Below are 69,561 nucleotides of genomic sequence, written 5' to 3' on the forward strand. Positions count from 1 at the left end.
GTTGGAGGTTCGAGCCCACCCGGTGGTGGTGCGGCGCTTTTTTTTCTTTGCGCTGATAGCTTTGAAGATATGTTCTGATGGTGGTGAAAGTGGAGCACGATTGTCTCCGTGGCGCAATTGGCTAGCGCGATCGGCTGTTAACTGAAAGGTTGGAGCTTTGAGCCCTCCCCGGATTGGTGTGTTGCTTTTCATTCTTTGGGCTGATAGCTTTGAAGATACGTTCTGATGGTGGTGAGAGTGGAGCAAGACAGTCTCCGTGGCGCAATTGGCTAGCGCGATCAGCTGTTAACCGAATTGTTGGAGGTTCTAGCCCACCCGGTGGTGGTGCGGTGCTTTTTTTTCATTAGGCTGATAGCTTTTAAAATGTGTTCTGATGGTGGTGAGAGTGGAGCACGATTGTCTACGTGGCGCAATGGGCTAGCGCGATCGGCTGTTAACTGAAAGGTTGGAGGTTCGAGCCCTCCCGGGATTGGTGTGTTGCTTTTCATTCTTTGGGCTGATGGCTTTGAAGATATGTTCTGATGGTGGTGAGAGTGGAGCAAGACTGTCTCCGTGGCGCAAATGGCTAACGCGATCGGCTGTTAACCGAACATTTGGAGGTTTGAGCCCACCCGGGGACGATGTGTCGCTTTTTTTTCTTTGCGCTGATAGATTTGAAGATATGTTCTGATGGTGATGAGAGTGGAGCACGACTGTCTCCGTGGCGCAATGGGCTAGAGCGATCGGCTGATAACTGAAAGGTTGGAGGTTCGAGCCCTCCCGGGATTGGTGTGTTGCTTTTCATTCTTTGGGCTGATAGCTTTGAAGATATGTTCTGATGGTGGTGAGAGTGGAGCAAGACTGTCTCCGTAGCGCAAATGGCTAACGCAATCGGCTGTTAACCGAAGAGTTGGAGGTTCGTGCCCAACCGGTGGTGGTGCGGCGCTTTTTTTTTGGGCTGATAGCTTTGAAGATATGTTCTGATGGTGGTGAGAGTGGAGCAAGACTGTCTCCGTGGCGCAATTGGCTAGCGCGATCTGCTGTTAACTGAAAGGTTGAAATTTCGAGCCCACCTGGTGGTGGTGCGGCGCTTTTTTTTCTGGGCTTATAGCTTTGAAGATATGTTCTGACGGTGGTGAGAGTGGAGCAGGACTGTCTCCGTGGCGCAATTGGCTAGCGCGATCGGCTGTTAACCTAAACGTTGGAGGTTCGAGCCCACCCGGTGGTGGTGCGGCGCTTTTTCTCCTTTGGGCTGATAGCTCTGAAGAAATGTTCTGACGGTGGTCAGATTGGAGCACGACTGTCTCCGTGGCGCAATTGGCTAGCGCGATAGGCTGTAAACCGAAACGTTGGAGTTTCGAGCCCACCCGGTGGTGGTGTGGCACTTTTTTTGGGCTGATAGCTTTGAAGATATGTTCTGATGGTGGAGAGAGTGGAGCAGGACTGTCTCAGTGGCGCAATTGGCTAGCGCGATCGGTTGTTAACCGAAAGGTTGGAGTTTCGAGCCCTCCCGGGCGTGATGTGTTGCTTTTTTCTTTGCGCTGATAGCTTTGAAGATATGTACTGATGGTGGTGAGAGTGCAGCACGACTGTCTTCGTGGTGCGATTGGCTAGCGCGATCAGCTGTTAACCGAAATATTGGAGGTTCGAGCCCACCCGGTGGTGGTGCGGCGTTTTTTTTTCTTTGCGCTGATAGCTTTGAAGATATGTTCTGATGGTGGTGAGAGTGGAGCACGACTGTCTCAGTGGCGCAATTGGCGAGCGCGATCGGCTGTTAACCGAAAGGTTGGAGTTTCGAACCCTCCCAGGAGTGATGTGTCGCTTTTTTCTTTGCGCTGATAGCTTTGAAGATATGTACTGATGGTGGTGAGAGTGCAGCACGACTGTCTTCGTGGCGCGATTGGCTAGCGCGATCAGCTGTTAAACGAAATGTTGGAGGTTCGAGCCCACCCGGTGGTGGTGCGGCGCTTTTATTTCTTTGCGCTGATAGCTTTGAAGATATGTTCTGATGGTGGTGAGAGTGGAGCACGACTGTCTTCGTGGCGCGATTGGCTAGCGCGATCAGCTGTTAACCGCAATATTGGAGATTCGAGCCCACCCGGTGGTGGTGCGGCGCTTTTTTTTTCTTTAGGCTGATAGCTTTTAAAATATGTTCTGATGGTGGTGAGAGTGGAGCACGATTGTCTCCGTGGCGCAATTGGCTAGCGCGATCGGCTGTTAACTGAAAGGTTGGAGGTTTGAGCCCTCCTGGGATTGGTGTGTTGCTTTTCATTCTTTGGGCTGATAGCATTGAAGATATGTTCTGAAGGTGGTGAGAGTGAAGCAAGACTGTCTCCGTGGCGCAATTGGCTAGCGCGATCGGCTGTTAACCGAAAGGTTTGAGGTTTGAGCCCACCCAGGGACGGTGTGTCGCTTTTTTTTCTTTGCGCTGATAGCTTTGAAGATATGTTCTGATGGTGGTGAGAGTGGAGCACGACTGTCTTTGTGGCGCAGTTGGCTAGCGCGATCGGCTGTTAACCGAAGGGTTGGAGGTTCGAGCCCACCCCGTGGTGGTGCGGCACTTTTTTTTCTTTGCCCTGATAGCTTTGAAGATATGTTCTGATGGTGGTGAGAGTGGAGCACGACTGTCTTTGTGGCGCAGTTGGCTAGCGCGATCGGCTGTTAACCGAAGGGTTGGAGGTTCGAGCCCACCCCGTGGAGGTGCGGCACTTTTTTTTCTTTGGGCTGATAGCTTTGAAGATAAGTTCTGATGGTGGTGAGAGTAGAGCAGGACTGTCTCAGTGGCGCAATTGGCTAGCGCGATCGGTTGTTAACCAAAAAGTTGGAATTTCGAGCCCTCCCGGGAGTGATGTGTTGCTTTTTTCTTTGCGCTGATAGCTTTGAAGATATGTACTGATGGTGGTGAGAGTGCAGCACGACTGTCTTCGTGGCGCGATTGGCTAGCGCGATCAGCTGTTAACCAAAATGTTGGAGGTTCGAGCCCACCCAGTGGTGGTGCGGCGCTTTTTTTTCTTTGCGCTGATAGCTTTGAAGATATGTTCTGATGGTGGTGAGAGTGGAGCACGACTGTCTCAGTGGCGCAATTGGCTAGCGCGATCGGCTGTTAACCGAAAGGTTGGAGTTTCGAACCCTCCCGGAAGTGATGTGTTGCTTTTTTCTTTGCGCTGATAGCTTTGAAGTTATGTACTGATGGTGGTGAGAGTGCAGCACGACTGTCTTCGTAGCGCGATTGGCTAGCGCGATCAGCTGTTAACCGAAATGTTGGAGGTTCGAGCCCAACCGGTGGTGGTGCGGCGCTTTTTTTCTTTGCGCTGATAGCTTTGAAGATATGTTCTGATGGTGGTGAGAGTGGAGCACGACTGTCTTCGTGGCGCGATTGGCTAGCGCGATCAGCTGTTAACCGAAATGTTGGAGGTTCGAGCCCACCCGGTTGTGGAGCGGCGCTTTTTTTTTCTTTAGGCTGATAGCTTTTAAAATATTTTCTGATAGTGGTGAGAGTGGAGCACGATTGTCTCCGTGGCGCAATTGGCTAGCGCAATCGGCTGTTAACTGAAAGGTTGGAGGTTTGAGCCCTCCTGGGATTGGTGTGTTGCTTTTCATTCTTTGGGCTGATAGCTTTGAAGATATGTTCTGATGGTGGTGAGAGTGGAGCACGACTGTCTTTGTGGCGCAATTGGCTAGCGCGATCGGCTGTTAACCGAAAGGTTGGAGGTTTGAGCCCACACGGTGGTGGTGCGGCGCTTTTTTTTCTTTAGGCTGATAGCTTTTAAAATATGTTCTGTTTGTGGTGAGAGTGGAGCACGATTGTCTCCGTGGCGCAATTTGCTAGCGCGATCGGCTGTTAACTGTAAGGTTGGAGGTTTGAGCCCTCCTGGCATTGGTGTGTTGCTTTTCATTCTTTGGGCTGATAGCTTTGAAGATATGTTCTGATGGTGGTGAGAGTGGAGCAAGACTGTCTCCGTGGCGCAATTGGCTAGCGTGATCAGCTGTTAACCGAATTGTTGGAGGTACGAGCCCACCCGGTGGTGGTGCGGTGCTTTTTTTTCTTTAGGCTGATAGCGTTTAAAATGTGTTCTGATGGTGGTGGGAGTGGAGCACGATTGTCTCAATGGCGCAATTGGCTAGCGCGATCGGCGGTTAACTGAAAGGCTGGAGGTTCGAGCCCTCCCGGGATTGGTGTGTTGCTTTTCATTCTTTGGGCTGATAGCTTTAAAGATATGTTCTGATGGTGGGGAGAGTGCAGCACGACTGTCTTCGTGGCGCGATTGGCTAGCGCGATCAGCTGTTAACCAAAATGTTGGAGGTTCGAGCCCACCCAGTGGTGGTGCGGCACTTTTTTTTTCTTTAGGTTGATAGCTTTTAAAATATGTTCTGATGGTGGTGAGAGTGGAGCACGATTGTCTCCATGGCGCAATTTGCTAGCGCGATCGGCTGTTAACTGTAAGGTTGGAGGTTTGAGCCCTCCGGGGATTGGTGTGTTGTTTTTCATTCTTTGGGCTGATAGCTTTGAAGATATGTTCTGATGGTGGTGAGAGTGGAGCAGGACTGTCTCCGTGGCGTAATTGGCTAGCGCGACCGGCTGTTAACCGAAAAGTTGGAGGTTCTAGCCCACCCGGTGGTGGTGCGGCGCTTTTTCTCCTTTGGGCTGATAGCTCTGAAGAAACGTTCTGACGGTGGTGAGAGTGGAGCACGACTGTCTCCGTGGCGCAATTGGCTAGCGCGATAGGCTGTTAACCGAAACGTTGGAGTTTCGAGCCCACCCGGTGGTGGTGTGGCACTTTTTTTTGGGCTGATAGCTTTGAAGATATGTTCTGATGGTGGTGAGAGTAGAGCAGGACTGTCTCAGTGGCGCAATTGGCTAGCGCGATCGGTTGTTAACCGAAAAGTTGGAATTTCGAGCCCCCCCGGGAGTGATGTGTTGCTTTTTTCTTTGCGCTGATAGCTTTGAAGATATGTACTGATGGTGGTGAGAGTGCAGCACGACTGTCTTCGTGGCGCGATTGGCTAGCGCGATCAGCTGTTAACCGAAATGTTGGAGGTTCGAGCCCACCCTGTGGTGGTGCGGCGCTTTTTTTTCTTTGCGCTGATAGCTTTGAAGATATGTTCTGATGGTGGTGAGAGTGGAGCACGACTGTCTCAGTGGCGCAATTGGCTAGCGCGATCGGCTGTTAACCGAAAGGTTGGAGTTTCGAACCCTCCCGGGAGTGATGTGTCGCTTTTTTCTTTGCGCTGATAGCTTTGAAGTTATGTACTGATGGTGGTGAGAGTGCAGCACGACTTTCTTCGTGGCGCGATTGGCTAGCGCGATCAGCTGTTAACCGAAATGTTGGAGGTTCGAGCCCACCCGGTGGTGGTGCGGCGCTTTTTTTTCTTTGCGCTGATAGCTTTGAAGATATGTTCTGATGGTGGTGAGAGTGGAGCACGACTGTCTTCGTGGCGCGATTGGCTAGCGCGATCAGCTGTTAACCGAAATGTTGGAGGTTCGAGCCCACCCGGTGGTGGAGCGGCGCTTTTTTTTTCTTTAGGCTGATAGCTTTTAAAGTATGTTCTGATGGTGGTGAGAGTGGAGCACGATTGTCTCCGTGGCGCAATTGGCTAGCGCAATCGGCTGTTAACTGAAAGGTTGGAGGTTTGAGCCCTCCTGGGATTGGTGTGTTGCTTTTCATTCTTTGGGCTGATAGCTTTGAAGATATGTTCTGATTGTGGTGAGAGTGGAGGAAGACTGTCTCCGTGGCGCAATTGGCTAGCGCGATCAGCTGTTAACCGAATTGTTGGAGGTACGAGCCCACCCGGTGGTGGTGCGATGCTTTTTTTATTTAGGCTGATAGCTTTTAAAATGTGTTCTGATGGTGGTGAGAGTGGAGCACGATTGTCTCCGTGGCGCAATTGGCTAGCGCGACCAGCTGTTAACCGAAAAGTTGGAGGTAACTGAAAGGCTGGAGGTTCGAGCCCTCCCGGGATTGGTGTAATGCTTTTCATTCTTTGGGCTGATAGCTTTAAAGATATGTTCTGATGGTGGGGAGAGTGCAGCACGACTGTCTCCGTGGCGTAATTGGCTAGCGCGACCGGCTGTTAACCGAAAAGTTGGAGGTTCTAGCCCACCCGGTGGTGGTGCGGCGCTTTTTCTCCTTTGGGCTGATAGCTCTGAAGAAACGTTCTGACGGTGGTGAGAGTGGAGCACGACTGTCTCCGTGGCGCAATTGGCTAGCGCGATAGGCTGTTAACCGAAACGTTGGAGTTTCGAGCCCACCCGGTGGTGGTGTGGCACTTTTTTTTTGGGCTGATAGCTTTGAAGATATGTTCTGATGGTGGTGAGAGTAGAGCAGGACTGTCTCAGTGGCGCAATTGGCTAGCGCGATCGGTTGTTAACCGAAAAGTTGGAATTTCGAGCCCTCCCGGGAGTGATGTGTTGCTTTTTTCTTTGCGCTGATAGCTTTGAAGATATGTACTGATGGTGGTGAGAGTGCAGCACGACTGTCTTCGTGGCGCGATTGGCTAGCGCGATCAGCTGTTAACCGAAATGTTGGAGGTTCGAGCCCACCCTGTGGTGGAGCGGCGCTTTTTTTTTCTTTGCGCTGATAGCTTTTAAAATATGTTCTGATGGTGGTGAGAGTGGAGCACGATTGTCTCCGTGGCGCAATTGGCTAGCGCAATCGGCTGTTAACTGAAAGGTTGGAGGTTTGAGCCCTCCTGGGATTGGTGTGTTGCTTTTCATTCTTTGGGCTGATAGCTTTGAAGATATGTTCTGATGGTGGTGAGAGTGAAGCACGACTGTCTCAGTGGCGCAATTGGCTAGCGCGATCGGCTGTTAACCTAAAGGTTGGAGTTTCGAGCCCACCTGGTGGTAGTGCGGGGCTTTTCTTTCTTTGGGCTGATAGCTTTGAAGATATGTTCTGATGGTGGTGAGAGTGGAGCAGGACTGTCTCCGTGGCGCAATTGGCTAGCGCGATCAGCTGTTAACCGAATCGTTGGAGGTACAAGCCCACCCGGTGGTGGTGCGGTGCTTTTTTTTCTTTAGGCTGATAGCTTTTAAAATGTGTTCTGATGGTGGTGAGAGTGGAGCACGATTGTCTCCGTGGCGCAATTGGCTAGCGCGATCGGCGGGTAACTGAAAGGCTGGAGGTTCGAGCCCTCCGGGGATTGGTGTGTTGTTTTTCATTCTTTGGGCTGATAGCTTTGAAGATATGTTCTGATGGTGGTGAGAGTGGAGCAGGACTGTCTCCGTGGCGTAATTGGCTAGCGCGACCGGCTGTTAACCGAAAAGTTGGAGGTTCTAGCCCACCCGGTGGTGGTGCGGCGCTTTTTCTCCTTTGGGCTGATAGCTCTGAAGAAACGTTCTGACGGTGGTGAGAGTGGAGCACGACTGTCTCCGTGGCGCAATTGGCTAGCGCGACCGGCTGTTAACCGAAAAGTTGGAGGTTCTAGCCCACCCGGTGGTGGTGCGGCGCTTTTTCTCCTTTGGGCTGATAGCTCTGAAGAAACGTTCTGACGGTGGTGAGAGTGGAGCACGACTGTCTCCGTGGCGCATTTGGCTAGTGCGATCGGCTGTTAACCGAAAGGTTCGAGTTTCGAGCCCACCCGGTGGTAGTGTGTCACTTTTTTTGGGGGCTGATAGCTTTGAAGACATGTTCTGATGGTGGTGAGAGTCTAGCAGGACTGTCTCCGTGGCGCAATTGGCTAGCGCGATCGGCTGTTAACCGAAAGGTTGGAGTTTCAAGCCCTCCTGGGAGTGGAGTGTTGCTTTTCATTCTTTGCGCTGATAGCTTTGAAGATATGTTCTGATGGTGGTGAGAGTGGAGCACGACTGTCTTTGTGGCGCAATTGGCTAGCACGATCGGCTGTTAACCGAAATGTTGGAGGTTCGATTCCACCCGGTGGTGGTGCGGCGCTTTTTTTTCTTTGCGCTGATAGCTTTGAAGATATGTTTTGATGGTGGTGAGAGTGGAGCACGACTGTCTCCGTGGCGCAATTGGCTAGCGCGATCGGCTGTTAACCGAAAGGTTGGAGGTTCGAGCCCCCCGAGTGGTGGTGCGGCGCTTTTTTTTTCTTTAGGCTGATAGCTTTTAAAATATGTTCTGATGGTGGTGAGAGTGGAGCAGGACTGTCTCAGTGCGCAATTGGCTAGCGCGATCGGCTGTTAACCGAAAGGTTGGAGGTTCGAGCCCTCCCGGGAGTGATGTGTTGCTTTTTTCTTTGCGCTGATAGCTTTGAAGATATGTACTGATGGTGGTGAGAGTGCAGCACGACTGTCTTCGTGGCGCGATTGGCTAGCGCGATCAGCTGTTAACCGAAATGTTGGAGGTTCGAGCCCACCCGGTGGTGGTGCGGCGCTTTTTTTTCTTTAGGCTGATAGCTTTTAAAATATGTTCTGATGGTGGTGAGAGTGGAGCACGATTGTCTCCGTGGCGCAATTGGCTAGCGCGATCGGCTGTTAACTGAAAGGTTGGAGGTTTGAGCCCTCCGGGGATTGGTGTGTTGCTTTTCATTCTTTGGGCTGATAGCTCTGAAGAAACGTTCTGACGGTGGTGAGAGTGGAGCACGACTGTCTCCGTGGCGCATTTGGCTAGCGAGATTGGCTGTTAACCGAAAGGTTCGAGTTTCGAGCCCACCCGGTGGTGGTGTGTCACTTTTTTTTGGGGCTGATAGCTTTGAAGACATGTTCTGATGGTGGTGAGAGTCTAGCAGGACTGTCTCCGTGGCGCAATTGGCTAGCGCGATCGGCTGTTAACCGAAAGGTTGGAGTTTCGAGCCCTCCTGGGAGTGGAGTGTTGCTTTTCATTCTTTGGGCTGATAGCTTTGAAGATATGTTCTGATGGTGGTGAGAGTGGAGCAGGACTGTCTCCGTGGCGCAATTGGCTAGCGCGATCGGCTGTTAACCGAAACGTTGGAGGTTTGAGCCCACCCGGGGACGGTGTGTCGCTTTTTTTTTCTTTGCGCTGATAGCTTTGAAGATATGTTCTGATGGTGGTGAGAGTGGAGCACGACTGTCTTTGTGGCGCAATTGGCTAGCACGATCGGCTGTTAACCGAAATGTTGGAGGTTCGAGCCCACCCGGTGGTGGAGCGGCGCTTTTTTTTTCTTTAGGCTGATAGCTTTTAAAATATGTTCTGATGGTGGTGAGAGTGGAGCACGATTGTCTCCGTGGCGCAATTGGCTAGCGCAATCGGCTGTTAACTGAAAGGTTGGAGGTTTGAGCCCTCCTGGGATTGGTGTGTTGCTTTTCATTCTTTGGGCTGATAGCTTTGAAGATATGTTCTGATGGTGGTGAGAGTGGAGCAAGACTGTCTCCGTGGCGCAATTGGCTAGCGCGATCAGCTGTTAACCGAATTGTTGGAGGTACGAGCCCACCCGGTGGTGGTGCGGTGCTTTTTTTTCTTTAGGCTGATAGCTTTTAAAATGTGTTCTGATGGTGGTGAGAGTGGAGCACGATTGTCTCCGTGGCGCAATTGGCTAGCGCGATCGGCGGTTAACTGAAAGGCTGGAGGTTCGAGCCCTCCCGGGATTGGTGTAATGCTTTTCATTCTTTGGGCTGATAGCTTTAAAGATATGTTCTGATGGTGGGGAGAGTGCAGCACGACTGTCTTCGTGGCGCGATTGGCTAGCGCTATCAGCTGTTAACCAAAATGTTGGAGGTTCGAGCCCACCCAGTGGTGGTGCGGCGCTTTTTTTTCTTTAGGTTGATAGCTTTTAAAATATGTTCTGATGGTGGTGAGAGTGGAGCACGATTGTCTCCGTGGCGCAATTGGCTAGCGCGATCGGCTGTTAACTGAAAGGTTGGAGGTTTGAGCCCTCCTGGGATTGGTGTGTTGCTTTTCATTCTTTGGGCTGATAGCTTTGAAGATATGTTCTGAAGGTGGTGAGAGTGAAGCAAGACTGTCTCCATGGCGCAATTGGCTAGCGCGATCGGCTGTTAACCGAAAGGTTGGAAGTTTGAGCCCACCCGGGGACGGTGTGTCGCTTTTTTTTCTTTGCGCTGATAGCTTTAAAGATATGTTCTGATGGTGGTGAGAGTGGAGCACGACTGTCTTTGTGACGCAATTGGCTAGCGCGATCGGCTGTTAACCGAAAGGTTGGAGGTTTGAGCCCACACGGTGGTGGTGCGGCGCTTTTTTTTCTTTAGGCTGATAGCTTTTAAAATATGTTCTGATGGTGGTGAGAGTGGAGCACGATTGTCTCCGTGGCGCAATTTGCTAGCGCGATCGGCTGTTAACTGTAAGGTTGGAGGTTTGAGCCCTCCGGGGATTGGTGTGTTGTTTTTCATTCTTTGGGCTGATAGCTTTGAAGATATGTTCTGATGGTGGTGAGAGTGGAGCAGGACTGTCTCCGTGGCGTAATTGGCTAGCGCGACCGGCTGTTAACCGAAAAGTTGGAGGTTCTAGCCCACCCGGTGGTGGTGCGGCGCTTTTTCTCCTTTGGGCTGATAGCTCTGAAGAAACGTTCTGACGGTGGTGAGAGTGGAGCACGACTGTCTCCGTGGCGCAATTGGCTAGCGCGATAGGCTGTTAACCGAAACGTTGGAGTTTCGAGCCCACCCGGTGGTGGTGTGGCACTTTTTTTTGGGCTGATAGCTTTGAAGATATGTTCTGATGGTGGGGAGAGTAGAGCAGGACTGTCTCAGTGGCGCAATTGGCTAGCGCGATCGGTTGTTAACCGAAAAGTTGGAATTTCGAGCCCTCCTGGGAGTGATGTGTTGCTTTTTTCTTTGCGCTGATAGCTTTGAAGTTATGTACTGGTGGTGGTGAGAGTGCAGCACGACTGTCTTCGTGGCGCGATTGGCTAGCGCGATCAGCTGTTAACCGAAATGTTGGAGGTTCGAGCCCACCCTGTGGTGGTGCGGCGCTTTTTTTTCTTTGCGCTGATAGCTTTGAAGATATGTTCTGATGGTGGTGAGAGTGGAGCACGACTGTCTCAGTGGCGCAATTGGCTAGCGCGATCGGCTGTTAACCGAAAGGTTGGAGGTTTGAGCCCACCCGAGGACGGTGTGTCGCTTTTTTTTCTTTGCGCTGATAGCTTTGAAGATATGTTCTGATGGCTGTGAGAGTGGAGCGCGACTGTCTTTGTGGCGCAATTGGCTAGCGCGATCGGCTGTTAACCGAAAGGTTGGAGGTTTGAGCCCACACGGTGGTGGTGTGTCACTTTTTTTTGGGGCTGATAGCTTTGAAGACATGTTCTGATGGTGGTGAGAGTCTAGCAGGACTGTCTCCGTGGCGCAATTGGCTAGCGCGATCGGCTGTTAACCGAAAGGTTGGAGTTTCGAGCCCTCCTGGGAGTGGAGTGTTGCTTTTCATTCTTTGGGCTGAAAGCTTTGAAGATATGTTCTGATGGTGGTGAGAGTGGAGCAGGACTGTCTCCGTAACGCAATTGGCTAGCACGATCGGCTGTTAACCGAAATGTTGGAGGTTCGAGCCCACCCGGTGGTGGAGCGGCGCTTTTTTTTCTTTAGGCTGATAGCTTTTAAAATATGTTCTGATGGTGGTGAGAGTGGAGCACGATTGTCTCCGTGGCGCAATTGGCTAGCGCAATCGGCTGTTAACTGAAAGGTTGGAGGTTTGAGCCCTCCTGGGATTGGTGTGTTGCTTTTCATTCTTTGGGCTGATAGCTTTGAAGATATGTTCTGATGGTGGTGAGAGTGGAGCAAGACTGTCTCCGTGGCGCAATTGGCTAGCGCGATCAGCTGTTAACCGAATTGTTGGAGGTACGAGCCCACCCGGTGGTGGTGCGGTGCTTTTTTTTCTTTAGGCTGATAGCTTTTAAAATGTGTTCTGATGGTGGTGAGAGTGGAGCACGATTGTCTCCGTGGCGCATTTGGCTAGCGCAATCGGCTGTTAACTGAAAGGTTGGAGGTTTGAGCCCTCCTGGGATTGGTGTGTTGCTTTTCATTCTTTGGGCTGATAGCTTTGAAGATATGTTCTGATGGTGGTGAGAGTGGAGCAAGACTGTCTCCGTGGCGCAATTGGCTAGCGCGATCAGCTGTTAACCGAATTGTTGGAGGTACGAGCCCACCCGGTGGTGGTGCGGTGCTTTTTTTTCTTTAGGCTGATAGCTTTTAAAATGTGTTCTGATGGTGGTGAGAGTGGAGCACGATTGTCTCCGTGGCGCAATTGGCTAGCGCGATCGGCGGTTAACTGAAAGGCTGGAGGTTCGAGCCCTCCCGGGATTGGTGTAATGCTTTTCATTCTTTGGGCTGATAGCTTTAAAGATATGTTCTGATGGTGGGGAGAGTGCAGCACGACTGTCTTCGTGGCGCGATTGGCTAGCGCGATCAGCTGTTAACCAAAATGTTGGAGGTTCGAGCCCACCCAGTGGTGGTGCGGCGCTTTTTTTTCTTTAGGTTGATAGCTTTTAAAATATGTTCTGATGGTGGTGAGAGTGGAGCACGATTGTCTCCGTGGCGCAATTGGCTAGCGCGATCGGCTGTTAACTGAAAGGTTGGAGGTTTGAGCCCTCCTGGGATTGGTGTGTTGCTTTTCATTCTTTGGGCTGATAGCTTTGAAGATATGTTCTGAAGGTGGTGAGAGTGAAGCAAGACTGTCTCCATGGCGCAATTGGCTAGCGCGATCGGCTGTTAACCGAAAGGTTGGAAGTTTGAGCCCACCCGGGGACGGTGTGTCGCTTTTTTTTCTTTGCGCTGATAGCTTTGAAGATATGTTCTGACGGTGGTGAGAGTGGAGCACGACTGTCTTTGTGACGCAATTGGCTAGCGCGATCGGCTGTTAACCGAAAGGTTGGAGGTTTGAGCCCACACGGTGGTGGTGCGGCGCTTTTTTTTCTTTAGGCTGATAGCTTTTAAAATATGTTCTGATGGTGGTGAGAGTGGAGCACGATTGTCTCCGTGGCGCAATTTGCTAGCGCGATCGGCTGTTAACCGAAAAGTTGGAATTTCGAGCCCTCCCGGGAGTGATGTGTTGCTTTTTTCTTTGCGCTGATAGCTTTGAAGATATGTACTGATGGTGGTGAGAGTGCAGCACGACTGTCTTCGTGGCGCGATTGGCTAGCGCGATCAGCTGTTAACCGAAATGTTGGAGGTTCGAGCCCACCCTGTGGTGGTGCGGCGCTTTTTTTTCTTTGCGCTGATAGCTTTGAAGATATGTTCTGATGGTGGTGAGAGTGGAGCACGACTGTCTCAGTGGCGCAATTGGCTAGCGCGATCGGCTGTTAACCGAAAGGTTGGAGTTTCGAACCCTCCCGGGAGTGATGTGTCGCTTTTTTCTTTGCGCTGATAGCTTTGAAGTTATGTTCTGAAGGTGGTGAGAGTGAAGCAAGACTGTCTCCGTGGCGCAATTGGCTAGCGCGATCGGCTGTTAACCGAAAGGTTGGAGGTTTGAGCCCACCCGAGGACAGTGTGTCGCTTTTTTTTCTTTGCGCTGATAGCTTTGAAGATATGTTCTGATGGTTGTGAGAGTGGAGCACGACTGTCTTTGTGGCGCAATTGGCTAGCGCGATCGGCTGTTAACCGAAAGGTTGGAGGTTTGAGCCCACACGGTGGTGGTGCGGCGCTTTTTTTCTTTAGGCTGATAGCTTTTAAAATATGTTCTGATGGTGGTGAGAGTGGAGCACGATTGTCTCCGTGGCGCAATTTGCTAGCGCGATCGGCTGTTAACTGTAAGGTTGGAGGTTTGAGCCCTCCGGGGATTGGTGTGTTGCTTTTCATTCTTTGGGCTGATAGCTCTGAAGAAACGTTCTGACGGTGGTGAGAGTGAAGCACGACTGTCTCCGTGGCGCATTTGGCTAGCGCGATCGGCTGTTAACCGAAAGGTTCGAGTTTCGAGCCCACCCGGTGGTGGTGTGTCACTTTTTTTTGGGGCTGATAGCTTTGAAGACATGTTCTGATGGTGGTGAGAGTCAAGCAGGACTGTCTCCGTGGCGCAATTGGCTAGCGCGATCGGCTGTTAACCGAAAGGTTGGAGTTTCGAGCCCTCCTGGGAGTGGAGTGTTGCTTTTCATTCTTTGGGCTGATAGCTTTGAAGATATGTTCTGATGGTGGTGAGAGTGGAGCAGGACTGTCTCCGTGGCGCAATTGGCTAGCGCGATCGGCTGTTAACGGAAACGTTGGAGGTTTGAGCCCACCCGGGGACGGTGTGTCGCTTTTTTTTTCTTTGCGCTGATAGCTTTGAAGATATGTTCTGATGGTGGTGAGAGTGGAGCACGACTGTCTTTGTGGCGCAATTGGCTAGCACGATCGGCTGTTAACCGAAATGTTGGAGGTTCGAGCCCACCCGGTGGTGGAGCGGCGCTTTTTTTTTCTTTAGGCTGATAGCTTTTAAAATATGTTCTGATGGTGGTGAGAGTGGAGCACGATTGTCTCCGTGGCGCAATTGGCTAGCGCAATCGGCTGTTAACTGAAAGGTTGGAGGTTTGAGCCCTCCTGGGATTGGTGTGTTGCTTTTCATTCTTTGGGCTGATAGCTTTGAAGATATGTTCTGATGGTGGTGAGAGTGGAGCAAGACTGTCTCCGTGGCGCAATTGGCTAGCGCGATCAGCTGTTAACCGAATTGTTGGAGGTACGAGCCCACCCGGTGGTGGTGCGGTGCTTTTTTTTCTTTAGGCTGATAGCTTTTAAAATGTGTTCTGATGGTGGTGAGAGTGGAGCACGATTGTCTCCGTGGCGCAATTGGCTAGCGCGATCGGCGGTTAACTGAAAGGCTGGAGGTTCGAGCCCTCCCGGGATTGGTGTAATGCTTTTCATTCTTTGGGCTGATAGCTTTAAAGATATGTTCTGATGGTGGGGAGAGTGCAGCACGACTGTCTTCGTGGCGCGATTGGCTAGCGCGATCAGCTGTTAACCGAAATGTTGGAGGTTCGAGCCCAACCGGTGGTGGTGCGGCGCTTTTTTTTCTTTGCGCTGATAGCTTTGAAGATATGTTCTGATGGTGGTGAGAGTGGAGCACGACTGTCTTCGTGGCGCGATTGGCTAGCGCGATCAGCTGTTAACCAAAATTTTGGAGGTTCGAGCCCACCCGGTGGTGGTGCGGCGCTTTTTTTTCTTTAGGCTGATAGCTTTTAAAATATGTTCTGATGGTGGTGAGAGTGGAGCACGATTGTCTCCGTGGCGCAATTGGCTAGCGCGATCGGCTGTTAACTGAAAGGTTGGAGGTTTGAGCCCTCCTGGGATTGGTGTGTTGCTTTTCATTCTTTGGGCTGATAGCTTTGAAGATATGTTCTGAAGGTGGTGAGAGTGAAGCAAGACTGTCTCCGTGGCGCAATTGGCTAGCGCGATCGGCTGTTAACCGAAAGGTTGGAGGTTTGAGCCCACCCGAGGACGGTGTGTCGCTTTTTTTTCTTTGCGCTTATAGCTTTGAAGATATGTTCTGATGGTTGTGAGAGTGGAGCACGACTGTCTTTGTGGCGCAATTGGCTAGCGCGATCGGCTGTTAACCGAAAGGTTGGAGGTTTGAGCCCACACGGTGGTGGTGCGGCGCTTTTTTTTCTTTAGGCTGATAGCTTTTAAAATATGTTCTGATGGTGGTGAGAGTGGAGCACGATTGTCTCCGTGGCGCAATTTGCTAGCGCGATCGGCTGTTAACTGTAAGGTTGGAGGTTTGAGCCCTCCGGGGATTGGTGTGTTGCTTTTCATTCTTTGGGCTGATACCTTTGAAGATATGTTCTGATGGTGGTGAGAGTGGAGCAGGACTGTCTCCGTGGCGTAATTGGCTAGCGCGACTGGCTGTTAACCGAAAAGTTGGAGGTTCTAGCCCACCCGGTGGTGGTGCGGCGCTTTTTCTCCTTTGGGCTGATAGCTATGAAGAAACGTTCTGACGGTGGTGAGAGTGGAGCATGACTGTCTCCGTGGCGCATTTGGCTAGCGCGATCGGCTGTTAACCGAAAGGTTCGAGTTTCGAGCCCACCCGGTGGTGGTGTGTCACTTTTTTTTGGGGCTGATAGCTTTGAAGACATGTTCTGATGGTGGTGAGAGTCTAGCAGGACTGTCTCCGTGGCGCAATTGGCTAGCGCGATCGGCTGTTAACCGAAAGGTTGGAGTTTCGAGCCCTCCTGGGAGTGGAGTGTTGCTTTTCATTCTTTGGGCTGATAGCTTTGAAGATATGTTCTGATGGTGGTGAGAGTGGAGCAGGACTGTCTCCGTGGCGCAATTGGCTAGCGCGATCGGCTGTTAACCGAAAAATTGGAGGTTTGAGCCCACCCGGGGACGGTGTGTCGCTTTTTTTTTCTTTGCGCTGATAGCTTTGAAGATATGTTCTGATGGTGGTGAGAGTGGAGCACGACTGTCTTTTTGGCGCAATTGGCTAGCACGATCGGCTGTTAACCGAAATGTTGGAGGTTCGAGCCCACCCGGTGGTGGTGCGGCGCTTTTTTTTCTTTGCGCTGATAGCTTTGAAGATATGTTTTGATGGTGGTGAGAGTGGAGCACGACTGTCTCCGTGGCGCAATTGGCTAGCGCGATCGGCTGTTAACCGAAAGGTTGGAGGTTCGAGCCCCCCCAGTGGTGGTGCGGCGCTTTTTTTTCTTTAGGCTGATAGCTTTCAAAATATGTTCTGATGGTGGTGAGAGTGGAGCAGGACTGTCTCAGTGCGCAATTGGCTAGCGCGATCGGCTGTTAACCGAAAGGTTGGAGGTTCGAGCCCTCCCGGGAGTGATGTGTTGCTTTTTTCTTTGCGCTGATAGCTTTGAAAATATGTACTGAAGGTGGTGAGAGTGCAGCACGACTGTCTTCGTGGCGCGATTGGCTAGCGCGATCAGCTGTTAACCGAAATGTTGGAGGTTCGAGCCCACCCGGTGGAGGTGCGGCGCTTTTTTTTCTTTGCGCTGATAGCTTTGAAGATATGTTCTGATGGTGGTGAGAATGGAGCACGACTGTCTCAGTGGCGCAATTGGCTAGCGCGATCGGCTGTTAACCGAAAGGTTGGAGTTTCGAACCCTCCCGGGAGTGATGTGTCGCTTTTTTCTTTGCGCTGATAGCTTTGAAGATATGTACTGATGGTGGTGAGAGTGCAGCACGACTGTCTTCGTGGCGCGATTGGCTAGCGCGATCAGCTGTTAACCGAAATGTTGGAGGTTCGAGCCCACCCGGTGGTGGTGCGGCGCTTTTTTTTCTTTAGGCTGATAGCTTTTAAAATATGTTCTGATGGTGGTGAGAGTGGAGCACGATTGTCTCCGTGGCGCAATTGGCTAGAGCGATCGGCTGTTAACTGAAAGGTTGGAGGTTTGAGCCCTCCTGGGATTGGTGTGTTGCTTTTCATTCTTTGGGCTGATAGCTTTGAAGATATGTTCTGAAGGTGGTGAGAGTGAAGCAAGACTGTCTCCGTGGCGCAATTGGCTAGCGCGATCGGTTGTTAACCGAAAGGTTGGAGGTTTGAGCCCACCCGAGGACGGTGTGTCGCTTTTTTTTCTTTGCGCTGATAGCTTTGAAGATATGTTCTGATGGTTGTGAGAGTGGAGCACGACTGTCTTTGTGGCGCAATTGGCTAGCGCGATCGGCTGTTAACCGAAAGGTTGGAGGTTTGAGCCCACACGGTGGTGGTGCGGCGCTTTTTTTTCTTTAGGCTGATAGCTTTTAAAATATGTTCTGATGGTGGTGAGAGTGGAGCACGATTGTCTCCGTGGCGCAATTTGCTAGCGCGATCGGCTGTTAACTGTAAGGTTGGAGGTTTGAGCCCTCCGGGGATTGGTGTGTTGCTTTTCATTCTTTGGGCTGATAGCTTTGAAGATATGTTCTGATGGTGGTGAGAGTGGAGCAGGACTGTCTCCGTGGCGTAATTCGCTAGCGCGACCGGCTGTTAACCGAAAAGTTGGAGGTTCTAGCCCACCCGGTGGTGGTGCGGCGCTTTTTCTCCTTTGGGCTGATAGCTCTGAAGAAACGTTCTGACGGTGGTGAGAGTGGAGCACGACTGTCTCCGTGGCGCATTTGGCTAGCGCGATCGGCTGTTAACCGAAAGGTTCGAGTTTCGAGCCCACCCGGTGGTGGTGTGTCACTTTTTTTTGGGGCTGATAGCTTTGAAGACATGTTCTGATGGTGGTGAGAGTCTAGCAGGACTGTCTCTGTGGCGCAATTGGCTAGCGCGATCGGCTGTTAACCGAAAGGTTGGAGTTTCGAGCCCTCCTGGGAGTGGAGTGTTGCTTTTCATTCTTTGGGCTGATAGCTTTGAAGATATGTTCTGATGGTGGTGAGAGTGGAGCAGGACTGTCTCCGTGGCGCAATTGGCTAGCGCGATCGGCTGTTAACCGAAAAGTTGGAGGTTTGAGCCCACCCGGGGACGGTGTGTCGCTTTTTTTTCTTTGCGCTGATAGCTTTGAAGATATGTTCTGATGGTGGTGAGAGTGGAGCACGACTGTCTTTGTGGCGCATTTGGCTAGCACGATCGGCTGTTAACCGAAATGTTGGAGGTTCGAGCCCACCCGGTGGTGGTGCGGCGCTTTTTTTTCTTAGCGCTGATAGCTTTGAAGATATGTTTTGATGGTGGTGAGAGTGGAGCACGACTGTCTCCGTGGCGCAATTGGCTAGCGCGATCGGCTGTTAATTGAAAGGTTGGAGGTTCGAGCCCCCCCAGTGGTGGTGCGGCGCATTTTTTTTCTTTAGGCTGATAGCTTTTAAAATATGTTCTGATGGTGGTGAGAGTGGAGCAGGACTGTCTCAGTGCGCAATTGGCTAGCGCGATCGGCTGTTAACCGAAAGGTTGGAGGTTCGAGCCCTCCCGGGAGTGATGTGTTGCTTTTTTCTTTGCGCTGATAGCTTTGAAGATATGTACTGATGGTGGTGAGAGTGCAGCACGACTGTCTTCGTGGCGCGATTGGCTAGCGCGATCATCTGTTAACCTAAATGTTGGAGGTTCGAGCCCACCCGGTGGAGGTGCGGCGCTTTTTTTCTTTGCGCTGATAGCTTTGAAGATATGTTTTGATGGTGGTGAGAGTGGAGCACGACTGTCTCAGTGGCGCAATTGGCTAGCGCGATCGGCTGTTAACCGAAAGGTTGGAGTTTCGAACCCTCCCGGGAGTAATGTGTCGCTTTTTTCGTTGCGCTGATAGCTTTGAAGATATGTACTGATGGTGGTGAGAGTGCAGCACGACTGTCTTCGTGGCGCGATTGGCTAGCGCGATCAGCTGTTAACCGAAATGTTGGAGGTTCGAGCCCACCCGGTGGTGGTGCGGCGCTTTTTTTTCTTTGCGCTGATAGCTTTGAAGATATGTTCTGATGGTGGTGAGAGTGGAGCGCGACTGTCTTCGTGGCGCAATTTGCTAGCGCGATCGGCTGTTAACTGTAAGGTTGGAGGTTTGAGCCCTCCTGGGATTGGTGTGTTGCTTTTCATTCTTTGGGCTGATAGCTTTGAAGATATGTACTGATGGTGGTGAGAGTGCAGCACGACTGTCTTCGGGGCGCGATTGGCTAGCGCGATCAGCTGTTAACCGAAATGTTGGAGGTTCGAGCCCACCCGGTGGTGGTGCGGTGCTTTTTTTTCTTTAGGCTGATAGCTTTTAAAATGTGTTCTGATGGTGGTGAGAGTGGAGCACGATTGTCTCCGTGGCGCAATTGGCTAGCGCGATCGGCTGTTAACTGAAAGGTTGGAGGTTCGAGCCCTCCCGGGATTGGTGTGTTGCTTTTCATTCTTTGGGCTGATAGCTTTAAAGATATGTTCTGATGGTGGTGAGAGTGGAGCGTGAGAGTGGAGCAAGACTGTCTCCGTGGCGCAACTGGCTAACGCGATCGGCTGTTAACCGAAAATTTGGAGGTTTGAGCCCACCCGAGGACGGTGTGTCGCTTTTTTTTCTTTGCGCTGATAGATTTGAAGATATGTTCTGATGGTGGTGAGAGTGGAGCACGACTGTCTCCGGGGCGCAATTGGCTAGAGCGATCGGCTGATAACTGAAAGGTTGGAGGTTCGAGCCCTCCCGGGATTGGTGTGTTGCTTTTCATTCTTTGGGCTGATAGGTTTGAAGATATGTTCTGATGGTGGTGAGAGTGGAGCAAGACTGTCTCCGTGGCGCAAATGGCTAACGCGATCGGCTGTTAACCGAAGAGTTGGAGGTTCGTGCCCAACCGGTGGCGGTGCGGTGCTTTTTTTTGGGCTGATAGCTTTGAAGATTGTTCTGATGGTGGTGAGAGTGTAGCAAGACTGTCTCCGTGACGCAATTGGCTAGCGCGATCGGCTGTTAACCGAAAGGTTGGAATTTCGAGCCCACCCGGTGGTGGTGCGGCGCTTTTTTTTCTGGGCCCATAGCTTTGAAGATATGTTCTGTTGGTGGTGAGAATGGAGCAGGACTGTCTCCGTGGCACAATTGGCTAGCGCGATCGGCTGTTAACCTAAACGTTGGAGGTTCGAGCCCACCCGGTGGTGGTGCGGCGCTTTTTCTCCTTTGGGCTGATAGCTCATAAAAAATGTTTTGACGGTGGTGAGAGTGGAGCACGACTGTCTCCGTGGCGCAGTTGGCTAGCGCGATAGGCTGTTAACCAAAACGTTGGAATTTCGAGCCCACCTGGTGGTGGTGTGGCACTTTTTTTGGGCTGATAGCTTTGAAGATATGTTCTGATGGTGGTGAGAGTGGAGCAGGACTGTCTCAGTGGCGCAATTGGCTAGCGCGATCGGCTGTTAACCGAAAGGTTGGAGTTTCGAGCCCTCCCGGGAGTGATGTGTTGCTTTTTCTTTGCGCTGATAGCTTTGAAGATATGTACTGATGGTGGTGAGAGTGCAGCACGACTGTCTTCGTGGCGCGATTGGCTAGCGCGATCAGCTGTTAACCGAAATGTTGGAGGTTCGAGCCCACCCGGTGGTGGTGCGGCGCTTTTTTTTCTTTGCGCTGATAGCTTTGAAGATGTGTTCTGATGGTGGTGAGAGTGGAGCACGACTGTCTTTGTGGCGCAATTGGCTAGCGCGATCGGCTGTTAACCGAAAGGTTGGAGGTTTGAGCCCACACGGTGGTGGTGCGGCGCTTTTTTTTCTTTAGGCTGATAGCTTTTAAAATATGTTCTGATGGTGGTGAGAGTGGAGCACGATTGTCTCCGTGGCGCAATTTGCTAGCGCGATCGGCTGTTAACTGTAAGGTTGGATGTTTGAGCCCTCCGGGGATTGGTGTGTTGCTTTTCATTCTTTGGGCTGATAGCTTTGAAGATATGTTCTGATGGTGGTGAGAGTGGAGCAGGACTGTCTCCGTGGCGTAATTGGCTAGCGCGACCGGCTGTTAACCGAAAAGTTGGAGGTTCTAGCCCACCCGGTGGTGGTGCGGCGCTTTTTCTCTTTTGGGCTGATAGCTCTGAAAAAATGTTCTGACGGTGGTGAGAGTGGAGCACGACTGTCTCAGTGGCGCATTTGGCTAGCGCGATCGGCTGTTAACCGAAAGGTTCGAGTTTCGAGCCCACCCGGTGGTGGTGTGTCACTTTTTTTGGGGGCTGATAGCTTTGAAGACACGTTCTGATGGTGGTGAGAGTGGAGCAGGACTGTCTCCGTGGCGCAATTGGCTAGCGCGATCGGCTGTTAACCGAAAGGTTGAAGTTTCGAGCCCTCCTGGGAGTGGTGTGTTGCTTTTCATTCTTTGGGCTGATAGCTTTGAAGATATGTTCTGATGGTGGTGAGAGTGGAGCAAGACTGTCTCCATGGCGCAATTGGCTAGCGCGATCAGCTGTTAACCAAAATGTTGGAGGTACGAACCCACCCGGTGGTGGTGCGGTGCTTTTTTTCTTTAGGCTGATAGCTTTTAAACTGTGTTCTGATGGTGGTGAGAGTGGAGCACGATTGTCTCCGTGGCGCAATTGGCTAGCGCGATCGGCTGTTAACTGAAAGGTTGGAGGTTCGAGCGCTCCCGGGATTGGTGTGTTGCTTTTCATTCTTTGGGCTGATAGGTTTGAAGATATGTTCTGATGGTGGTGAGAGTGGAGCAAGACTGTCTCCGTGGCGCAAATGGCTAACGCGATCGGCTGTTAACCGAAGAGTTGGAGGTTGGTGCCCAACCGGTGGCGGTGCGGTGCTTTTTTTTGGGCTGATAGCTTTGAAGATTGTTCTGATGGTGGTGAGAGTGTAGCAAGACTGTCTCCGTGACGCAATTGGCTAGCGCGATCGGCTGTTAACCGAAAGGTTGGAATTTCGAGCCCACCCGGTGGTGGTGCGGCGCTTTTTTTTCTGGGCCCATAGCTTTGAAGATATGTTCTGTTGGTGGTGAGAATGGAGCAGGACTGTCTCCGTGGCACAATTGGCTAGCGCGATCGGCTGTTAACCTAAACGTTGGAGGTTCGAGCCCACCCGGTGGTGGTGCGGCGCTTTTTCTCCTTTGGGCTGATAGCTCATAAAAAATGTTTTGACGGTGGTGAGAGTGGAGCACGACTGTCTCCGTGGCGCAGTTGGCTAGCGCGATAGGCTGTTAACCAAAACGTTGGAATTTCGAGCCCACCTGGTGGTGGTGTGGCACTTTTTTTGGGCTGATAGCTTTGAAGATATGTTCTGATGGTGGTGAGAGTGGAGCAGGACTGTCTCAGTGGCGCAATTGGCTAGCGCGATCGGCTGTTAACCGAAAGGTTGGAGTTTCGAGCCCTCCCGGGAGTGATGTGTTGCTTTTTCTTTGCGCTGATAGCTTTGAAGATATGTACTGATGGTGGTGAGAGTGCAGCACGACTGTCTTCGTGGCGCGATTGGCTAGCGCGATCAGCTGTTAACCGAAATGTTGGAGGTTCGAGCCCACCCGGTGGTGGTGCGGCGCTTTTTTTTCTTTGCGCTGATAGCTTTGAAGATGTGTTCTGATGGTGGTGAGAGTGGAGCACGACTGTCTTTGTGGCGCAATTGGCTAGCGCGATCGGCTGTTAACCGAAAGGTTGGAGGTTTGAGCCCACACGGTGGTGGTGCGGCGCTTTTTTTTCTTTAGGCTGATAGCTTTTAAAATATGTTCTGATGGTGGTGAGAGTGGAGCACGATTGTCTCCGTGGCGCAATTTGCTAGCGCGATCGGCTGTTAACTGTAAGGTTGGATGTTTGAGCCCTCCAGGGATTGGTGTGTTGCTTTTCATTCTTTGGGCTGATAGCTTTGAAGATATGTTCTGATGGTGGTGAGAGTGGAGCAGGACTGTCTCCGTGGCGTAATTGGCTAGCGCGACCGGCTGTTAACCGAAAAGTTGGAGGTTCTAGCCCACCCGGTGGTGGTGCGGCGCTTTTTCTCTTTTGGGCTGATAGCTCTGAAGAAATGTTCTGACGGTGGTGAGAGTGGAGCACGACTGTCTCAGTGGCGCATTTGGCTAGCGCGATCGGCTGTTAACCGAAAGGTTCGAGTTTCGAGCCCACCCGGTGGTGGTGTGTCACTTTTTTTGGGGGCTGATAGCTTTGAAGACACGTTCTGATGGTGGTGAGAGTGGAGCAGGACTGTCTCCGTGGCGCAATTGGCTAGCGCGATCGGCTGTTAACCGAAAGGTTGAAGTTTCGAGCCCTCCTGGGAGTGGTGTGTTACTTTTCATTCTTTGGGCTGATAGCTTTGAAGATATGTTCTGATGGTGGTGAGAGTGGAGCAGGACTGTCTCCGTGGCGCAATTTGCTAGCGCGATCGGCTGTTAACCGAAAAGTTGGAGGTTTGAGCCCACCCTGGGACGGTGTGTCGCTTTTTTTTTCTTTGCGCTGATAGCTTTGAAGATATGTTCTGATGGTGGTGAGAGTGGAGCACGACTGTCTTTGTGGCGCAATTGGCTAGCACGATCGGCTGTTAACCGAAATGTTGGAGGTTCGAGCCCCCCAGTGGTGGTGCGGCGCTTTTTTTTCTTTAGGCTGATAGCTTTTAAATTATGTTCTGATGGTGGTAAGAGTGGAGCAGGACTGTCTCAGTGGCGCAATTGGCTAGCGCGATCGGCTGTTAACCGAAAGGTTGGAGGTTCGAGCCCTCCCGGGAGTGATGTGTTGCTTTTTTCTTTGCGCTGATAGCTTTGAAGATATGTACTGATGGTGGTGAGAGTGCAGCACGACTGTCTTCGTGGCGCGATTGGCTAGCGCGATCAGCTTTTAACCGAAATGTTGGAGGTTCGAGCCCACCCGGTGGTGGTGCGGCGCTTTTTTTTCTTTGCGCTGATAGCTTTGAAGATATGTTCTGATGGTGGTGAGAGTGGAGCACGACTGTCTTCGTGACGCAATTTGCTAGCGCGATCGGCTGTTAACTGTAAGGTTGGAGGTTTGAGCCCTCCTGGGATTGGTGTGTTGCTTTTCATTCTTTGGGCTGATAGCTTTGAAGATATGTTCTGATGGTGGTGAGAGTGGAGCAAGACTGTCTCCGTGGCGCAATTGGCTAGCGCGATCAGCTGTTAACCAAAATGTTGGAGGTTCGAGCCCACCCGGTGGTGGTGCGGCGCTTTTTTTTCTTTAGGCTGATAGCTTTTAAAATATGTTCTGATGGTGGTGAGAGTGGAGCACGATTGTCTCCGTGGCGCAATTGGCTAGCGCGATCGGCTGTTAACTGAAAGGTTGGAGGTTTGAGCCCTCCTGGGATTGGTGTGTTGCTTTTCATTCTTTGGGCTGATAGCTTTGAAGATATGTTCTGAAGGTGGTGAGAGTGAAGCAAGACTGTCTCCGTGGCGCAATTGGCTAGCGCGATCGGCTGTTAACCGAAAGGTTTGAGGTTTGAGCCCACCCGAGGACGGTGTGTCGCTTTTTTTTCTTTGCGCTGATAGCTTTGAAGATATGTTCTGATGGTTGTGAGAGTGGAGCACGACTGTCTTTGTGGCGCAATTGGCTAGCGCGATCGGCTGTTAACCGAAAGGTTGGAGGTTTGAGCCCACACGGTGGTGGTGCGGCGCTTTTTTTTCTTTAGGCTGATAGCTTTTAAAATATGTTCTGATGGTGGTGAGAGTGGAGCACGATTGTCTCCGTGGCGCAATTTGCTAGCGCGATCGGTTTTTAACTGTAAGGTTGGAGGTTTGAGCCCTCCGGGGATTGGTGTGTTGCTTTTCATTCTTTGGGCTGATAGCTTTGAAGATATGTTCTGATGGTGGTGAGAGTGGAGCAGGACTGTCTCCGTGGCGTAATTGGCTAGCGCGACTGGCTGTTAACCGAAAAGTTGGAGGTTCTAGCCCACCCGGTGGTGGTGCGGCGCTTTTTCTCCTTTGGGCTGATAGCTATGAAGAAACGTTCTGACGGTGGTGAGAGTGGAGCATGACTGTCTCCGTGGCGCATTTGGCTAGCGCGATCGGCTGTTAACCGAAAGGTTCGAGTTTCGAGCCCACCCGGTGGTGGTGTGTCACTTTTTTTGGGGCTGATAGCTTTGAAGACATGTTCTGATGGTGGTGAGAGTCTAGCAGGACTGTCTCCGTGGCGCAATTGGCTAGCGCGATCGGCTGTTAACCGAAAGGTTGGAGTTTCGAGCCCTCCTGGGAGTGGAGTGTTGCTTTTCATTCTTTGGGCTGATAGCTTTGAAGATATGTTCTGATGGTGGTGAGAGTGGAGCAGGACTGTCTCCGTGGCGCATTTGGCTAGCGCGATCGGCTGTTAACCGAAAAATTGGAGGTTTGAGCCCACCCGGGGACGGTGTGTCGCTTTTTTTTTCTTTGCGCTGATAGCTTTGAAGATATGTTCTGATGGTGGTGAGAGTGGAGCACGACTGTCTTTGTGGCGCAATTGGCTAGCACGATCGGCTGTTAACCGAAATGTTGGAGGTTCGAGCCCACCCGGTGGTGGTGCGGCGCTTTTTTTTTCTTTGCGCTGATAGCTTGGAAGATATGTTTTGATGGTGGTGAGAGTGGAGCACGACTGTCTCCGTGGCGCAATTGGCTAGCGCGATCGGCTGTTAACCGAAAGGTTGGAGGTTCGAGCCCCCCCAGTGGTGGTGCGGCGCTTTTTTTTCTTTAGGCTGATAGCTTTCAAAATATGTTCTGATGGTGGTGAGAGTGGAGCAGGACTGTCTCAGTGCGCAATTGGCTAGCGCGATCGGCTGTTAACCGAAAGGTTGGAGGTTCGAGCCCTCCCGGGAGTGATGTGTTGCTTTTTTCTTTGCGCTGATAGCTTTGAAAATATGTACTGAAGGTGGTGAGAGTGCAGCACGACTGTCTTCGTGGCGCGATTGGCTAGCGCGATCAGCTGTTAACCGAAATGTTGGAGGTTCGAGCCCACCCGGTGGAGGTGCGGCGCTTTTTTTCTTTGCGCTGATAGCTTTGAAGATATGTTCTGATGGTGGTGAGAATGGAGCACGACTGTCTCAGTGGCGCAATTGGCTAGCGCGATCGGCTGTTAACCGAAAGGTTGGAGTTTCGAACCCTCCCGGGAGTGATGTGTCGCTTTTTTCTTTGCGCTGATAGCTTTGAAGATATGTACTGATGGTGGTGAGAGTGCAGCACGACTGTCTTCGTGGCGCGATTGGCTAGCGCGATCAGCTGTTAACCGAAATGTTGGAGGTTCGAGCCCACCCGGTGGTGGTGCGGCGCTTTTTTTTCTTTAGGCTGATAGCTTTTAAAATATGTTCTGATGGTGGTGAGAGTGGAGCACGATTGTCTCCGTGGCGCAATTGGCTAGAGCGATCGGCTGTTAACTGAAAGGTTGGAGGTTTGAGCCCTCCTGGGATTGGTGTGTTGCTTTTCATTCTTTGGGCTGATAGCTTTGAAGATATGTTCTGAAGGTGGTGAGAGTGAAGCAAGACTGTCTCCGTGGCGCAATTGGCTAGCGCGATCGGTTGTTAACCGAAAGGTTGGAGGTTTGAGCCCACCCGAGGACGGTGTGTCGCTTTTTTTTCTTTGCGCTGATAGCTTTGAAGATATGTTCTGATGGTTGTGAGAGTGGAGCACGACTGTCTTTGTGGCGCAATTGGCTAGCGCGATCGGCTGTTAACCGAAAGGTTGGAGGTTTGAGCCCACACGGTGGTGGTGCGGCGCTTTTTTTTCTTTAGGCTGATAGCTTTTAAAATATGTTCTGATGGTGGTGAGAGTGGAGCACGATTGTCTCCGTGGCGCAATTTGCTAGCGCGATCGGCTGTTAACTGTAAGGTTGGAGGTTTGAGCCCTCCGGGGATTGGTGTGTTGCTTTTCATTCTTTGGGCTGATAGCTTTGAAGATATGTTCTGATGGTGGTGAGAGTGGAGCAGGACTGTCTCCGTGGCGTAATTCGCTAGCGCGACCGGCTGTTAACCGAAAAGTTGGAGGTTCTAGCCCACCCGGTGGTGGTGCGGCGCTTTTTCTCCTTTGGGCTGATAGCTTTGAAGACACGTTCTGATGGTGGTGAGAGTGGAGCAGGACTGTCTCCGTGGCGCAATTGGCTAGCGCGATCGGCTGTTAACCGAAAGGTTGAAGTTTCGAGCCCTCCTGGGAGTGGTGTGTTACTTTTCATTCTTTGGGCTGATAGCTTTGAAGATATGTTCTGATGGTGGTGAGAGTGGAGCAGGACTGTCTCCGTGGCGCAATTTGCTAGCGCGATCGGCTGTTAACCGAAAAGTTGGAGGTTTGAGCCCACCCTGGGACGGTGTGTCGCTTTTTTTTTCTTTGCGCTGATAGCTTTGAAGATATGTTCTGATGGTGGTGAGAGTGGAGCACGACTGTCTTTGTGGCGCAATTGGCTAGCACGATCGGCTGTTAACCGAAATGTTGGAGGTTCGAGCCCCCCAGTGGTGGTGCGGCGCTTTTTTTTCTTTAGGCTGATAGCTTTTAAATTATGTTCTGATGGTGGTAAGAGTGGAGCAGGACTGTCTCAGTGGCGCAATTGGCTAGCGCGATCGGCTGTTAACCGAAAGGTTGGAGGTTCGAGCCCTCCCGGGAGTGATGTGTTGCTTTTTTCTTTGCGCTGATAGCTTTGAAGATATGTACTGATGGTGGTGAGAGTGCAGCACGACTGTCTTCGTGGCGCGATTGGCTAGCGCGATCAGCTTTTAACCGAAATGTTGGAGGTTCGAGCCCACCCGGTGGTGGTGCGGCGCTTTTTTTTCTTTGCGCTGATAGCTTTGAAGATATGTTCTGATGGTGGTGAGAGTGGAGCACGACTGTCTTCGAGACGCAATTTGCTAGCGCGATCGGCTGTTAAGGCTGGTGCACACCGGCGACTAGTCGCGGTCGCGCGACCATTTGCGACTGGTCGCAACCAGTCGCGAACGGTCGCAAGCGGTCGCAAAGCGACTGTTTGGGCCAGTCGCTTCCTGACCGATTTTTTGGTCGCGCGACTGCAGTCGCAAAACAGTTGAACCAATCAGCGAAGACCAGAAGTGACGTCAGCCTCTGTTTACATCCGGCCTCCCCGTACGTTATTTTTTTTTCTCATTGCGCTTGCCTACTGCCGCGAGGTACGAACGACACGTGTACGTTCCTCCATGGATTTTTCCTCGCATCAGGCGAATGCCACCACGGCCAGCTCTGAGTACTCGGCCGAGCTCCTCATCGACGCGATTAAAATGTTTCCATATCTCTATGACAAGCGGCACCCTTCTTTTAAAGATCGGACAAAGAAGGACCGGGCTTGGGCAGAGATCGGACGCATGTTCGGCATGTCGAGTAAGTACCGAGATTTTTTGTTTGAGTAGCTATGTAAGCAAGAACAGGTGTGTACTGCATGGCTGGCGTTGCCTATGAATGAACAATGAAAATATTGGTATTTGTACTGCAAGGTTACTTGGTTAGTTTGCATTAGATGTATTGACTGTGATGTATGCGAGCGCAGTTGTGTGCACGTTTGTTCTCGCGACTTTCCGAGTTTAACATCGAAATCGACGTGACAAAAAATTGTAAAGCTGATAATAAAGCTCAGACGTTCGAAATACTGCTCGCACTTGCCAACTCACCTAGCGCATGCTCCTTGCTGTTTTTGTACGCCATCGTCTGGCCAAGGGAATGTGTGCTTTTGTGAACGTGCGGCCTTTGCAATGCATAATATCTAGTGAGGGGTGAGGGAGGTGTTACGCTTTAATTGTGCTTATGCGTTGCAGTTAAGCTGTTTTAAAAAAGAATGCAAAGTAGCTTCTGCTTTGAGCGCATTTTGTGCGCCCATAGCGTGTAATTAAGACATACAAAACATGTTTAGCAGCACTCTCAAAGTCCGGATTTGGGAGTCAGACATGCTGTTGATGCCAAATGACATGCAATCGTAAAAAAAAGATATGGTAGTGTTCTAGTGGCTGGGCGAACACTGAAGGAAAGCACAGATTGGGGAATTTATTCCTCTGTAATGTGGCCCATATCTAATCCTCATTTCTTTACAACTGTTCCTTTCCTCTCCTGTGTTTTTGTCTATTGGTGCCTTTATATTTCGATTATTCCTTTATTCCCAGAGGTTATATCTCTCCGCTTCCAACTGTGCCCCGTTTTTGTTTGTTTTCTTTGTTCCTATATTTTAAAGTAAATGTTTCATGTCTGCTTTTATGTGTTGGTATGTTTTCATGTTTTGGTCCCTTTATTTTCTTCTTATATTTTCCTTCCTCTCGCTCTCTCTATGTTACACGTTGAGTCATATACTATGTTTGTTGCATTTCTTTCTATCAAAAATTGTCGTCTTGCTCTAGTTAGTTTCATCCTTCTTTTCAAGTTATTTAACATGTTTGCTTTTGTTTGACAACAATTGCTCCCGCTGTACACGACAGTTGCGCTTGGCCGATACCAATAGTATATACTAACCTATGGAGTTTTGCACAATGCAGTAATGCTTAGAAAGCTTCACTGTGAAGGTGATAAAAACATCATGTGCTGGTTCATGAAATAGACTTTTTGCAATTGAACTTCTATTGCCGACAGTATAAACAGCCTCTCTGTTACAATAGCTTGGCAGACATGCTTACCTTCAAGAAACAGTGTACACAACTCTTTGCGCAACTAATCATTGCGTCAGCTGTGATGTCGTGCACATGTAGGTGGACGGTCCAAAACACTAGGTGGGTGGCATTTCTGGAACCCTCGGCTGCAGGTTCCCCCAATCATGTTGTGGTTTCGCAATGTTTAAGCCCCTACCAATACCTAAGTTTAGATGGCATGTGATTCGTTTTGACGCCCAATATTCAGATTTTAGGGTGCTGCAACCGAAATGATCTGGGCAAAGAAAATAAAGACCGCTCACAATTGTGGTGAAATAAAGTAGAAAATTTATCAGCGATACAGTATGCACAAGACATTCTTACAGCAAGGGTTTTGTTTTCAGGTGTCCTTGTTCAAAAACGATTCAAGAACCTGCGTGACATCTTTAAAAGGAAAGAACAAGACATACGTGAAAAACAAAGAAGTGGAGCCGGAGCAGCGGACATTCCTACAATAAAATGGCCCCATTTTGAGGCCATGCTTGAATTAATGAAAGGAGAGTCTGAGCCTGTGGCGTAAGTTCAATATTAGCTGACTTTTGAGTACTAAACAAAAAAAGTTGATTTAATTCACATGACTGTTATATATACACATAAATACACACATATCAATACACATAAGTACACTGCACATAAACATAGAAGTCCCAAGAGGTAATTCACAGTGGGCATGCATTTGATCATGAACATGGTGGCAATGGGCTGTTTTGATGTCGAATAATTGTGGCTACAGCTACCAAAAATAACTCTGTACATTATTCTTTCAGGGTACTGTGCAACATGAGTGCCATTGACCAAAGGTAATGTATAATGCTTACCCTCCATTAACAGAAAATGAAATGTTTTGGTTAGCATAGCACAATGCATCAGCACAACGCAAAAAATATAGCATACTATACAAGTGGCACGTGGGCAGCTTCACAAAACAGAGTATTGAAGACAGAACAGTTAAGAATGAGAGAATTGAGTGTACTTCTGTGTCATTCTCGACTCTCAGTTATCTAAAGAAGGAAGGCTTAATACAAAATCTAAAAATCTAAAGAGATCGCTTATTGCATGTATCATGAGGCTGTTCATAGGCAAGCATCACATATTCATTACAAGAATGCAGCATAAGTACTTATATTGTAGCAAAACAGTGAAAATGCTCTAAAGATGCACACAATAGCACTGACAGAATCGCATATTGCATGTTCTCTTGTAGCAGCCACATCACAGCAGAAGAGGCTAACGAGAGGTGAGCATGCACAAAAATGTGCACCTTTACTTCAGCATGCACCTTTACTTCATCTCCGTGACAATATCTCTTGCTCTCATTTAGATGCACAGCCTACATAGCATTTTATTAACATAAAAGGCACACCTGTATGCACACCTTCCATACAGCAGTGCTCAATCAAGAGGTAACGCAAGTGACTTCTTATGATAAATAAACCTCGTGTTGAGTGAAATCATAATGGCATTTGAACTCCCAAAGAATGCCTAAAACTGTTCATGTACTAGTGGCATGATCAAATACATAGAGAGAAGCTTTTATCACTGCAGATCACAGCCTCGGCCAAGCCATGCAGCGGAACCGGAACGTACCCCTGATACGGCTGAGGAGACTGGTGTCGACACCTGCAGCAATGAGTAAAGCCTTTATGAATCCACTTAAGTAATGACAAATGAAGGGCATGCATAAATAGCCAATTTATTAAATCTTGAAAACATGTTTTGTAACTTTCTTCACGTTCTAGCACATTTGGAGAATGTGCCTAATGTTTTCACACCAGATTCTGCTGCATGAAATTGTAACACTTTATAAGTTGTATAATAATACTGCCTCCTTCTGCAGCGATGCTTCAGCAACCACATCCAGACAGGAGCCACCATCAAAACGGTGTGTAAACGAAAAAAAATATTTTAGGTACTCCTGGCAAGAGATCACAATCACAACTTTTCGAAAAGGATCTCTTTCTGTACATTTAAGCAATATGTATAATTCACTGCAGGTCACGCTCGGCAAGACGAGAACGGACCTGCGAGGGCGCTAGGTGAGATATACCGCTAACTCTTAGAGGATAAACTTGCAGATTTTTTTCTAACAATCCTGCACATGCTACAAAATACAAAACTTTATAAGGTTAATGCTCGGTCAAGTTGGTACACAGACATAGTAACAAAAAAGTGTGAGAACGACAAGGTAGAAACAGAAGAAACAGGACAGAGCACTGACTTTAAACTGATGTTTTTATTATGGGCACAATTATACTAAGGCAGACAGAACCCATGTAACTACTGTAATATTTAGACGTTAATATCAGAACATCAGCACCCTGTCCCAAAACACGAGTGTCCGTTTTAAAGATCAAAAGCCCATTTATTTCTCACAGAGAGGTAGACGCCCTATTGACACATTTATCTTTTAAGTGTGCTATTTAATTTGCTTCAGTTGCTCTATATTTTTTCTTTCTTAGTGTCGAAAATCACAAACATCAGTTGAAAGTCAGTGCTCTGTCTTGTTTCTTCCGTTTCTACCTTGTCGTTCTCACACTTTTTTTTTTTGCTAAATGGTGCCTTATGAATTAACAATGCAACCTTAAAGCAATCACATACATGAATAACAAATCACACTTGCTTTACAGCAATGCAGGAGAGGGCACAAGTCATGAAGCTGTGGCGCAAGCGTGCATGGAGCACCTTGAACACATCAGAGCGAACAAGGGGGTCATCAAAAAAGATAACATTGGTTTCTTCGCTCTACGTACCGATGCACGCCTCAGGGAGCTACCAATGCACATTGCACAAGATGTAATGCATGCAGTAGAATTCATGCTGTATGAAGCAGAGGTGAAATTGCGTCAGAGCAGTGAAGCAAATTGAAATGTTTATATAATGTCAATGACACCCACCTTTTTATCTTGTGTTCACATTTCTAGTCCTAACTTAAAGGGGTCATGACTGGTCACTCAACAATTATTGGTTGTCAGCAAAAAACAAAACTACAGAGTAAAATGTGCTAGTACACGTGTGAAAAGGGGCCTTAAGAGATTATTTTAGTCAAAAATATGCCGTAGAAGTGCTCGGCTCCTAAAACTTAAAACCTACCACAAGTGACCGCCATTTTGTCATGGCGTGCGAGACGTCACAAGCCGAAGAAGCAATGGCAAATAGTATACGCATTGCACATTTACAGGACCCATTTTGACATTCGAAATTATTTGCTGCAAGTACCAGCGCTACATTGCTGACGCAGTAGCCATGTTTCGACCCCTGGAAGTCATTTAGCTTTAGTGGAGAGTTCAACAATGCGAAAAAATTTGATTGCAAGCGCAGTTGATGACGGAACACGACCGTCTGCCAGAATGCACACTGTGCAGCAGCTTGTCGAGCAAGCGGTTTGTGATGTCATGGATAGTGAGTGCGTCAGTATTGCCCAACTGTCGGGCGACTAGCTCGTTTATAAAAATATGCGATTTAAAATTAACAGCTTGACCAAATCGCTCGAAGTTTGCCAGCTTGTATGTGAACATACAAGAATCAGCCCATACAACACACGTTATGGTTGAAAATTGGGCCTCATGACCGCTTTAAGGCAACTTATTTCTGTGATAATTATAGTGATAACCGTGCAATAACTCAAATATTTTAACATGGATTATTTATTTTTGTGTTTTCATGGTTATATTTGGACATGACAGTTTTCTCTGTAATGTATCTATTGTGTCACGGGCGATTTTTCTCTTGTTTGTTTAGCTTAAAAAGATGCTATGTACATAAGTTCTGTAAGCAATAAAATGCATTTACAACCCACCTTTACCTTGTATGCCTCAAGTCCTGTTCACCACTTTGTCCTGCCAAGGCACCTGACCGTCTGTGACGAAGTAGTGCGCCAATTTATCTCGCACTTCCTTGGCATACCTACAACGCACAAGCGCCATGTGAAATTTCTGTCAGCACAGTCATGATGGAAGACACACACTGTAAAAGGAGCATGCTGAGCTTGAAAATCTCACGCATAGTTGGATTTCAGTGTTGCAGTCATGACGCTATATTGCCAAAGTGTTCCTCGTTTTTGATGTATTAATGAGCGCTACCTCTGCTGCCTGTCTTCTACGGCATCATCACAGCTTATGATAGAATGCATATTTACTGATTAACTTTAGAAATTTTGATATGTCAAGTTCCGTGACAGCCAACGTCAGCAACTGCTCCAATTTGGACAAAACCATTGTACACTTTTCAGAGAATGATTGCCCTGTACAGTTAAACCTAATTAAATGTAGCTCGGTCAGTTCAAAATCCACCATAATTGATGGACCCGTTCAATAGGCATCAGCAACGTACTCAACATGAATATCGTTTTCTTTTGTTAAAACCTCATCTTACGCGGCACATGGCTGTGCCCATCAATTTGGAAGAAAGTTGACCTCTATGTTTTTTTATTGCTCCTAGTTAACATATATTCAGCTACAATAGAAAGTAAAAGAATCAAGGATGTTAAAACACAGTCGTAATTGGAACAAACAAAAAACTAACGTAAATATATAGGATGCTGTTGGTATTATGATATAAATGTGAAGAAACCAAATGGACGTAAATCGTAAATATCGGCACTTCTAGGGACAAAACTTGTGCCCACGAATCTCCCATAAAGTGACCAGGGAGTTTGGTAGAAGCTACCTTGGTAGAACATAGAACGGTATATTTGAAGGTCAGAAGTTCATTTCGCCCGCATCAAGGTATTCTTTCACTACACTTCTTTCTTCATATTGTCATTGTGAATTAGTACACATTCCCTTGCTTTGATGTGTGGTTGTACTGAAAAACTTTCACCAACAGGTGCTTACAATTCAAAGTAGTAAAAATTTACTAGCTCTTGAGCAACACAGACGATTTGACATACATGTAGTGTTCATGTCTTTACGTGTTTTCTTTTAAAACGTGCATTCTAAAAACTACTGCAGAGCAACATTTTTTACAATGTGTGTTTGTCGTATGCTTTTACACAAAACCTACTGTCGGAGCACTATTTAAATCCCCATTACTAACACATGTGTGCCTCTCGTTTATATCCTCTCTGCATCCTTCAGTTTTTGTCGGACGCGCACTATATGTGCCACGGCACCTCATCAGTCATTAATTGAATAAAAGCATACCTCGCAGCATTGCAGCCGGTAGGCCTTGATGGTATGAGCGCTCCGCTGGCTGCTGCCTCATCTCTCCAGCTTCCAGGTGAAAGATGTCCTTCCCAATCCTCGCTGTCTGTGGCACCAGGCGGGCAATAGGCAGTGGAGGATGCTGTGGACTCCTTAAGGAGAAAGTTATGTAGCACTATGCATGCTCCAATGTATGTCTTTATGTTGACTTCTTTCGCCTTAATGGGTCGGCGTAGCACCCTCCACCTTTGTGCCAGAATGCCAAAGGTATTCTCAATAGTGCGGCGTGCCCTGGACATCCTGTAATTGAAGACGCGACGCTCGTACGACTTGTCGTCATCTTCGTGCAGTGCTGAAAAGGAAGACACTGAGCATTGTAACAAAAATAACCTCACAAGCCTTATATAACATAACGCTATGATTGGTGATTACAAATGAAACATGCGGACCGCCCCGCACTGTCGCAAAGGGCCAGCAGAGATGCTAACTTGCCATTACAGATGTTTCTGTAAGAGACCTTCGAAGGTCTCTTACATATAAACTGTATAACTGCTATTGCCTACATCCATGCAAGAAAAAAATCTCAAAATTCAAAACAATGATCACACAAGGAAGCACAATTAAGCGCACTGGTCGCCAGTGTGTGCTTAAAGAGTTCGCCCTTGTTTTCCTCCTCGTTCTGAGTTTTGGTGGCTCTTCTCGCATTGCACCAACCGAACCAGTTTTGCATGCTTCTGAAGCATGATTGCCTAGTCAAACGCATCCCTATTGCATATTGCTTTTACAAATCTCCCAGGTCATTTGTCGAGTCGTATAACGCCGGAATTTGTACCTTTCTCTCTTTTTTTCCAAATGTAAGTAGCGAGGCCCTGCTTTCACCCACGTTTTTATTTATTTATTTATTTATTTACTCTCAGGGCCAAGGGCATTACAGAGAGGAGTGAGGGGTAAAACACTCTACAGGTATACAATGCAGCAGGAGTGTGGTTACACATATGAAACACATTTGAAATATCTGCATAAACTGGAAAAATAAACAAACAATAACAGAAAGGAAAAATCAAAAGGCGCAAAAAACATTTGCCGTACACGGGAACAACCGAACAGAATTTACACAAAACCGCGGAATTTCGCGAAAAAAAAAAAAAAAACGTTGAGGCATAATTGGGATTACATATTGCTGGGGTGCAATGTGTTGTAATTGTACCAGTGCAAGCACTTTTTTTCCCACAACATCAAACTTTTGTCCAATCGCGAGAGAGGTGCGCCAACACTTTCCCCTAAAATACATGCATAGTCTGCATTTCTACAGACACGTCATGGTGCAACAATTCCTTAGTAAAAATAAGATGGCACGTAAGAGCTACAATACAACGGCTTGAGTCCTGAAAGCTTATGTTGTTACTTAAAAAATGGTAAACACAAACAGGTAATGATGCCTTGAGCCACCTATGTGATGTTCAAAATCACAACAGGGTTCGCTGTAGCATACCTTCTCCACAGCTCTTTCACATAAACTGAAGAGCACTAAGCCTTTCTTTCATACATTCTTAACTTACTTCGTCTTGCGTATGGACGCATCATGTGCTCCTTCAGCGGGAAGGCCTCGTCGCCGACGAAGAAATAAGGGAGGGGACCCTTGTTGCCCACGGTGCTCACTGGTGGCAAGCCCAGTGCTCCTTGCAAAATATTTTTTTGGAGATTGCAGCGGGAGAAAATCCCACCGTCACTCTCACTTCCAGAGTGCCCGACTTCCACGTATATGAACCTGGGTGCAAAAGTGCTGTAGCTATAAGACTTCACTTCAGGTATATCAGCAAAGGCCAGCCACCAATACTCAGTGCATGTCTTGAAACCCATCGTTTTTCTATAAAAAATGTTGGTTGACCATGTTACAGTTGCCCGCATACAATACTAGTTGTTACATCAGTGGTGCACAAAATAACAAGACACCTATATTGTTTTGTGCAGCATTCATCTCTAATGAGTTACCAAGTGGCACAGCAGTCCCGTCACTCTGAAGGATGGACTACTGTTTAGCCTTCTAAAGTTATGTGCACACGTATGTAGACATGGCAAAGGAAAACCATACACATCACTCAACCTCTTGAATATCACTTGTTACCTTGTGCATTAATGAAATTGTTAACACCTAATGAAATTGTTAACACCAATTGTTAATGCTACCTTACTAGTGTGCACATTTCAATACAACCCAGAATCACCTGTATTGGGCATCACACACAGCAAGCAGCGACTTGCTGAATGAGCCCTTATAATTGAAGTTCATAGACCCGGAGTTCGCAGGGCACTCTATTGTCACGTGCTTGCCATCTATAGCACCGAGGCAGTGAGGGATGTTCCACCTCTCGTGAAATTCTTGTGAAATCTGCAGAAAAAAAAATCCCACAAATGATCGCCTTCACACACGTTGCCAATGCTACAAAATGTACATCTGGCTGCTTCAAATACACAAAACTTTTTGTGGCCAAAAACATATGTAGCTAAACATGTGCCTCTCCTGAAGGGGCTCTTGAGCCAATTTCACAGAGGTTATGACACTGATGCTATGCCGAACAGGTTGCCTAAAAACTCTGATAGGCAACCTGCATTTCCTAGTGAAACGGAATGTTTACTTCAATTATATGCAAGTTATTGAGTACTAATGAACATGAAGCCTGTGGTGTAATGCATTTTGCATATGATTATCCTCATGTGCTCCCCTGTGTTGAGAGGGTCAGGATTACGATGAGCTAAACATAAGCACATCATTCCCAGTTTAGTTCAACACTCATTTCTCCCTTCCAGTAAAGGTGTGTTTCCAGTGTGTTGCCACAATATATTTGCGTTGACATAGGCTGATCGTGCTTGTATTGCACTTCTCACATGCAAGCACATTCAGTTTTTCAAGTCATTTCTCAGTTGAAACCAAACTCTCACACATCAGCCATGAGCATTTTTATGGAAAACGTTGCAATGTTGCACACTCCTTTAATGACTGTGTTACCTTTACGTCGCGTTGTCTAGACTTTGCCAGTAAAGCTGCTGCTATTGAGTTGTGTGTCAACCACCTTCACACTCTGAACACAGGATAACTTGTCTCACCAATGCATGCACAAATCTATCAAATAGCGATTTTATGTCCTTGTCTGTTCCAATATATTGTGCATTGCCTGAAAGGCAGTGTCCTGAAGTGTGTGCTATTTTGGTATTGTCCTAGCTGCATTTCAATTACACCACACAAAGCAGCACAAGCCAGCAATGTATCAATATCGTTGCTGCGAAAATGCAGGAAAAACTAGCCTGTCATACCTTCATCCACTCATCTGTTGTTGAAGGGTGCTGGAGGTACAGTGGCTGAAGTACAAGCCAAAGGGCCTCACTGACCTCCGACACTATGGAGGAAACGGTTGATCTCCCCGCTAGGAAGTTGAAGGCCACGTCCCTTTGGGTTTCACCTGTCGCCAGAAACCTGGCAAGGCAATGACATACAGCAGTGAAATAAATCAATACACGGAAATTAGCATGCATTAGGTACACTACTCGGTGCTTATGATGGCAATCCTTTCTGATAGAGCTTTCTTTATTAATTGAGCATCTTCAATAAATACTTTACAGGTGACTGGACAGTTAACATTCAGAATCTCACTGCACTGCTTGTGAACTCTGCAAGCTGTCGAATATGCAGTGAATATTTATGTGCGTACACATTTTGGCGAATCATAAGCATGCATCAATCTTTTCATGGAAGAGTATACGTGCTCATATCACTCAGGTTGAAGATGGGCGACCTAAACGTACCTGTAGCAATTTGCTTAGCATGGATTTCTGAAAAGCTGGAAATTCAAGGTGAACCTATTTCACGAAGCATACATCCCTCAAGTCTATTGCTTAAATTGCTTTCACACATTGCACTACCGTCCACAATACGTTTTGCCACTGCACTACTGTCCACAGTGTATTGGGTCACTGTCAATTTAACAGAACATACACATTATTGTAGCGTGCATGCAGATACATAAAGTGTGGTTGGTTAAACCTCCTCCCTCCCCGATGCTGAAAAATATTTTTGGCATGAATACTCTTTGAGTGCCTCGAACAGCACATCAATTTGTCCTAACAATTTGTGCATAATTGTACACGCTAAGCTTAGGATTGTGTTTCACTTATTTTATGACATCATTAATAATTGCGCTCTATATAGTATCTGTGCATCAGGAAAACAGAAAACTGAAACTGACACGCCCGAAATGTAATGTCATTGTGTAGTGCAGAATCCCATTTTCTGGGATTTTACAAGCGGAAACCACGTAGTGATTACGCAATAAGCCACAACAGATGGTTTTCAAAATTTCACCACCTGAGATTTTAACGTACGTGCGCAACAGACGCGCCAACTTAAATGCATTTCGCCTCCACCTAAAGGTGAACGATGCGGCCGTAATCAAACCCGTCACCTACGCGTAAACTGCGGACCGCAGTAACGACTGCGCCACCGAGCTCGCATTCGTCGAAAATGCAATTAGTTCTACCCACCCAAGCAAAACTTCCTTACAAGCGATGCGCAGCCGCAAGCCACAGCATATTAATCTTCAAACCTCTTACCTAATGGTCATGGCCAGGCGGTCGTGCGCTGAAATTGCAGGCCGGTAGTTTGTGTCCTGCTTGGATATTGCGGGGCGCAGCAGTTCGAGCAAAGTGTCAAACGTTCGTGGCGGCATCCGCATGAAGCTAACCACCAAAAAAAGAACGAGATAACAGGTTATGCACTATCTTATAAGCACGTAAAACAACCATAAACTTACTCTCGGAAATACTCCTCGTCGTGCGAGCGCAAGTCGGGAAGCAAACGACCTGCGTGGCCAGCCACCTCTCGCGAGCGAAGGGACGGTCGCACCCACCACCGCCTTTTTTGCTGTGAAGGTTTTCGTGCAGCCAGCGCTGACACGTTGGCAGAGCACATCAGCACCGCCACAACCTCTTCTTCATCACTAGACTCGAAGTCCATGATGCTGCCGGGAGAACGCTACGCAAACACAGCCGTCGGAAACAGGCGCGTCGCACACAGCGGGCTCCGTATCTGATCAGCTGATCGTCGCCGGTCGCCCAAGTTCTCGTTGATAACGAGATCTGTACGTGACTCTCCGGGTTTGCGACTTCCGGTCGCTCGCATGAATCCTTGCCGGTGTGAACGTCACTCGCAGTTTGGTCGCCAGTCGCAAATGGTCGCGCGACCGCGGCTAGTCGCCGGTGTGCACCAACCTTTAACTGTAAGGTTGGAGGTTTGAGCCCTCCTGGGATTGGTGTGTTGCTTTTCATTCTTTGGGCTGATAGCTTTGAAGATATGTTCTGATGGTGGTGAGAGTGGAGCAAGACTGTCTCCGTGGCGCAATTGGCTAGCGCGATCAGCTGTTAACCAAAATGTTGGAGGTTCGAGCCCACCCGGTGGTGGTGCGGCGCTTTTTTTTCTTTAGGCTGATAGCTTTTAAAATATGTTCTGATGGTGGTGAGAGTGGAGCACGATTGTCTCCGTGGCGCAATTGGCTAGCGCGATCGGCTGTTAACTGAAAGGTTGGAGGTTTGAGCCCTCCTGGGATTGGTGTGTTGCTTTTCATTCTTTGGGCTGATAGCTTTGAAGATATGTTCTGAAGGTGGTGAGAGTGAAGCAAGACTGTCTCCGTGGCGCAATTGGCTAGCGCGATCGGCTGTTAACCGAAAGGTTTGAGGTTTGAGCCCACCCGAGGACGGTGTGTCGCTTTTTTTTCTTTGCGCTGATAGCTTTGAAGATATGTTCTGATGGTTGTGAGAGTGGAGCACGACTGTCTTTGTGGCGCAATTGGCTAGCGCGATCGGCTGTTAACCGAAAGGTTGGAGGTTTGAGCCCACACGGTGGTGGTGCGGCGCTTTTTTTTTCTTTAGGCTGATAGCTTTTAAAATATGTTCTGATGGTGGTGAGAGTGGAGCACGATTGTCTCCGTGGCGCAATTTGCTAGCGCGATCGGTTTTTAACTGTAAGGTTGGAGGTTTGAGCCCTCCGGGGATTGGTGTGTTGCTTTTCATTCTTTGGGCTGATAGCTTTGAAGATATGTTCTGATGGTGGTGAGAGTGGAGCAGGACTGTCTCCGTGGCGTAATTGGCTAGCGCGACTGGCTGTTAACCGAAAAGTTGGAGGTTCTAGCCCACCCGGTGGTGGTGCGGCGCTTTTTCTCCTTTGGGCTGATAGCTATGAAGAAACGTTCTGACGGTGGTGAGAGTGGAGCATGACTGTCTCCGTGGCGCATTTGGCTAGCGCGATCGGCTGTTAACCGAAAGGTTCGAGTTTCGAGCCCACCCGGTGGTGGTGTGTCACTTTTTTTGGGGCTGATAGCTTTGAAGACATGTTCTGATGGTGGTGAGAGTCTAGCAGGACTGTCTCCGTGGCGCAATTGGCTAGCGCGATCGGCTGTTAACCGAAAGGTTGGAGTTTCGAGCCCTCCTGGGAGTGGAGTGTTGCTTTTCATTCTTTGGGCTGATAGCTTTGAAGATATGTTCTGATGGTGGTGAGAGTGGAGCAGGACTGTCTCCGTGGCGCAATTGGCTAGCGCGATCGGCTGTTAACCGAAAAATTGGAGGTTTGAGCCCACCCGGGGACGGTGTGTCGCTTTTTTTTTCTTTGCGCTGATAGCTTTGAAGATATGTTCTGATGGTGGTGAGAGTGGAGCACGACTGTCTTTGTGGCGCAATTGGCTAGCACGATCGGCTGTTAACCGAAATGTTGGAGGTTCGAGCCCACCCGGTGGTGGTGCGGCGCTTTTTTTTTCTTTGCGCTGATAGCTTTGAAGATATGTTTTGATGGTGGTGAGAGTGGAGCACGACTGTCTCCGTGGCGCAATTGGCTAGCGCGATCGGCTGTTAACCGAAAGGTTGGAGGTTCGAGCCCCCCCAGTGGTGGTGCGGCGCTTTTTTTTCTTTAGGCTGATAGCTTTCAAAATATGTTCTGATGGTGGTGAGAGTGGAGCAGGACTGTCTCAGTGCGCAATTGGCTAGCGCGATCGGCTGTTAACCGAAAGGTTGGAGGTTCGAGCCCTCCCGGGAGTGATGTGTTGCTTTTTTCTTTGCGCTGATAGCTTTGAAAATATGTACTGAAGGTGGTGAGAGTGCAGCACGACTGTCTTCGTGGCGCGATTGGCTAGCGCGATCAGCTGTTAACCGAAATGTTGGAGGTTCGAGCCCACCCGGTGGAGGTGCGGCGCTTTTTTTCTTTGCGCTGATAGCTTTGAAGATATGTTCTGATGGTGGTGAGAATGGAGCACGACTGTCTCAGTGGCGCAATTGGCTAGCGCGATCGGCTGTTAACCGAAAGGTTGGAGTTTCGAACCCTCCCGGGAGTGATGTGTCGCTTTTTTCTTTGCGCTGATAGCTTTGAAGATATGTACTGATGGTGGTGAGAGTGCAGCACGACTGTCTTCGTGGCGCGATTGGCTAGCGCGATCAGCTGTTAACCGAAATGTTGGAGGTTCGAGCCCACCCGGTGGTGGTGCGGCGCTTTTTTTTCTTTAGGCTGATAGCTTTTAAAATATGTTCTGATGGTGGTGAGAGTGGAGCACGATTGTCTCCGTGGCGCAATTGGCTAGAGCGATCGGCTGTTAACTGAAAGGTTGGAGGTTTGAGCCCTCCTGGGATTGGTGTGTTGCTTTTCATTCTTTGGGCTGATAGCTTTGAAGATATGTTCTGAAGGTGGTGAGAGTGAAGCAAGACTGTCTCCGTGGCGCAATTGGCTAGCGCGATCGGTTGTTAACCGAAAGGTTGGAGGTTTGAGCCCACCCGAGGACGGTGTGTCGCTTTTTTTTCTTTGCGCTGATAGCTTTGAAGATATGTTCTGATGGTTGTGAGAGTGGAGCACGACTGTCTTTGTGGCGCAATTGGCTAGCGCGATCGGCTGTTAACCGAAAGGTTGGAGGTTTGAGCCCACACGGTGGTGGTGCGGCGCTTTTTTTTCTTTAGGCTGATAGCTTTTAAAATATGTTCTGATGGTGGTGAGAGTGGAGCACGATTGTCTCCGTGGCGCAATTTGCTAGCGCGATCGGCTGTTAACTGTAAGGTTGGAGGTTTGAGCCCTCCGGGGATTGGTGTGTTGCTTTTCATTCTTTGGGCTGATAGCTTTGAAGATATGTTCTGATGGTGGTGAGAGTGGAGCAGGACTGTCTCCGTGGCGTAATTCGCTAGCGCGACCGGCTGTTAACCGAAAAGTTGGAGGTTCTAGCCCACCCGGTGGTGGTGCGGCGCTTTTTCTCCTTTGGGCTGATAGCTCTGAAGAAACGTTCTGACGGTGGTGAGAGTGGAGCACGACTGTCTCCGTGGCGCATTTGGCTAGCGCGATCGGCTGTTAACCGAAAGGTTCGAGTTTCGAGCCCACCCGGTGGTGGTGTGTCACTTTTTTTTGGGGCTGATAGCTTTGAAGACATGTTCTGATGGTGGTGAGAGTCTGGCAGGACTGTCTCTGTGGCGCAATTGGCTAGCGCGATCGGCTGTTAACCGAAAGATTGGAGTTTCGAGCCCTCCTGGGAGTGGAGTGTTGCTTTTCATTCTTTGGGCTGATAGCTTTGAAGATATGTTCTGATGGTGGTGAGAGTGGAGCAGGACTGTCTCCGTGGCGCAATTGGCTAGCGCGATCGGCTGTTAACCGAAAAGTTGGAGGTTTGAGCCCACCCGGGGACGGTGTGTCGCTTTTTTTTCTTTGCGCTGATAGCTTTGAAGATATGTTCTGATGGTGGTGAGAGTGGAGCACGACTGTCTTTGTGGCGCAATTGGCTAGCACGATCGGCTGTTAACCGAAATGTTGGAGGTTCGAGCCCACCCGGTGGTGGTGCGGCGCTTTTTTTTCTTAGCGCTGATAGCTTTGAAGATATGTTTTGATGGTGGTGAGAGTGGAGCACGACTGTCTCCGTGGCGCAATTGGCTAGCGCGATCGGCTGTTAATTGAAAGGTTGGAGGTTCGAGCCCCCCCAGTGGTGGTGCGGCGCATTTTTTTTCTTTAGGCTGATAGCTTTTAAAATATGTTCTGATGGTGGTGAGAGTGGAGCAGGACTGTCTCAGTGCGCAATTGGCTAGCGCGATCGGCTGTTAACCGAAAGGTTGGAGGTTCGAGCCCTCCCGGGAGTGATGTGTTGCTTTTTTCTTTGCGCTGATAGCTTTGAAGATATGTACTGATGGTGGTGAGAGTGCAGCACGACTGTCTTCGTGGCGCGATTGGCTAGCGCGATCAGCTGTTAGCCTAAATGTTGGAGGTTCGAGCCCACCCGGTGGAGGTGCGGCGCTTTTTTTCTTTGCGCTGATAGCTTTGAAGATATGTTCTGATGGTGGTGAGAGTGGAGCACGACTGTCTCAGTGGCGCAATTGGCTAGCGCGATCGGCTGTTAACCGAAAGGTTGGAGTTTCGAACCCTCCCGGGAGTAATGTGTCGCTTTTTTCGTTGCGCTGATAGCTTTGAAGATATGTACTGATGGTGGTGAGAGTGCAGCACGACTGTCTTCGTGGCGCGATTGGCTAGCGCGATCAGCTGTTAACCGAAATGTTGGAGGTTCGAGCCCACCCGGTGGTGGTGCGGCGCTTTTTTTTCTTTGCGCTGATAGCTTTGAAGATATGTTCTGATGGTGGTGAGAGTGGAGCGCGACTGTCTTCGTGGCGCAATTTGCTAGCGCGATCGGCTGTTAACTGTAAGGTTGGAGGTTTGAGCCCTCCTGGGATTGGTGTGTTGCTTTTCATTCTTTGGGCTGATAGCTTTGAAGATATGTTCTGATGGTGGTGAGAGTGGAGCAAGACTTTCTCCGTGGAGCAATTGGCTAGCGCGATCAGCTGTTAACCGAATTGTTGGAGGTACGAGCCCACCCGGTGGTGGTGCGGTGCTTTTTTTTCTTTAGGCTGATAGCTTTTAAAATGTGTTCTGATGGTGGTGAGAGTGGAGCACGATTGTCTCCGTGGCGCAATTGGCTAGCGCGATCGGCTGTTAACTGAAAGGTTGGAGGTTCGAGCCCTCCCGGGATTGGTGTGTTGCTTTTCATTCTTTGGGCTGATAGCTTTAAAGATATGTTCTGATGGTGGTGAGAGTGGAGCGTGAGAGTGGAGCAAGACTGTCTCCGTGGCGCAACTGGCTAACGCGATCAGCTGTTAACCGAAAATTTGGAGGTTTGAGCCCACCCGAGGACGGTGTGTCGCTTTTTTTTCTTTGCGCTGATAGATTTGAAGATATGTTCTGATGGTGGTGAGAGTGGAGCACGACTGTCTCCGGGGCGCAATTGGCTAGAGCGATCGGCTGATAACTGAAAGGTTGGAGGTTCGAGCCCTCCCGGGATTGGTGTGTTGCTTTTCATTCTTTGGGCTGATAGGTTTGAAGATATGTTCTGATGGTGGTGAGAGTGGAGCAAGACTGTCTCCGTGGCGCAAATGGCTAACGCGATCGGCTGTTAACCGAAGAGTTGGAGGTTCGTGCCCAACCGGTGGCGGTGCGGTGCTTTTTTTTGGGCTGATAGCTTTGAAGATTGTTCTGATGGTGGTGAGAGTGTAGCAAGACTGTCTCCGTGACGCAATTGGCTAGCGCGATCGGCTGTTAACCGAAAGGTTGGAATTTCGAGCCCACCCGGTGGTGGTGCGGCGCTTTTTTTTCTGGGCCCATAGCTTTGAAGATATGTTCTGTTGGTGGTGAGAATGGAGCAGGACTGTCTCCGTGGCACAATTGGCTAGCGCGATCGGCTGTTAACCTAAACGTTGGAGGTTCGAGCCCACCCGGTGGTGGTGCGGCGCTTTTTCTCCTTTGGGCTGATAGCTCATAAAAAATGTTTTGACGGTGGTGAGAGTGGAGCACGACTGTCTCCGTGGCGCAGTTGGCTAGCGCGATAGGCTGTTAACCAAAACGTTGGAATTTCGAGCCCACCTGGTGGTGGTGTGGCACTTTTTTTGGGCTGATAGCTTTGAAGATATGTTCTGATGGTGGTGAGAGTGGAGCAGGACTGTCTCAGTGGCGCAATTGGCTAGCGCGATCGGCTGTTAACCGAAAGGTTGGAGTTTCGAGCCCTCCCGGGAGTGATGTGTTGCTTTTTCTTTGCGCTGATAGCTTTGAAGATATGTACTGATGGTGGTGAGAGTGCAGCACGACTGTCTTCGTGGCGCGATTGGCTAGCGCGATCAGCTGTTAACCGAAATGTTGGAGGTTCGAGCCCACCCGGTGGTGGTGCGGCGCTTTTTTTTCTTTGCGCTGATAGCTTTGAAGATGTGTTCTGATGGTGGTGAGAGTGGAGCACGACTGTCTTTGTGGCGCAATTGGCTAGCGCGATCGGCTGTTAACCGAAAGGTTGGAGGTTTGAGCCCACACGGTGGTGGTGCGGCGCTTTTTTTTCTTTAGGCTGATAGCTTTTAAAATATGTTCTCATGGTGGTGAGAGTGGAGCACGATTGTCTCCGTGGCGCAATTTGCTAGCGCGATCGGCTGTTAACTGTAAGGTTGGATGTTTGAGCCCTCCGGGGATTGGTGTGTTGCTTTTCATTCTTTGGGCTGATAGCTTTGAAGATATGTTCTGATGGTGGTGAGAGTGGAGCAGGACTGTCTCCGTGGCGTAATTGGCTAGCGCGACCGGCTGTTAACCGAAAAGTTGGAGGTTCTAGCCCACCCGGTGGTGGTGCGGCGCTTTTTCTCTTTTGGGCTGATAGCTCTGAAGAAATGTTCTGACGGTGGTGAGAGTGGAGCACGACTGTCTCAGTGGCGCATTTGGCTAGCGCGATCGGCTGTTAACCGAAAGGTTCGAGTTTCGAGCCCACCCGGTGGTGGTGTGTCACTTTTTTTGGGGGCTGATAGCTTTGAAGACACGTTCTGATGGTGGTGAGAGTGGAGCAGGACTGTCTCCGTGGCGCAATTGGCTAGCGCGATCGGCTGTTAACCGAAAGGTTGAAGTTTCGAGCCCTCCTGGGAGTGGTGTGTTACTTTTCATTCTTTGGGCTGATAGCTTTGAAGATATGTTCTGATGGTGGTGAGAGTGGAGCAGGACTGTCTCCGTGGCGCAATTGGCTAGCACGATCGGCTGTTAACCGAAATGTTGGAGGTTCGAGCCCCCCAGTGGTGGTGCGGCGCTTTTTTTTCTTTAGGCTGATAGCTTTTAAATTATGTTCTGATGGTGGTAAGAGTGGAGCAGGACTGTCTCAGTGGCGCAATTGGCTAGCGCGATCGGCTGTTAACCGAAAGGTTGGAGGTTCGAGCCCTCCCGGGAGTGATGTGTTGCTTTTTTCTTTGCGCTGATAGCTTTGAAGATATGTACTGATGGTGGTGAGAGTGCAGCACGACTGTCTTCGTGGCGCGATTGGCTAGCGCGATCAGCTTTTAACCGAAATGTTGGAGGTTCGAGCCCACCCGGTGGTGGTGCGGCGCTTTTTTTTCTTTGCGCTGATAGCTTTGAAGATATGTTCTGATGGTGGTGAGAGTGGAGCACGACTGTCTTCGTGACGCAATTTGCTAGCGCGATCGGCTGTTAACTGTAAGGTTGGAGGTTTGAGCCCTCCAGGGATTGGTGTGTTGCTTTTCATTCTTTGGGCTGATAGCTTTGAAGATATGTTCTGATGGTGGTGAGAGTGGAGCAAGACTGTCTCCGTGGCGCAATTGGCTAGCGCGATCAGCTGTTAACCGAATTGTTGGAGGTACGAACCCACCCGGTGGTGGTGCGGTGCTTTTTTTCTTTAGGCTGATAGCTTTTAAACTGTGTTCTGATGGTGGTGAGAGTGGAGCACGATTGTCTCCGTGGCGCAATTGGCTAGCGCGATCGGCTGTTACCTGAAAAGTTGGAGGTTCGAGCCCTCCCGGGATTGGTGTGTTGCTTTTCATTCTTTGGGCTGATAGCTTTAAAGATATGTTCTGATGGTGGTGAGAGTGGAGCGTGAGAGTGGAGCAAGACTGTCTCCGTGGCGCAACTGGCTAACGCGATCGGCTGTTAACCGAAAATTTGGAGGTTTGAGCCCACCCGAGGACGGTGTGTCGCTTTTTTTTCTTTGCGCTGATAGATTTGAAGATATGTTCTGATGGTGGTGAGAGTGGAGCACGACTGTCTCCGTGGCGCAAATGGCTAGAGCGATCGGCTGATAACTGAAAGGTTGGAGGTTCGAGCCCTCCCGGGATTGGTGTGTTGCTTTTCATTCTTTGGGCTGATAGCTTTGAAGATATGTTCTGATGGTGGTGAGAGTGGAGCAGGACTGTCTCAGTGGCGCAATTGGCTAGCGCGATCGGCTGTTAACCGAAAGGTTGGAGGTTCGAGCCCTCCCGGGAGTGGTGTGTTGCTTTCCATTCTTTGGGCTGATAGCTTTGAAGATATGTTCTGATGGTGGTGAGAGGGGAGGAGGACTGTCTCTGTGGCGTAATTGGCTAGCGCGATCGGCTGTTAACCGAAAAAATGGAGGTTCAAGCCCACCCGGTGGTGGTGCGGCGCTTTTTCTCCTTTGGGCTGATAGCTCTGAAGAAATGTTCTGACGGTGTTGAGATTGGAGCACGACTGTCTCCGTGGCGCAATTGGCTAGCGCGATAGGCTGTTAACCGAAACGTTGGAGTTTCGAGCCCACCCGGTGGTGGTGTGGCACTTTTTTTTGGGTTGATAGCTTTGAAGATATGTTCTGAGGGCGGTGAGAGTGGAGCAGGACTGTCTCAGTGGCGCAATTGGCTAGCGCGATCGGTTGTTAACCGAAAGGTTGGAGTTTTGAGCCCTCCCTGGAGTGATGTGTTGCTTTTTTCTTTGCGCTGAAAGCTTTGAAGATATGTACTGATGGTGGTGAGAGTGCAGCACGACTGTCTTCGTGGCGCGATTGGCTAGCGCGATCAGCTGTTATCCGAAATGTTGGAGGTTCGAGCCCACCCGGTGGTGGTGCGGCGCTTTTTTTTCTTTGCGCTGATAGCTTTGAAGATATGTTCTGATGGTGGTGAGAGTGGAGCACGACTGTCTCAGTGGCGCAATTGGCTAGCGCGATCGGTTGTTAACCGAAAGGTTGGAGTTTTGAGCCCTCCCTGGAGTGATGTGTTGCTTTTTTCTTTGCGCTGAAAGCTTTGAAGATATGTACTGATGGTGGTGAGAGTGCAGCACGACTGTCTTCGTGGCGCGATTGGCTAGCGCGATCAGCTGTTATCCGAAATGTTGGAGGTTCGAGCCCACCCGGTGGTGGTGCGGCGCTTTTTTTTCTTTGCGCTGATAGCTTTGAAGATATGTTCTGATGGTGGTGAGAGTGGAGCACGACTGTCTCAGTGGCGCAATTGGCTAGCGCGATCGGCTGTTAACCGAAAGATTGGAGTTTCGAACCCTCCCGGGAGTGATGTGTCGCTTTTTTCTTTGCGCTGATAGCTTTGAAGATGTGTACTGATGGTGGTGAGAGTGCAGCACGACTGTCTTCGTGGCGCGATTGGCTAGCGCGATCAGCTGTTAACCGAAATGTTGGAGGTTCGAGCCCACCCGGTGGTGGTGCGGCGCTTTTTTTTCTTTGCGCTGATAGCTTTGAAGATATGTTCTGATGGTGGTGAGAGTGGAGCACGACTGTCTTCGTGGCGCGATTGGCTAGCGCGATCAGCTGTTAACCGAAAATTTGGAGGTTTGAGCCCACTCGAGGACGGTGTGTCGCTTTTTTTTCTTTGCGCTGATAGATTTGAAGATATGTTCTGATGGTGGTGAGAGTGGAGCACGACTGTCTCCGTGACGCAATTGGCTAGAGCGATCGACTGATAACTGAAAGGTTGGAGGTTCGAGCCCTCCCGAGATTGGTGTGTTGCTTTTCATTCTTTGGGCTGATAGCTTTGAAGATATGTTCTGATGGTGGTGAGAGTGGAGCAAGACTGTCTCCGTGGCGCAAATGGCTAACGCGATCGGCTGTTAACCGAAGAGTTTGAGGTTCGTGCCCAACCGGTGGCGGTGCGGCGCTTTTTTTTGGGCTGATAGCTTTGAAGATTGTTCTGATGGTGGTGAGAGGGGAGCAAGACTGTCTCCGTGGCGCAATTGGCTAGCGCGATCGGCTGTTAACCGAAAGGTTGGAATTTCGAGCCCACCCGGTGGTGGTGCGGCGCTTTTTTTTCTGGGCATATAGCTTTGAAGATATGTTTTGACGGTGGTGAGAGTGGAGCACGACTGTCTCCGTGGCGCAGTTGGCTAGCGCGATAGGCTGTTAACCGAAACGTTGGAGTTTCGAGCCCACCCGGTGGTGGTGTGGCACTTTTTTTTGGGCTGATAGCTTTGAAGATATGTTCTGATGGTGGCGAGAGTGGAGCAGGACTGTATCAGTGGCGCAAATGGCTAGCGCGATCGGCTGTTAACCGAAAGGTTGGAGTTTCGAGCCCTCCCGGAAGTGATGTGTTGCTTTTTTCTTTGCGCTGATAGCTTTGAAGATATGTACTGAGGGTGGTGAGAGTGCAGCACGACTGTCTTCGTGGCGCGATTGGCTAGTGCGATCAGCTGTTAACCGAAATGTTGGAGGTTCGAGCCCACCCGGTGGTGGTGCGGCGCTTTTTTTTCTTTGCGCTGATAGCTTTGAAGATATGTTCTGATGGTGGTGAGAGTGGAGCACGACTGTCTCAGTGGCGCAATTGGCTAGCGCGATCGGCTGTTAACCAAAAGTTTGGAGTTTCGAACCCTCCCGGGAGTGATGTGTTGCTTTTTTCTTTGCGCTGATAGCTTTGAAGATATGTACTGATGGTGGTGAGAGTGGAGCACGACTGTCTCCGTGGCGCAAATGGCTAGAGCGATCGGCTGATAACCGAAAGGTTGGAGGTTCGAGCCCTCCCGGGATCGGTGTGTTGCTTTTCATTCTTTGGGCTGATAGCTTTGAAGATATGTTCTGATGGTGGTGAGAGTGGAGCAGGACTGTCTCAGTGGCGCAATTGGCTAGCGCGATCGGCTGTTAACCGAAAGGTTGGAGGTTCGAGCCCTCCCGGGAGTGGTGTGTTGCTTTCCATTCTCTGGGCTGATAGCTTTGAAGATATGTTCTGATGGTGGTGAGAGGGGAGGAGGACTGTCTCCGTGGCGTAATTGGCTAGCGCGATCGGCTGTTAACCGAAAGGTTGGAGGTTTGAGCCCTCCTGGGATTGGTGTGTTGCTTTTCATTCTTTGGGCTGATAGCTTTGAAGATATGTTCTGAAGGTGGTGAGAGTGAAGCAAGACTGTCTCCGTGGCGCAATTGGCTAGCGCGATCGGCTGTTAACCGAAAGGTTGGAGGTTTGAGCCCACCCGGGGACGGTGTGTCGCTTTTTTTTCTTTGCGCTGATAGCTTTGAAGATATGTTCTGATGGTGGTGAGAGTGGAGCACGACTGTCTCCGTGGCGCAATTGGCTAGCGCGATCGGCTGTTAACCGAAAGGTTGGAGTTTCGAGCCCTCCCGGGAGTGGTGTGTTGTTTTTTTCTTTGCGCTGATAGCTTTTAAGATATGTTCTGATGGTGGTGAGAGTGAAGCACGACTGTCTCCGTCGCGCAATTGGCTAGCGCGATCGGCTGTTAACCGAAGGTTGGAGGTTCGTGTCCACCCGGTGGTGGTGCGGTGCTTTTTTTTCTTTGGACTGATAGCTTTGAAGATATGTTCTGATGGTGGTGAGAGTGGAGCAGGACTGTCTCCGTGGGGTAATTGGCTAGCGCGATCGCCTGTTAACCGAAAAGTTTGAGGTTCGAGCCCACCCGGTGGTGGTGCGGCGCTTTTTCTCCTTTGGGCTGATAGCTCTGAAGAAATGTTCTGACGGTGGTGAGAGTGGAGCACGACTGTCTCCGTGGCGCATTTGGCTAGCGCGATCGGCTGTTAACCGAAAGGTTCGAGTTTCGAGCACACCCGGTGGTGGTGTGTCACTTTTTTTTGGGCTGATAGCTTTGAAGGCATGTTCTGATGGTGGTGAGAGTGGAGCAGGACTGTCTCCGTGGCACAATTGGCTAGCGCGATCGGCTGTTAACCGAAAGGTTGGAGTTTCGAGCCCTCCTGGGAGTGGTGTGTTGCTTTTCATTCTTTGGGCTGATAGCTTTGAAGATATGTTCTGATTGTGGTGAGAGTGGAGCAGGACTGTCTCCGTGGCGCAATTGGCTAGCGCGATCGGCTGTTAACCGAAAAGTTGGAGGTTTGAGCCCACCCGGGGACGGTGTGTCGCTTTTTTTTTCTTTGCGCTGATAGCTTTGAAGATAGGTTCTGATGGTGGTGAGAGTGGAGCAGGACTGTCTCCGTGGCGCAATTGGCTAGCGCGATCGGCTGTTAACCGAAAAGTTGGAGGTTTGAGCCCACCCTGGGACGGTGTGTCGCTTTTTTTTTCTTTGCGCTGATAGCTTTGAAGATATGTTCTGATGGTGGTGAGAGTGGAGCACGACTGTCTTTGTGGCGCAATTGGCTAGCACGATCGGCTGTTAACCGAAATGTTGGAGGTTCGAGCCCACCCGGTGGTGGTGCGGCGCTTTTTTTTCTTTGCGCTGATAGCTTTGAATATATGTTTTGATGGTGGTGAGAGTGGAGCACGACTGTCTCTGTGGCGCAATTGGCTAGCGCGATCGGCTGTTAACCGAAAGGTTGGAGGTTCGAGCCCCCCCAGTGGTGGTGCGGCGCTTTTTTTTCTTTAGGCTGATAGCTTTTAAAATATGCTCTGATGGTGGTGAGAGTGGAGCAGGACTGTCTCAGTGGCGCAATTGGCTAGCGCGATCGGCTGTTAACCGAAAGGTTGGAGGTTCGAGCCCTCCCGGGAGTGATGTGTTGCTTTTTTCTTTGCGCTGATAGCTTTGAAGATATGTACTGATGGTGGTGAGAGTGCAGCACGACTGTCTTCGTGGCGCGATTGGCTAGCGCGATCAGCTGTTAACCGAAATGTTGGAGGTTCGAGCCCACCCGGTGGTGGTGCGGCGCTTTTTTTTCTTTGCGCTGATAGCTTTGAAGATATGTTCTGATGGTGGTGAGAGTGGAGCACGACTGTCTTCGTGGTGCAATTTGCTAGCGCGATCGGCTGTTAACTGTAAGGTTGGAGGTTTGAGCCCTCCTGGTATTGGTGTGTTGCTTTTCATTCTTTGGGCTGATAGCTTTGAAGATATGTTCTGATGGTGGTGAGAGTGGAGCAAGACTGTCTCCGTGGCGCAATTGGCTAGCGCGATCAGCTGTTAACCGAATTGTTGGAGGTACGAGCCCACCCGGTGGTGGTGCGGTGCTTTTTTTTCTTTAGGCTGATAGCTTTTAAAATGTGTTCTGATGGTGGTGAGAGTGGAGCACGATTGTCTCCGTGGCGCAATTGGCTAGCGCGATCGGCTGTTAACTGAAAAGTTGGAGGTTAGAGCCCTCCCGGGATTGGTGTGTTGCTTTTCATTCTTTGGGCTGATAGCTTTAAAGATATGTTCTGATGGTGGTGAGAGTGGAGCATGAGAGTGGAGCAAGACTGTCTCCGTGGCGCAACTGGCTAACGCGATCGGCTGTTAACCGAAAATTTGGAGGTTTAAGCCCACCCGAGGACGGTGTGTCGCTTTTTTTTCTTTTCGCTGATAGATTTGAAGATATGTTCTGATGGTGGTGAGAGTGGAGCATGACTGTCTCCGTGGCGCAAATGGCTAGAGCGATCGGCTGATAACTGAAAGGTTGGAGGTTCGAGCCCTCCCGGGATTGGTGTGTTGCTTTTCATTCTTTGGGCTGATAGCTTTGAAGGTATGTTCTGGTGGTGGTGAGAGTGGAGCACGACTGTCTCAGTGGCGCAATTGGCTAGCGCGATCGGCTGTTAACCAAAAGTTTGGAGTTTCAAACCCTCCCGGGAGTGATGTGTTGCTTTTTTCTTTGCGCTGATAGCTTTGAAGATATGTACTGATGGTGGTGAGAGTGCAGCACGACTGTCTTCGTGGCGCAATTGGCTAGCGCGATCGGCTGTTAACCGAAAGGTTGGAGGTTTGAGCCCACCCGGGGACGGTGTGTCGCTTTTTTTCTTTGCGCTGATAGCTTTGAAGATATGTTCTGATGGTGGTGAGAGTGGAGCACGACTGTCTCCGTGGCGCAATTGGCTAGCGCGATCGGCTGTTAACCGAAAGGTTGGAGTTTCGAGCCCTCCCGGGAGTGGTGTGTTGTTTTTTTCTTTGCGCTGATAGCTTTTAAGATATGTTCTAATGGTGGTGAGAGTGAAGCACGACTGTCTCCGTCGCGCAATTGGCTAGCGCGATCGGCTGTTAACCGAAGGTTGGAGGTTCGTGTCCACCCGGTGGTGGTGCGGTGCTTTTTTTTCTTTGGGCTGATAGCTTTGAAGATATGTTCTGATGGTGGTGAGAGTGGAGCAGGACTGTATCCGTGGCGTAATTGGCTGGCGCGATCGGCTGTTAACCGAACAGTTGGAGGTTCTAGCCCACCCGGTGGTGGTGCGGCGCTTTTTCTCTTTTGGGCTGATAGCTCTTAAGAAATGTTCTGACGGTGGTGAGAGTGGAGCACGACTGTCTCCGTGGCGCATTTGGCTAGCGCGATCGGCTGTTAACCGAAAGGTTCGAGTTTCGAGCCCACCCGGTGGTGGTGTGTCACTTTTTTTTGGGCTGATAGCTTTGAAGACATGTTCTGATGGTGGTGAGAGTGGAGCAGGACTGTCTCCGTGGCGCAATTGGCTAGCGCGATCGGCTGTTAACCGAAAGGTTGGAGTTTCGAGCCCTCCTGGGAGTGGTGTGTTGCTTTTCATTCTTTGGGCTGATAGCTTTGAAGATATGTTCTGATGGTGGTGAGAGTGGAGCAGGACTGTCTCCGTGGCGCAATTGGCTAGCGCGATCGGCTGTTAACCGAAAAGTTGGAGGTTTGAGCCCACCCAAAGACGGTGTGTCGCTTTTTTTTTCTTTGCGCTGATAGCTTTGAAGATATGTTCTGATGGTGGTGAGAGTGGAGCACGACTGTCTTCGTGGCGCGATTGGCTAGCGCGATCAGCTGTTAACCGAAAATTTGGAGGTTTGAGCCCACTCGAGGACGGTGTGTCGCTTTTTTTTCTTTGCGCTGATAGATTTGAAGATATGTTCTGATGGTGGTGAGAGTGGAGCACGACTGTCTCCGTGACGCAATTGGCTAGAGCGATCGACTGATAACTGAAAGGTTGGAGGTTCGAGCCCTCCCGAGATTGGTGTGTTGCTTTTCATTCTTTGGGCTGATAGCTTTGAAGATATGTTCTGATGGTGGTGAGAGTGGAGCAAGACTGTCTCCGTGGCGCAAATGGCTAACGCGATCGGCTGTTAACCGAAGAGTTTGAGGTTCGTGCCCAACCGGTGGCGGTGCGGCGCTTTTTTTTGGGCTGATAGCTTTGAAGATTGTTCTGATGGTGGTGAGAGTGGAGCAAGACTGTCTCCGTGGCGCAATTGGCTAGCGCGATCGGCTGTTAACCGAAAGGTTGGAATTTCGAGCCCACCCGGTGGTGGTGCGGCGCTTTTTTTTCTGGGCATATAGCTTTGAAGATATGTTTTGACGGTGGTGAGAGTGGAGCACGACTGTCTCCGTGGCGCAGTTGGCTAGCGCGATAGGCTGTTAACCGAAACGTTGGAGTTTCGAGCCCACCCGGTGGTGGTGTGGCACTTTTTTTTGGGCTGATAGCTTTGAAGATATGTTCTGATGGTGGCGAGAGTGGAGCAGGACTGTCTCAGTGGCGCAAATGGCTAGCGCGATCGGCTGTTAACCGAAAGGTTGGAGTTTCGAGCCCTCCCGGAAGTGATGTGTTGCTTTTTTCTTTGCGCTGATAGCTTTGAAGATATGTACTGAGGGTGGTGAGAGTGCAGCACGACTGTCTTCGTGGCGCGATTGGCTAGCGCGATCAGCTGTTAACCGAAATGTTGGAGGTTCGAGCCCAACCGGTGGTGGTGCGGCGCTTTTTTTTCTTTGCGCTGATAGCTTTGAAGATATGTTCTGATGGTGGTGAGAGTGGAGCACGACTGTCTCAGTGGCGCAATTGGCTAGCGCGATCGGCTGTTAACCAAAAGTTTGGAGTTTCGAACCCTCCCGGGAGTGATGTGTTGCTTTTTTCTTTGCGCTGATAGCTTTGAAGATATGTACTGATGGTGGTGAGAGTGGAGCACGACTGTCTCCGTGGCGCAAATGGCTAGAGCGATCGGCTGATAACCGAAAGGTTGGAGGTTCGAGCCCTCCCGGGATCGGTGTGTTGCTTTTCATTCTTTGGGCTGATAGCTTTGAAGATATGTTCTGATGGTGGTGAGAGTGGAGCAGGACTGTCTCAGTGGCGCAATTGGCTAGCGCGATCGGCTGTTAACCGAAAGGTTGGAGGTTCGAGCCCTCCCGGGAGTGGTGTGTTGCTTTCCATTCTTTGGGCTGATAGCTTTGAAGATATGTTCTGAAGGTGGTGAGAGGGGAGGAGGACTGTCTCCGTGGCGTAATTGGCTAGCGCGATCGGCTGTTAACCGAAAGGTTGGAGGTTTGAGCCCTCCTGGGATTGGTGTGTTGGTTTTCATTCTTTGGGCTGATAGCTTTGAAGATATGTTCTGAAGGTGGTGAGAGTGAAGCAAGACTGTCTCCGTGGCGCAATTGGCTAGCGCGATCGGCTGTTAACCGAAAGGTTGGAGGTTTGAGCCCACCCGGGGACGGTGTGTCGCTTTTTTTTCTTTGCGCTGATAGCTTTGAAGATATGTTCTGATGGTGGTGAGAGTGGAGCACCACTGTCTCCGTGGCGCAATTGGCTAGCGCGATCGGCTGTTAACCGAAAGGTTGGAGTTTCGAGCCCTCCCGGGAGTGGTGTGTTGTTTTTTTCTTTGCGCTGATAGCTTTTAAGATATGTTCTGATGGTGGTGAGAGTGAAGCACGACTGTCTCCGTCGCGCAATTGGCTAGCGCGATCGGCTGTTAACCGAAGGTTGGAGGTTCGTGTCCACCCGGTGGTGGTGCGGTGCTTTTTTTTCTTTGGACTGATAGCTTTGAAGATATGTTCTGATGGTGGTGAGAGTGGAGCAGGACTGTCTCCGTGGGGTAATTGGCTAGCGCGATCGCCTGTTAACCGAAAAGTTGGAGGTTCGAGCCCACCCGGTGGTGGTGCGGCGCTTTTTCTCCTTTGGGCTGATAGCTCTGAAGAAATGTTCTGACGGTGGTGAGAGTGGAGCACGACTGTCTCTGTGGCGCATTTGGCTAGCGCGATCGGCTGTTAACCGAAAGGTTCGAGTTTCGAGCACACCCGGTGGTGGTGTGTCACTTTTTTTTGGGCTGATAGCTTTGAAGGCATGTTCTGATGGTGGTGAGAGTGGAGCAGGACTGTCTCCGTGGCACAATTGGCTAGCGCGATCGGCTGTTAACCGAAAGGTTGGAGTTTCGAGCCCTCCTGGGAGTGGTGTGTTGCTTTTCATTCTTTGGGCTGATAGCTTTGAAGATATGTTCTGATTGTGGTGAGAGTGGAGCAGGACTGTCTCCGTGGCGCAATTGGCTAGCGCGATCGGCTGTTAACCGAAAAGTTGGAGGTTTGAGCCCACCCGGGGACGGTGTGTCGCTTTTTTTTTCTTTGCGCTGATAGCTTTGAAGATAGGTTCTGATGGTGGTGAGAGTGGAGCAGGACTGTCTCCGTGGCGCAATTGGCTAGCGCGATCGGCTGTTGACCGAAAAGTTGGAGGTTTGAGCCCACCCTGGGACGGTGTGTCGCTTTTTTTTTCTTTGCGCTGATAGCTTTGAAGATATGTTCTGATGGTGGTGAGAGTGGAGCACGACTGTCTTTGTGGCGCAATTGGCTAGCACGATCGGCTGTTAACCGAAATGTTGGAGGTTCGAGCCCACCCGGTGGTGGTGCGGCGCTTTTTTTCTTTGGCTGATAGCTTTGAATATATGTTTTGATGGTGGTGAGAGTGGAGCACGACTGTCTCCGTGGCGCAATTGGCTAGCGCGATCGGCTGTTAACCGAAAGGTTGGAGGTTCGAGCCCCCCCAGTGGTGGTGCGGCGCTTTTTTTTTCTTTAGGCTGATAGCTTTTAAAATATGCTCTGATGGTGGTGAGAGTGGAGCAGGACTGTCTCAGTGGCGCAATTGGCTAGCGCGATCGGCTGTTAACCGAAAGGTTGGAGGTTCGAGCCCACCCGGTGGTGGTGCGGCGCTTTTTTTTCTTTGCGCTGATAGCTTTGAAGATATGTTCTGATGGTGGTGAGAGTGGAGCACGACTGTCTTCGTGGTGCAATTTGCTAGCGCGATCGGCTGTTAACTGTAAGGTTGGAGGTTTGAGCCCTCCTGGTATTGGTGTGTTGCTTTTCATTCTTTGGGCTGATAGCTTTGAAGATATGTTCTGATGGTGGTGAGAGTGGAGCAAGACTGTCTCCGTGGCGCAATTGGCTAGCGCGATCAGCTGTTAACCGAATTGTTGGAGGTACGAGCCCACCCGGTGGTGGTGCGGTGCTTTTTTTTCTTTAGGCTGATAGCTTTTAAAATGTGTTCTGATGGTGGTGAGAGTGGAGCACGATTGTCTCCGTGGCGCAATTGGCTAGCGCGATCGGCTGTTAACTGAAAAGTTGGAGGTTAGAGCCCTCCCGGGATTGGTGTGTTGCTTTTCATTCTTTGGGCTGATAGCTTTAAAGATATGTTCTGATGGTGGTGAGAGTGGAGCATGAGAGTGGAGCAAGACTGTCTCCGTGGCGCAACTGGCTAACGCGATCGGCTGTTAACCGAAAATTTGGAGGTTTAAGCCCACCCGAGGACGGTGTGTCGCTTTTTTTTCTTTTCGCTGATAGATTTGAAGATATGTTCTGATGGTGGTGAGAGTGGAGCACGACTGTCTCCGTGGCGCAAATGGCTAGAGCGATCGGCTGATAACTGAAAGGTTGGAGGTTCGAGCCCTCCCGGGATTGGTGTGTTGCTTTTCATTCTTTGGGCTGATAGCTTTGAAGGTATGTTCTGGTGGTGGTGAGAGTGGAGCAGGACTGTCTCAGTGGCGCAATTGGCTAGCGCGATCGGCTGTTAACCGAAAGGTTGGAGGTTCGAGCCCTCCCGGGAGTGATGTGTTGCTTTTTTCTTTGCGCTGATAGCTTTGAAGGTATGTTCTGGTGGTGGTGAGAGTGGAGCAGGACTGTCTCAGTGGCGCAATTGGCTAGCGCGATCAGCTGTTAACCGAAATGTTGGAGGTTCGAGCCCACCCAGTGGTGGTGCGGCGCTTTTTTTTCTTTGCGCTGATAGCTTTGAAGATATGTTCTGATGGTGGTGAGAGTGGAGCACGACTGTCTCAGTGGCGCAATTGGCTAGCGCGATCGGCTGTTAACCAAAAGTTTGGAGTTTCAAACCCTCCCGGGAGTGATGTGTTGCTTTTTTCTTTGCGCTGATAGTTTTGAAGATATGTACTGATGGTGGTGAGAGTGCAGCACGACTGTCTTCGTGGCGCGATTTGCTAGCGCGATCAGCTGTTAACCGAAATGTTAGAGGTTCGAGCCCACCCGGTGGTGGTGCGGCGCTTTTTTTTCTTTGCGCTGATAGCTTTGAAGATATGTTCTGATGGTGGTGAGAGTGGAGCACGACTGTCTTCGTGGCGCGATTGGCTAGCGCGATCAGCTGTTAACCGAAATGTTGGAGGTTCGAGCCCACCCGGTGGTGGTGCGGCGCTTTTTTTTCTTTAGGCTGATAGCTTTTAAAATATGTTCTGATGTTGGTGAGAGTGGAGCACGATTGTCTCCGTGGCGCAATTGGCTAGCGCGATCGGCTGTTAACTGAAAGGTTGGAGGTTTGAGCCCTCCTGGGATTGGTGTGTTGCTTTTCATTCTTTGGGCTGATAGCTTTGAAGATATGTTCTGAAGGTGGTGAGAATGAAGCAAGACTGTCTCCGTGGCGCAATTGGCTAGCGCGATCGGCTGTTAACCGAAAGGTTGGAGGTTTGAGCCCACCCGGGGACGGTGTGTCGCTTTTTTTCTTTGCGCTGATAGCTTTGAAGATATGTTCTGATGGTGGTGAGAGTGGAGCACGACTGTCTCCGTGGCGCAATTGGCTAGCGCGATCGGCTGTTAACCGAAAGGTTGGAGTTTCGAGCCCTCCCGGGAGTGGTGTGTTGTTTTTTTCTTTGCGCTGATAGCTTTTAAGATATGTTCTAATGGTGGTGAGAGTGAAGCACGACTGTCTCCGTCGCGCAATTGGCTAGCGCGATCGGCTGTTAACCGAAGGTTGGAGGTTCGTGTCCACCCGGTGGTGGTGCGGTGCTTTTTTTTCTTTGGGCTGATAGCTTTGAAGATATGTTCTGATGGTGGTGAGAGTGGAGCAGGACTGTATCCGTGGCGTAATTGGCTGGCGCGATCGGCTGTTAACCGAAAAGTTGGAGGTTCTAGCCCACCCGGTGGTGGTGCGGCGCTTTTTCTCTTTTGGGCTGATAGCTCTTAAGAAATGTTCTGACGGTGGTGAGAGTGGAGCACGACTGTCTCCGTGGCGCATTTGGCTAGCGCGATCGGCTGTTAACCGAAAGGTTCGAGTTTCGAGCCCACCCGGTGGGGGTGTGTCACTTTTTTTTGGGCTGATAGCTTTGAAGACATGTTCTGATGGTGGTGAGAGTGGAGCAGGACTGTCTCCGTGGCGCAATTGGCTAGCGCGATCGGCTGTTAACCGAAAGGTTGGAGTTTCGAGCCCTCCTGGGAGTGGTGTGTTGCTTTTCATTCTTTGGGCTGATAGCTTTGAAGATATGTTCTGATGGTGGTGAGAGTTGAGCAGGACTGTCTCCGTGGCGCAATTGGCTAGCGCGATCGGCTGTTAACCGAAAAGTTGGAGGTTTGAGCCCACCCAAAGACGGTGTGTCGCTTTTTTTTTCTTTGCGCTGATAGCTTTGAAGATATGTTCTGATGGTGGTGAGAGTGGAGCACGACCGTCTCCGTGGCGCAAATGGCTAGAGCGATCGGCTGATAACTGAAAGGTTGGAAGTTCGAGCCCTCCCGGGATTGGTGTGTTGCTTTTCATTCTTTGGGCTGATAGCTTTGAAGATATGTTCTGATGGTGGTGAGAGTGGAGCAGGACTGTCTCAGTGAGCAATTGGCTAGCGCGATCAGCTGTTAACCGAAATGTTGGAGGTTCGAGCCCACCCGGTGGTGGTGCGGCGCTTTTTTTTCTTTAGGCTGATAGCTTTTAAAATATGTTCTGATGGTGGTGAGAGTGGAGCACGATTGTCTCCGTGGCGCAATTGGCTAGCGCGATCGGCTGTTAACTGAAAGGTTGGAGGTTTGAGCCCTCCTGGGATTGGTGTGTTGCTTTTCATTCTTTGGGCTGATAGCTTTGAAGATATGTTCTGAAGGTGGTGAGAGTGAAGCCAGACTGTCTCCGTGGCGCAATTGGCTAGCGCGATCGGCTGTTAACCGAAAGGTTGGAGTTTTGAGCCCACCCGGGGATGGTGTGTCGCTTTTTTTTCTTTGCGCTGATAGCTTTGAAGATATGTTCTGATGGTGGTGAGAGTGGAGCACGACTGTCTTTGTGGCGCAAATGGCTAGCGCGATCGGCTGTTAACCGAAAGGTTGGAGGTTTGAGTCCACACGGTGGTGGTGCGGCGCTTTTTTTTCTTTAGGCTGATAGCTTTTAAAATATGTTCTGATGGTGGTGAGAGTGGAGCACGATTGTCTCCGTGGCGCAATTTGCTAGCGCGATCGGCTGTTAACTGTAAGGTTGGAGGTTTGAGCCCTCCTGGGATTGGTGTGTTGCTTTTCATTCTTTGGGCTGATAGCTTTGAAGATATGTTCTGATGGTGGTGAGAGTGGAGCAAGACTGTCTCCGTGGCGCAATTGGCTAGCGCGATCAGCTGTTAACCGAATTGTTGGAGGTACGAGCCCACCCGGTGGTGGTGCGGTGCTTTTTTTTCTTTAGGCTGATAGCTTTTAAAATGTGTTCTGATGGTGGTGAGAGTGGAGCACGATTGTCTCCGTGGCGCAATTGGCTAGCGCGATCGGCTGTTAACTGAAAGGTTGGAGGTTCGAGCCCTCCCGGGATTGGTGTGTTGCTTTTCCTTCTTTGGGCTGATAGCTTTAAAGATATGTTCTGATGGTGGTGAGAATGGAGCGTGAGAGTGGAGCAAGACTGTCTCCGTGGCGCAACTGGCTAACGCGATCGGCTGTTAACCGAAAATTTGGAGGTTTGAGCCCACTCGAGGACGGTGTGTCGCTTTTTTTTCTTTGCGCTGATAGATTTGAAGATATGTTCTGATGGTGGTGAGAGTGGAGCACGACTGTCTCCGTGACGCAATTGGCTAGAGCGATCGACTGATAACTGAAAGGTTGGAGGTTCGAGCCCTCCCGGGATTGGTGTGTTGCTTTTCATTCTTTGGGCTGATAGCTTTGAAGATATGTTCTGATGGTGGTGAGAGTGGAGCAAGACTGTCTCCGTGGCGCAAATGGCTAACGCGATCGGCTGTTAACCGAAGAGTTTGAGGTTCGTGCTCAACCGGTGGCGGTGCGGCGCTTTTTTTTGGGCTGATAGCTTTGAAGATTGTTCTGATGGTGGTGAGAGTGGAGCAAGACTGTCTCCGTGGCGCAATTGGCTAGCGCGATCGGCTGTTAACCGAAAGGTTAAAATTTCGAGCCCACCCGGTGGTGGTGCGGCGCTTTTTTTCTGGGCATATAGCTTTGAAGATATGTTTTGACGGTGGTGAGAGTGGAGCACGACTGTCTCCGTGGCGCAGTTGGCTAGCGCGATAGGCTGTTAACCGAAACGTTGGAGTTTCGAGCCCACCCGGTGGTGGTGTGGCACTTTTTTTTGGGCTGATAGCTTTGAAGATATGTTCTGATGGTGGCGAGAGTGGAGCAGGACTGTCTCAGTGGCGCAAATGGCTAGCGCGATCGGCTGTTAACCGAAAGGTTGGAGTTTCGAGCCCTCCCGGGAGTGATGTGTTGCTTTTTTCTTTGCGCTGATAGCTTTGAAGATATGTACTGAGGGTGATGAGAGTGCAGCACGACTGTCTTCGTGGCCCGATTGGCTAGCGCGATCAGCTGTTAACCGAAATGTTGGAGGTTCGAGCCCACCCGGTGGTGGTGCGGCGCTTTTTTTTCTTTGCGCTGATAGCTTTGAAGATATGTTCTGATGGTGGTGAGAGTGGAGCACGACTGTCTCAGTGGCGCAATTGGCTAGCGCGATCGGCTGTTAACCAAAAGTTTGGAGTTTCGAACCCTCCCGGGAGTGATGTGTTGCTTTTTTCTTTGCGCTGATAGCTTTGAAGATATGTACTGATGGTGGTGAGAATGCAGCACGACTGTCTTCGTGGCGCGATTTGCTCGCGCGATCAGCTGTTAACCGAAATGTTAGAGGTTCGAGCCCACCCGGTGGTGGTGCGGCGCTTTTTTTTTCTTTGCGCTGATAGCTTTGAAGATATGTTCTGATGGTGGTGAGAGTGGAGCACGACTGTCTTCGTGGCGCGATTGGCTAGCGCGATCAGCTGTTAACCGAAATGTTGGAGGTTCGAGCCCACCCGGTGGTGGTGCGGCGCTTTTTTTTCTTTAGGCTGATAGCTTTTAAAATATGTTCTGATGTTGGTGAGAGTGGAGCACGATTGTCTCCATGGCGCAATTGGCTAGCGCGATCGGCTGTTAACTGAAAGGTTGGAGGTTTGAGCCCTCCTAGGATTGGGGTGTTGCTTTTCATTCTTTGGGCTGATAGCTTTGAAGATATGTTCTGAAGGTGGTGAGAGTGAAGCAAGACTGTCTCCGTGGCGCAATGGGCTAGCGCGATCGGCTGTTAACCGAAAGGTTGGAGGTTTGAGCCCACCCGCGGACGGTGTGTCGCTTTTTTTTCTTTGCGCTGATAGCTTTGAAGATATGTTCTGATGGTGGTGAGAGTGGAGCACGACTGTCTTTGTGGCGCAAATGGCTAGCGCGATCGGCTGTTAACCGAAAGGTTGGAGGTTTGAGTCCACACGGTGGTGGTGCGGCGCTTTTTTTTCTTTAGGCTGATAGCTTTTAAAATATGTTCTGATGGTGGTGAGAGTGGAGCACGATTGTCTCCGTGGCGCAATTTGCTAGCGCGATCGGCTGTTAACTGTAAGGTTGGAGGTTTGAGCCCTCCTGGGATTGGTGTGTTGCTTTTCATTCTTTGGGCTGATAGCTTTGAAGATATGTTCTGATGGTGGTGAGAGTGGAGCAAGACTGTCTCCGTGGCGCAATTGGCTAGCGCGATCAGCTGTTAACCGAATTGTTGGAGGTACGAGCCCACCCGGTGGTGGTGCGTTGCTTTTTTTTCTTTAGGCTGATAGCTTTTAAAATGTGTTCTGATGGTGGTGAGAGTGGAGCACGATTGTCTCCGTGGCGCAATTGGCTAGCGCGATCGGCTGTTAACTGAAAGGTTGGAGGTTCGAGCCCTCCCGGGATTGGTGTGTTGCTTTTCCTTCTTTGGGCTGATAGCTTTAATGATATGTTCTGATGGTGGTGAGAATGGAGCGTGAGAGTGGAGCAAGACTGTCTCCGTGGCGCAACTGGCTAACGCGATCGGCTGTTAACCGAAAATTTGGAGGTTTGAGCCCACTCGAGGACGGTGTGTCGCTTTTTTTTCTTTGCGCTGATAGATTTGAAGATATGTTCTGATGGTGGTGAGAGTGGAGCACGACTGTCTCCGTGACGCAATTGGCTAGAGCGATCGATTGATAACTGAAAGGTTGGAGGTTCGAGCCCTCCCGGGATTGGTGTGTTGCTTTTCATTCTTTGGGCTGATAGCTTTGAAGATATGTTCTGATGGTGGTGAGAGTGGAGCAGGACTGTCTCAGTGGCGCAATTGGCTAGCGCGATCGGCTGTTAACCGAAAGGTTGAAGGTTCGAGCCCTCCCGGGAGTGATGTGTTGCTTTTTTCTTTGCGCTGATAGCTTTGAAGATATGTACTGAGGGTGGTGAGAGTGCAGCACGACTGTCTTCGTGGCGCGATTGGCTAGCGCGATCAGCTGTTAACCGAAATGTTGGAGGTTCGAGCCCACCCGGTGGTGGTGCGGCGCTTTTTTTCTTTGCGCTGATAGCTTTGAAGATATGTTCTGATGGTGGTGAGAGTGGAGCACGACTGTCTCAGTGGCGCAATTGGCTAGCGCGATCGGCTGTTAACCGAAAGGTTGGAGTTTCGAGCCCTCCCGGGAGTGGTGTGTTGTTTTTTTCTTTGCGCTGATAGCTTTTAAGATATGTTCTGATGGTGGTGAGAGTGAAGCACGACTGTCTCCGTCGCGTAATTGGCTAGCGCGATCGGCTGTTAACCGAAAAGTTGGAGGTTCGAGCCCACCCGGTGGTGGTGCGGCGCCTTTTCTCCTTTGGGCTGATAGCTCTGAAGAAATGTTCTGACGGTGGTGAGAGTGGAGCACGACTGTCTCCGGGGCACATTTGGCTAGCGCGATCGGCTGTTAACCGAAAGGTTCGAGTTTCGAGCCCACCCGGTGGTGGTGTGTCACTTTTTTTTTGGGCTGATAGCTTTGAAGGCATGTTCTGATGGTGGTGAGAGTGGAGCAGGACTGTCCCCGTGGCACAATTGGCTAGCGCGATCGGCTGTTAACCGAAAGGTTGGAGTTTCGAGCCCTCCTGGGAGTGGTGTGTTGCTTTTCATTCTTTGGGCTGATAGCTTTGAAGATATGTTCTGATGGTGGTGAGAGTGGAGCAGGACTGTCTCCGTGGCGCAATTGGCTAGCGCGATCGGCTGTTAACCGAAAAGTTGGAGGTTTGAGCCCACCCGGGGACGGTGTGTCGCTTTTTTTTCTTTGCGCTGATAGCTTTGAAGATATGTTCTGATGGTGGTGAGAGTGGAGCAGGACTGTCTCCGTGGCGCAATTGGCTAGCGCGATCGGCTGTTAACCGAAAAGTTGGAGGTTTGAGCCCACCCTGGGACGGTGTGTCGCTTTTTTTTCTTTGCGCTGATAGCTTTGAAGATATGTTCTGATGGTGGTGAGAGTGGAGCACGACTGTCATTGTGGCGCAATTGGCTAGCACGATCGGCTGTTAACCGAAATGTTGGAGGTTCGAGCCCACCCGGTGGTGGTGCGGCGCTTTTTTTTCTTTGCGCTGATAGCTTTGAATATATGTTTTGATGGTGGTGAGAGTGGAGCACGACTGTCTCCGTGGCGCAATTGGCTAGCGCGATCGGCTGTTAACCGAAAGGTTGGAGGTTCGAGCCCCCCCAGTGGTGGTGCGGCGCTTTTTTTTCTTTAGGCTGATAGCTTTTAAAATATGTTCTGATGGTGGTGAGAGTGGAGCAGGACTGTCTCAGTGGCGCAATTGGCTAGCGCGATCGGCTGTTAACCGAAAGGTTGGAGGTTCGAGCCCTCCCGGGAGTGATGTGTTGCTTTTTTCTTTGCGCTGATAGCTTTGAAGATATGTACTGATGGTGGTGAGAGTGCAGCACGACTGTCTTCGTGGCGCGATTGGCTAGCGCGATCAGCTGTTAACCGAAAGGTTGGAGGTTCGAGCCCACCCGGTGGTGGTGCGGCGCTTTTTGTTCTTTGCGCTGATAGCTTTGAAGATATGTTCTGATGGTGGTGAGAGTGGAGCACGACTGTCTTCGTGGCGCAATTTGCTAGCGCGATCGGCTGTTAACTGTAAGGTTGGAGGTTGGAGCCCTCCTGGGATTGGTGTGTTGCTTTTCATTCTTTGGGCTGATAGCTTTGAAGATATGTTCTGATGGTGGTGAGAGTGGAGCAAGACTGTCTCCGTGGCGCAATTGGCTAGCGCGATCAGCTGTTAACCGAATTGTTGGAGGTACGAGCCCACCCGGTGGTGGTGCGGTGCTTTTTTTTCTTTGGCTGATAGCTTTTAAAATGTGTTCTGATGGTGGTGAGAGTGGAGCACGATTGTCTCCGTGGCGCAATTGGCTAGCGCGATCGGCTGTTAACTGAAAAGTTGGAGGTTCGAGCCCTCCCGGGATTGGTGTGTTGCTTTTCATTCTTTGGGCTGATAGCTTTAAAGATATGTTCTGATGGTGGTGAGAGTGGAGCGTGAAAGTGGAGCAAGACTGTCTTCGTGGCGCAACTGGCTAACGCGATCGGCTGTTAACCGAAAATTTGGAGGTTTGAGCCCACCCGAGGACGGTGTGTCGCTTTTTTTTTCTTTTCGCTGATAGATTTGAAGATATGTTCTGATGGTGGTGAGAGTGGAGCACGACTGTCTCCGTGGCGCAAATGGCTAGAGCGATCGGCTGATAACTGAAAGGTTGGAGGTTCGAGCCCTCCCGGGATTGGTGTGTTGCTTTTCATTCTTTGGGCTGATAGCTTTGAAGATATGTTCTGATGGTGGTGAGAGTGGAGCAGGACTGTCTCAGTGGCGCAATTGGCTAGCGCGATCGGCTGTTAACCGAAAGGTTGGAGGTTCGAGCCCTCCCGGGAGTGATGTGTTGCTTTTTTCTTTGCGCTGATAGCTTTGAAGATATGTACTGAGGGTGGTGAGAGTGCAGCACGACTGTCTTCGTGGCGCGATTGGCTAGCGCGATCAGCTGTTAACCGAAATGTTGGAGGTTCGAGCCCACCCGGTGGTGGTGCGGCGCTTTTTTTTCTTTGCGCTGATAGCTTTGAAGATATCTTCTGATGGTGGTGAGAGTGGAGCACGACTGTCTCAGTGGCGCAATTGGCTAGCGCGATCGGCTGTTAACCAAAAGTTTGGAGTTTCAAACCCTCCCGGGAGTGCTGTGTTGCTTTTTTCTTTGCGCTGATAGCTTTGAAGATATGTACTGACGGTGGTGAGAGTGCAGCACGACTGTCTTCGTGGCGCGATTTGCTAGCGCGATCAGCTGTTAACCGAAATGTTAGAGGTTCGAGCCCACCCGGTGGTGGTGCGGCGCTTTTTTTTTCTTTGCGCTGATAGCTTTGAAGATATGTTCTGATGGGGTGAGAGTGGAGCACGACTGTCTTCGTGGCGCGATTGGCTAGCGCGATCAGCTGTTAACCGAAATGTTGGAGGTTCGAGCCCACCCGGTGGTGGTGCGGCGCTTTTTTTTCTTTAGGCTGATAGCTTTTAAAATATGTTCTGATGTTGGTGAGAGTGGAGCACGATTGTCTCCGTGGCGCAATTGGCTAGCGCGATCGGCTGTTAACTGAAAGGTTGGAGGTTTGAGCCCTCCTGGGATTGGTGTGTTGCTTTTCATTCTTTGGGCTGATAGCTTTGAAGATATGTTCTGAAGGTGGTGAGAGTGAAGCAAGACTGTCTCCGTGGCGCAATTGGCTAGCGCGATCGGCTGTTAACCGAAAGGTTGGAGGTTTGAGCCCACCCGGGGACGGTGTGTCGCTTTTTTTCTTTGCGCTGATAGCTTTGAAGATAGGTTCTGATGGTGGTGAGAGTGGAGCACGACTGTCTCCGTGGCGCAATTGGCTAGCGCGATCGGCTGTAACCGAAAGGTTGGAGTTTCGAGCCCTCCCGGGAGTGGTGTGTTGTTTTTTTCTTTGCGCTGATAGCTTTTAAGATATGTTCTGATAGTGGTGAGAGTGAAGCACGACTGTCTCCGTCGCGCAATTGGCTAGCGCGATCGGCTGTTAACCGAAGGTTGGAGGTTCGTGTCCACCCGGTGGTGGTGCGGTGCTTTTTTTTCTTTGGGCTGATAGCTTTGAAGATATGTTCTGATGGTGGTGAGAGTGGAGCAGGACTGTATCCGTGGCGTAATTGGCTAGCGCGATCGGCTGTTAACCGAAAAGTTGGAGGTTCTAGCCCACCCGGTGGTGGTGCGGCGCTTTTTCTCCTTTGGGCTGATAGCTCTTAAGAAATGTTCTGACGGTGGTGAGAGTGGAGCACGACTGTCTCCGTGGCACATTTGGCTAGAGCGATCGGCTGTTAACCGAAAGGTTCGAGTTTCGAGCCCACCCGGTGGTGGTGTGTCACTTTTTTTTGGGCTGATAGCTTTGAAGACATGTTCTGATGGTGGTGAGAGTGGAGCAGGACTGTCTCCGTGGCGCAATTGGCTAGCGCGATCGGCTGTTAACCGAAAAGTTGGAGGTTTGAGCCCCCCCAGTGGTGGTGCGGCGCTTTTTTTTCTTTGCGCTGATAGCTTTGAAGATATGTTCTGATGGTGGTGAGAGTGGAGCACGACTGTCTTTGTGGCGCAATTGGCTAGCACGATCAGCTGTTAACCGAAATGTTGGAGGTTTGAGCCCACCCGGTGGTGGTGCGGCGCTTTTTTTTCTTTGCGCTGATAGCTTTGAAGATATGTTTTGATGGTGGTGAGAGTGGAGCACGACTGTCTCCGTGGTGCAATTGGCTAGCGCGATCGGCTGTTAACCGAAAGGCTGATAGCTTTTAAACTATGTTCTGATGGTGGTGAGAGTGGAGCACGATTGTCTCCGTGGCGCAATTGGCTAGCGCGATCTGCTGTTAACTGAAAGGTTGGAGGTTTGAGCCCTCCTGGGATTGGTGTGTTGCTTTTCATTCTTTGGGCTGATAGCTTTGAAGATATGTTCTGAAGGTGGTGAGACTGCAGCACGACTGTCTCCGTGGCGCAATTGGCTAGCGCGATCGGCTGTTAACCGAAAGGTTGGAGGTTCGAGCCCTCCCGGGAGTGATGTGTTGCTTTTTTCTTTGCGCTGATAGCTTTGAAGATATGTACTGAGGGTGGTGAGAGTGCAGCACGACTGTCTCAGTGGCGCAATTGGCTAGCGCGATCGGCTGTTAACCAAAAGTTTGGAGTTTCAAACCCTCCCGGGAGTGCTGTGTTGCTTTTTTCTTTGCGCTGATAGCTTTGAAGATATGTACTGACGGTGGTGAGAGTGCAGCACGACTGTCTTCGTGGCGCGATTTGCTAGCGCGATCAGCTGTTAACCGAAATGTTAGAGGTTCGAGCCCACCCGGTGGTGGTGCGGCGCTTTTTTTTTCTTTGCGCTGATAGCTTTGAAGATATGTTCTGATGGGGTGAGAGTGGAGCACGACTGTCTTCGTGGCGCGATTGGCTAGCGCGATCAGCTGTTAACCGAAATGTTGGAGGTTCGAGCCCACCCG

At 50.0% G+C, this 69,561-nt stretch overlaps 1 protein-coding gene across 1 annotated transcript; it reads left to right on the forward strand.

Moving 5' to 3' along the window:
- Positions 1-30,304: 30,304 nt before the first annotated feature.
- Positions 30,305-33,432, forward strand: LOC119170821 (uncharacterized). The gene is made up of 6 exons (XM_075885687.1): positions 30,305-30,436; positions 30,841-30,873; positions 31,182-31,268; positions 31,474-31,518; positions 31,631-31,672; positions 32,264-33,432. The coding sequence occupies exons 1-6, from the start codon at positions 30,417-30,419 to the stop codon at positions 32,499-32,501; spliced, it is 465 nt and encodes a 154-aa protein (XP_075741802.1). The 5' UTR covers positions 30,305-30,416; the 3' UTR covers positions 32,502-33,432.
- Positions 33,433-69,561: the final 36,129 nt, after the last annotated feature.

This window comes from Rhipicephalus microplus, unplaced genomic scaffold (assembly GCF_043290135.1).
Source record: "Rhipicephalus microplus isolate Deutch F79 unplaced genomic scaffold, USDA_Rmic scaffold_250, whole genome shotgun sequence".
Lineage (NCBI taxonomy): Eukaryota > Metazoa > Arthropoda > Arachnida > Ixodida > Ixodidae > Rhipicephalus > Rhipicephalus microplus.

What these genes read in the sequence shown, in the direction of transcription:
- LOC119170821 (XM_075885687.1), top strand. Translation starts at nt 30,417, where the DNA reads ATGAGTGCCATTGACCAAAG. An exon ending in GTCGACACCTGCAGCAATGA is followed by an intron (nt 31,269 to 31,473) that starts GTAAAGCCTTTA and finishes CTCCTTCTGCAG; the next exon opens with CGATGCTTCAGCAACCACAT. An exon ending in CAGGAGCCACCATCAAAACG is followed by an intron (nt 31,519 to 31,630) that starts GTGTGTAAACGA and finishes AATTCACTGCAG; the next exon opens with GTCACGCTCGGCAAGACGAG.